Consider the following 72,089-nt stretch of genomic DNA (forward strand, 5'->3'; position numbering starts at 1 on the left):
TGATCAGTGTACATCATTAACTTGTAGGAATAAGTTCGCAGAAAATAAATCTTTCAGGATAAAAGAACTCGGTTTGAATTAAAATAACGGATCTCGTTATAAAATCCTAAAAACGTTAAATGCTGACAAAAGTATAATTTCAAAAGCGACAGCTGGAACCTCGTAAGAATAAACTTCAAAAAAAAAAGCTAAAATGAATATGATTTGCCGTTTAGTTAACCCTAAAGTTACGACGAAAATAACTAGTGATATAATCATCTGATATTTAGAGATTTTCGCGTTCGATTGAATTGATTAAAAAGTCAAAGAAAACAAAATGGATGCTTGATTTTAATACTTTTATATCTGCGAATCAAGTCCTTCACAAGAAGAATGCTTTTTAACGATATGTGTAACCTCAACAGTCTTATGCTAATATTTATTAATCAGAGGTTATTTTTGTTGCTGTTCAAAACGCATAAATAAATGTTTATACGTGTATTCTTTGTGTATTATCGATGAGATAATTCACCCGTTAAGTCCTTTAATGACTTGACGGCCTTTTCTTTATTTTCTCATGTTGTACATGTGTAGTTTTACAACGTAAACACTATAAACTTATATTTCCCGAGTTGGTTAACCTGTCATTGCAGTGTAAGATAACAACGTTGTTTTTATATTATCCGTTATGGGTGTATTTATAATTTTTAATTATAAAAATAAGCCCTCCAGTGGCACAGCGGTATGTTGGTAGATTTAAAACGCCAGAGACGTTGTTTCGATACCCGTGGTGGGCAGAGCACAGATAGCCCATTGTGTAGCTTTATGCTTAACTTCAAACAAATGAAAAATATAAAATATCTTTAAAGCAATATATTGTTTCTGCCCCTACAACACCAATTAAAATTTGTATAATGTTAGTAATAATTTTACTAAATGATGGTATTATTAGAAAAAAAAAACTTAAGCTCGTATAACCAAATTACGGGCCCGGCATGGCCAGGTGGTTAAGGCACTCGACTCGTAATCTAAGGGTCGCAGGTTTGAATCCTCGTATACTGAAAAGCAAAATGGAAGACGTTCTAGTCTCACAAATTCAGTATCAACCTTTAATCAGTGAAATCTTCAAGCTATATCGACTTGAAAACGTTGACCCATTTTTGTTTTTCCTGTTCCCCAAGATCAATAAATTCAATGTGCAGTTCTGTATTGTTTATTATATTCTAAACATACCTTTTAAGAGCTAATTTTATAAAGGAATTCTTTATCCCTTAACTGAATTATGTATTTCTAGAGATAACTCAATCTTGGCAATCTATATTTCCAGCATTTTGATAAAGTGTAATTAATATAAGTAACTTATTCATATCAATCTCTGCTTGTCAGTCGAATAGTATTGAGTCAAACTGAAAAAAAAAATCTCTAATAGTTCCCTTAGTATGCGAGGAAAGTTTCAGGTCACACACTCAGAGACAGAAGCTCTTGCTATTATTGATAGATATATATAAACAAGAGTGAAAATAATTGCGGAAAGACGCTGGTGATGCACACAGAAGTCACAAACAGTGAGTAATTGTAACAGCACGATCAATTTGTTATTACAGTAATACGTTATAAGAGAAAATACAAAATAAAAGCAGACAAGATGTACAATACACTAGTAGTTTGTATTTGTTTTTTAAACAGGTTTTGTTTTGTCTATATATTAGCTCATGTTTGTGTTTCAAAGTACTTTTAACAACATTATTTTTATTTAATTTTTGTAATGCATATTGGTGCATAGATGACATTTTAATACGAGATATAAACGACCTTATAACATCTAATTGTTGTTTTTATTTAAGTTGCATAGAAGACATTTTAATGCCAGATATAAACAACCTTATAACACCTAACTGTTGTTTTTATTTAAGTTGCATAGAAGACATTTTAATACCAGACATAAACAACCTTATAACACCTAACTGTTGTTTATATTTAAGTTGCATAGAAGACATTTTAATGCCAGATATAAACAACCTTATAACACCTAACTGTTGTTTTTATTTAAGTTGCATAAAAGACATTTTAATACCAGACATAAACAACCTTATAACACCTAACTGTTGTTTTATTTAAGTTACATAGAAGACATTTTAATGTCAGATATAAACAACCTTATAACACCTAACTGTTGTTTTTATTTAAGTTACATAGAAGACATTTTAATGCCAGATATAAACGACCTTATAACACCTAACTGTTGTTTATATTTAAGTTACATAGAAGACATTTTAATGCCAGATATAAACAACCTTATAACACCTAACTGTTGTTTTTATTTAAGTTGCATAAAAGACATTTTAATACCAGACATAAACAACCTTATAACACCTAACTGTTGTTTTTATTTAAGTTACATAGAAGACATTTTAATGCCAGATATAAACAACCTTATAACACCTAACTGTTGTTTTTATTTAAGTTACATAGAAGACATTTTAATGCCAGATATAAACGACCTTATAACACCTAACTGTTGTTTATATTTAAGTTACATAGAAGACATTTTAATGCCAGATATAAAAAACCTTATAACACCTAACTGTTGTTTTTAAGACACTCAAAGTTTCATTTTACAGCTTTTTCATGAGTGTCCCACTAAAACACCGTAACTGACAGTACAAGACTTCAAACAGCTTTTGTGTTTTTAGTGAAGTTGTAAAGCAAAACGTTGAATGTCTAATTAAATACATAAACAACCTGGTGTTATAAGATCGTTTATTTATAATTTTAACATTATTAAAATTTTCGTTTTTAAGTTAAATTATTTTGCAAATACCTCTATGTTTTATAAAAAATATTAACAAAACATAGTGCACGAAATATTATTTAACTGTAATTAAACAGCTACCAAAACTGTAATAATTCTTATTTTTGCAATATTTCAGCGCACAATTAGCTTCTCTGACAAATATGTTGAAAGTAGAACTCGTACCTTTTAGTAATTTTCTACTCCCTTAATTCTGATTTATTTCTTAGTTTTGATTTCATAGTACTCCACCAGATGGCACAAAATACCTGGTACAGATAAGAAACTCAAGTTTCTTAAGTTTTCAAGAGTTTCATGAAATATCACTGATAGTAAGTAACTGTTGTGTAAGTTCAACAGCTATAGATTATTTGTATCAAAACATAAAAGAAACATGAATGTTTTGAACATAGTTTTCTCTCCTATTTCTTCAATGTCTGATTATATAAACTTCTTGTGCTGCGTAATAACTGTTTAAATATTCTAGTTGTTATTTTTAAGTTTTTCACAAAGCTACACTGTTGGTTATCTGTGCACAACCATCCATAGTTTTCAGTTAAATAATAAACTAGAGGGCAGTCCACCGGCAGTTCTTAAGTGTGTGTGTATGTGTTTTCACATAGCAAAGCCATATCGGGCTATCTGCTGAGCTCTTAAGTAATTATTGTACGATCTAACATATACCACCACAAAGTACGGGACATGAACCATGAATTCCCGAGTTCACATTCTGGGCACGGTAATTACTAGGCAACGCGTGCATTAAGTATTATGAAAATAAAATTAAGTATGCTAATTTTGACAACCGAACTTTATGAAGACAAATAATTTGTAAATCAATATTCTTGTAAGAAGAGCGTACATCACTTGTCACTTTATGTTTCACTGAAATAAATACGTGTTCGTTCATTACAAACTAACCAGTAACGACATGTATAGGCCCGGCATGGCCAAGTAGTTAAGGCGCTCGACTCATGATCCGAGGGTCACGGGTTTGAATTCCCGTCATCCCAAACATGCTCGCCCTTTCAGCCGTGGGGGCATTATAATGTTACGGTCAATCCCACTATTCGTTGGTAAAAGAGTAGCTCAAGAATTGACGGTGAATAGTGATGACTAGCTCTCTTCCCTCTAGTCTTACACTGTTAAATTAGTGACGGCTAGCATATATAGCCCTTGTGTAACTTTGCGCGAAATTCAAAGACAAACAAACGACATGTATAATGTTTATCTAGGTGAAGTCACTGTACTTTTTTTTTAATTAAATAATTGATAATTACATTATTACAAACTGTTGATGCTGTTGAAAACAGTTTGTCTCTGTGTGTGTTATTTCATAAGTGCTTGAATGAACTATTTATTTGCTTATATTAACATGTTTGTCTCGTTAGGATTAAAGTTAAACGTCGAAAACAAATGTTCTGGAAAATTAGGATGAATTGAAATAATTATTAAACAAAATCTTGAATCACACCTTCTTTATCATGCTCTCCTTTAACGTTTTGTTCTCGTTAATTCAAAACCTACAGCGTTAACAGTTTAAGACCTCATAAAACATTTATATGAAAAACGTAGATGGCGCTGCTAGATCACATTGAAATAAGGTAAATTTTATTTAATCCAACGAATAAAGTAGTTAGTAGTAAGTGAAAGGAGTCCCGCAGGAGGGGTTGTTAGCCCTATATTACTTATCATGTATGTGAGTAATATGCCTCTGTCGGACCTAAATTTAGGTTATGCATCACAGTTCGCTGACGATGTAGCAGTCTGGAAAAGTGCCCCCACTCCGTCAATAGCAGCAACGAACCTACAACCAGTCCTAAATAATATCGAAGAATACTGCCAGAAATACAGAATCAAAATCGATATTCCAAAAACCCAAGTCATATTATTCACCAGACTGAATAAGCTGAAAAGGATCCACCAAAACTCTATATGAATGGATCACTTTTACTGACTGCTACTTCTGCTAAATTTCTAGGTCTAACCTATGATTCAAAATTAACGTGGCTACCACATATTAAAATGTACTGATACGAATCTGGAAAAGAGCAAACTATGCAAGAAGTCTTTCAGGTAAAATCCAAGGAACATCACCAGACAACATACTTAAAATCTACAAAACGTACATTAGACCAACAATAGAATATGCATCACCTGCCTGGATTAACATAGCACCCACACATGTACAGAAACTTCAACGTATACAAAATTCAGTACTAACTTCAGCATATAAAGTACCACGTAGCACCTCAACCACATTCATGCACAAGTATGCAAACATAGACACAATATCTGAAAGACTCTTGCATAATTCTCTAAAATATTTCAATAAGAATTGGCATAAAAATGACTTAATGTGTGATCTCGACAGATATCACGTACATGATGTAAATGGTCCTAAATACCTCTCCCCTTTTAACATATATTTAAGAAATGTAACACAAGCTGGCCACTATGCACTAGACACTTAGTCCTTGTTCTTTTTTTATTATAATAATTATTATTTTTCCTTTTTAATCTTTTTTTCTTTTTTTAATCATTTTTTTCTCTTATTCAATTATTGAATAATAATTATTATTATTACTTTCTTTTTGTGTGTGTGTGTGTTACTACAAGTAGTAGTAGCATTCTCTCTATCGAGAAAAAGGATAAAAATACAAAAATATATATATATATATATATGAAAATACAAAAAAATAAAAAATGAAGAAAAAAAACACAAGAGAAATAATAAAAGGAAAAAAAAAACTTCTTGTTCGTCCATGCATGGACTGAGCCCTGAAATGGGCCTGAGTATGATGTTATACTTTTACTCTGGCCCAAAGCTTAAAAAAACAACAACAACAAAAAAACCCTAAAGACAGACGCTCTAATCGTTCGGGAGGGAGGAAGAGGTCAAATGTACCTGACCCTCCTGGGTATTTAACAACATCAATACCCAAATACCGACACAGTGAAACTTGGAAGTAAGTGAATGACAAATTTCGGACATGACAGAATGACTACGGGTAACTTCACATTGAGTAGTTATGATTTAATAGGAATTTTTCTGTTCAAGTGTTAACATTTCTTAGATGTGATAATCTAACTAAAATTCAAGTTTCGATACCTGCGATTGACAGTGCTTTGTGCTTTTCATGTAACAAAGCCACATCATGCTATCTGCTAAACCCACCGAGGGGAAGCGGACCCCTGATTTTAGCGTTGCAAATCCGTAGACTTATTTCTGTGTTAGCGGCGGTAGCGATTGACAGATCATTCATTGTGTAGTTTTATGCTGGAGAAGAAACAAACAAATTGTAATATTTTGTTCTAATTTTCTATTCAATATCAGGTTGTTTTGTTTAATCTTGTTTTATGATAAATGAGTATTTAGTTCATCGTGAATTGTTTAATTCTGTATTAAACAATTACTGTTCAGTAATCTGATGCAACATTTTATTTGGTTTTATGTATTTTCCAACTGTTTATTGTGCATCAGTTTACGTTTTACACATTTTATTTAATGTGTGTGTTTTTTATTATGCACTTCTCCCTTACTGCTCAACTCTGCATGGCCAGGTGGTTAAGGCTCTCGACTCGTAATACGAGGATTGCGGGTTCGAATCCCTGTCACAGCAAACATGCTCGCCCTTTCAGTCGTGGGGGCGTTATAATGTGACTGTCAATCCCACTATTCGTTGGTAAAGAATAGTCTAAGAGTTGACGGTGGATGGTGATTACTAGTTTCCTTTCCTCTAGTCTTACACTGCTAAATTATGGACGGCTAGCGCAGATAACCCTCGTGTAGCTTTGCGCTAAATTCAAATCAAACCAAACCGTTTAAATACACTTTATTACACTTGTACCTGTGATAATATTTGAACAATCACAAAAGACTTTTAATACAAATAATCATGATAGGGAAGTATCTCATGTATTTATTTTATTTTAAACCTAAACTAAAATAGAAGCACTTAGGTCCTTTAAAGCTAAGTATAAAGTAGAAAGGTTTAGGCCTGGCATGGCCTAGCGCGTTAAGGCGTGCGCTTCGTAATCTGAGGGTCGCGGGTTCGCGCCCGAATCGCGCAAAACATGCTTGCCCTCCCAGCCGTGGGGGCGTTATAATGTGACGGTCAATCCCACTTTTCGTTGGTAAAAGAGTAGCCCAAGAGTTGGCGGTGGATGGTGATGACTAGCTGCCTTCCCTCTAGTCTTACACTGCTAAATTAGGGACGGCTAGCACAGATAGCCCTCGAGTAGCTTTGTGCGAAAGTCCAAAACAAACAAACAGAAGTGTTTAGAGTTAGATAAAACCATAAATAATGTTATTACGAACCATACCAATGAAATTTTGTTTTCTAGTTAAAAGCATTCAAATGTTTAATTATATTCTTTAAATGCCGTAATTATAAAGCAAAATAGTGGAGGCGCAGATTCAAGATTTCTAAAAGTCTAGAAATCCTCACCAATCTGTGGGCACACCTCTGTAACTGTTACATTATATTGATAGATTAAACCTTAAATTTCTTTTGGAAAGGATTAAGAACCTTTTACTTTCATTAGATGGACACATGGACACAATTTCGGAGTGACGTGAACACGTACGTTTAGGTACAAACGTTTATCAGCCCTAAATTAGAGCAGCAAGTTAGGTATATAACTAAACGGATCTATCATTTCACTTTAGATATCACCATAGTTCGTTAGTTCACAGGTCACACTGAGAACCTCTCTGCAGATCAAACACAGAACATGTTTACAGATTACAGATTAAAAAACACACACATTCCCGTCGTGTGGAACGCCATTTATTTTCAGTGAAGGGACATGAAATCTATAGAATCCGTAGTCCAGTATGTCAACCACTACAAAGAGATCGTATCGTATCAGAACAAAAATGTATCGTTTGAAAAGATATGATTCAATAAAGTATACAAATATGTAACATTATTTCGCCAAATAATTGTAATTGGCATGTGTTTGTCTTATAATTCATAGTAGAAGATTATACACGATTATTTCAAAAAATACATTAGTGCCCTTGGAAGTCTTGAGAACAAATAAACTTACCATTGACCACTACTTAAAACACACAATTACAGGGACACCAAATACAAACAAAATTTTAGAAACTTGTGACAATTTTCTCCATATAAAATATAATGAATCACTTTTGATTCATTCCAGACGTCACTCCATTAATATGTATACTACCTGGCCACTTTAACATTTTATTATTATTAATTTTACCATTATGGTTTTATCCATTTTTATGTTACTGTTATCATATTCTCTATTTTTATTATCAACGAGTCAAAACTGTTCGACTACACTGGTATCATGTACACTTTATATTGTTGTAGCTCTATTTTGTTTTCTGTTACCGTTATTTAGAATCATTTTGGTAGTAACCTGTCATAGTTTCTTAATAAAGGGTAAGACTAAACGTCAGGTGCAGGTAATTAAGTATTTTTATCTGAAGTTGTTTGTCGTTTGTACATAGTAAGTTTGAAATCGTTGTGTTATTTTTCTTTATTTAAGAAATGCTTTTCGATTCTGCATAATTAAATAAGGCTCTTAATCTAATTAAATAAGGCTCTTATTCTCTTTGGAAACACTTTATCACCATCACAACCAACACTTCACTACAGACGTTTTAATTATTAAATGAATTGACTGACATCACGAATTACACGAAATCCTAAGAACTTTCCTTTATACTGAAAAGCAAAATGGAAGACGTTCTAGTCTCACAAATTCAGTATCAACCTTTAATCAGTGAAATCTTCAAGCTATATCGACTTGAAAACGTTAACCCATTTTTGTTTTTCCTGTTCCCCAAGATCAATAAATTCAATGTGCAGTTCCGTATTGCACATTTAATGTATGTTTATTATATTCTAAACATACCTTTTAAGAGCTAATTTTATAAAGGAATTCTTTATCCCTTAACTGAGTTATGTATTTGTAGAGATAACTCAATCTTGGCAATCTATATTTCCAGCATTTTGATAAAGTGTAATTAATATAAGTAACTTATTCATATCAATCTCTGCTTGTCAGTCGAATAGTATTGAGTCAAACTGAAAAAAAAATCTCTAATAGTCCCCTTAGTATGCGAGGAAAGTTTCAGGTCACACACTCAGAGACAGAAGCTCTTGCTATTATTGATAGATATATATAAACAAGAGTGAAAATAATTGCGGAAAGACGCTGGTGATGCACACAGAAGTCACAAACAGTGAGTAATTGTAACAGCACGATCAATTTGTTATTACAGTAATACGTTATAAGAGAAAATACAAAATAAAAGCAGACAAGATGTACAATACACTAGTAGTTTGTATTTGTTTTTTAAACGGGTTTTGTTTTGTCTATATATTAGCTCATGTTTGTGTTTCAAAGTACTTTTAACAACATTATTTTTATTTAATTTTTGTAATGCATATTGGTGCATAGAGGACATTTTAATACGAGATATAAACGACCTTATAACATCTAATTGTTGTTTTTATTTAAGTTGCATAGAAGACATTTTAATGCCAGATATAAACAACCTTATAACACCTAACTGTTGTTTTTATTTAAGTTGCATAGAAGACATTTTAATACCAGACATAAACAACCTTATAACACCTAACTGTTGTTTATATTTAAGTTGCATAGAAGACATTTTAATGCCAGATATAAACAACCTTATAACACCTAACTGTTGTTTTTATTTAAGTTGCATAAAAGACATTTTAATACCAGACATAAACAACCTTATAACACCTAACTGTTGTTTTTATTTAAGTTACATAGAAGACATTTTAATGTCAGATATAAACAACCTTATAACACCTAACTGTTGTTTTTATTTAAGTTACATAGAAGACATTTTAATGCCAGATATAAACGACCTTATAACACCTAACTGTTGTTTATATTTAAGTTACATAGAAGACATTTTAATGCCAGATATAAACAACCTTATAACACCTAACTGTTGTTTTTATTTAAGTTGCATAAAGACATTTTAATACCAGATATAAACAACCTTATAACACCTAACTGTTGTTTTATTTAAGTTACATAGAAGACATTTTAATGCCAGATATAAACAACCTTATAACACCTAACTGTTGTTTTTATTTAAGTTACATAGAAGACATTTTAATGCCAGATATAAACAACCTTATAACACCTAACTGTTGTTTATATTTAAGTTACATAGAAGACATTTTAATGCCAGATATAAAAAACCTTATAACACCTAACTGTTGTTTTTAAGACACTCAAAGTTTCATTTTACAGCTTTTTCATGAGTGTCCCACTAAAACACCGTAACTGACAGTACAAGACTTCAAACAGCTTTTGTGTTTTAGTGAAGAAGTTGTAAAGCAAAACGTTGAATGTCTAATTAAATACATAAACAACCTGGTGTTATAAGATCGTTTATTTATAATTTTAACATTATTAAAATTTTCGTTTTTAAGTTAAATTATTTTGCAAATACCTCTATGTTTTATAAAAAATATTAACAAACATAGTGCACGAAATATTATTTAACTGTAATTAAACAGCTACCAAAACTGTAATAATTCTTATTTTTGCAATATTTCAGCGCACAATTAGCTTCTCTGACAAATATGTTGAAAGTAGAACTCGTACCTTTTAGTAATTTTCTACTCCCTTAATTCTGATTTATTTCTTAGTTTTGATTTCATAGTACTCCACCAGATGGCACAAAAATACCTGGTACAGATAAGAAACTCAAGTTTCTTAAGTTTTCAAGAGTTTCATGAAATATCACTGATAGTAAGTAACTGTTGTGTAAGTTCAACAGCTATAGATTATTTGTATCAAAACATAAAAGAAACATGAATGTTTTGAACATAGTTTTCTCTCCTATTTCTTCAATGTCTGATTATATAAACTTCTTGTGCTGCGTAATAACTGTTTAAATATTCTAGTTGTTATTTTTAAGTTTTTCACAAAGCTACACTGTTGGTTATCTGTGCACAACCATCCATAGTTTTCAGTTAAATAATAAACTAGAGGGCAGTCCACCGGCAGTTCTTAAGTGTGTGTGTATGTGTTTTCACATAGCAAAGCCATATCGGGCTATCTGCTGAGCTCTTAAGTAATTATTGTACGATCTAACATATACCACCACAAAGTACGGGACATGAACCATGAATTCCCGAGTTCACATTCTGGGCACGGTAATTACTAGGCAACGCATGCATTAAGTATTATGAAAATAAAATTAAGTATGCTAATTTTGACAACCGAACTTTATGAAGACAAATAATTTGTAAATCAATATTCTTGTAAGAAGAGCGTACATCACTTGTCACTTTATGTTTCACTGAAATAAATACGTGTTCGTTCATTACAAACTAACCAGTAACGACATGTATAGGCCCGGCATGGCCAAGTAGTTAAGGCGCTCGACTCATGATCCGAGGGTCACGGGTTTGAATTCCCGTCATCCCAAACATGCTCGCCCTTTCAGCCGTGGGGCGTTATAATGTTACGGTCAATCCCACTATTCGTTGGTAAAAGAGTAGCTCAAGAATTGACGGTGAATAGTGATGACTAGCTCTCTTCCCTCTAGTCTTACACTGTTAAATTAGTGACGGCTAGCATATATAGCCCTTGTGTAACTTTGCGCGAAATTCAAAGACAAACAAACGACATGTATAATGTTTATCTAGGTGAAGTCACTGTACTTTTTTTTTTAATTAAATAATTGATAATTACATTATTACAAACTGTTGATGCTGTTGAAAACAGTTTGTCTCTGTGTGTGTTATTTCATAAGTGCTTGAATGAACTATTTATTTGCTTATATTAACATGTTTGTCTCGTTAGGATTAAAGTTAAACGTCGAAAACAAATGTTCTGGAAAATTAGGATGAATTGAAATAATTATTAAACAAAATCTTGAATCACACCTTCTTTATCATGCTCTCCTTTAACGTTTTGTTCTCGTTAATTCAAAACCTACAGCGTTAACAGTTTAAGACCTCATAAAAACATTTATATGAAAAAACGTAGATGGCGCTGCTAGATCACATTGAAATAAGGTAAATTTTATTTAATCCAACGAATAAAGTAGTTAGTAGTAAGTGAAAGGAGTCCCGCAGGAGGGGTTGTTAGCCCTATATTACTTATCATGTATGTGAGTAATATGCCTCTGTCGGACCTAAATTTAGGTTATGCATCACAGTTCGCTGACGATGTAGCAGTCTGGAAAAGTGCCCCCACTCCGTCAATAGCAGCAACGAACCTACAACCAGTCCTAAATAACATCGAAGAATACTGCCAGAAATACAGAATCAAAATCGATATTCCAAAACCCAAGTCATATTATTCACCAGACTGAATAAGCTGAAAAGGATCCACCAAAACTCTATATGAATGGATCACTTTTACTGACTGCTACTTCTGCTAAATTTCTAGGTCTAACCTATGATTCAAAATTAACGTGGCTACCACATATAAAAATGTACTGATACGAATCTGGAAAAGAGCAAACTATGCAAGAAGTCTTTCAGGTAAAATCCAAGGAACATCACCAGACAACATACTTAAAATCTACAAAACGTACATTAGACCAACAATAGAATATGCATCACCTGCCTGGATTAACATAGCACCCACACATGTACAGAAACTTCAACGTATACAAAATTCAGTACTAACTTCAGCATATAAAGTACCACGTAGCACCTCAACCACATTCATGCACAAGTATGCAAACATAGACACAATATCTGAAAGACTCTTGCATAATTCTCTAAAATATTTCAATAAGAATTGGCATAAAAATGACTTAATGTGTGATCTCGACAGATATCACGTACATGATGTAAATGGTCCTAAATACCTCTCCCCTTTTAACATATATTTAAGAAATGTAACACAAGCTGGCCACTATGCACTAGACACTTAGTCCTTGTTCTTTTTTATTATTATAATTATTATTTTTCTTTTTTAATCTTTTTTTCTTTTTTCAATCATTTTTTTCTCTTATTCAATTATTGAATAATAATTATTATTATTACTTTCTTTTTTTGTGTGTGTGTGTTACTACAAGTAGTAGTAGCATTCTCTCTATCGAGAAAAAGGATAAAAATACAAAATATATATATATATATATATGAAAATACAAAAAAATAAAAAATGAAGAAAAAAAACACAAGAGAAATAATAAAAGGAAAAAAAAAACTTCTTGTTCGTCCATGCATGGACTGAGCCCTGAAATGGGCCTGAGTATGATGATATACTTTTACTCTGGCCCAAAGCTTAAAAAAAACAACAACAAAAAAACCCTAAAGACAGACGCTCTAATCGTTCGGGAGGGAGGAAGAGGTCAAATGTACCTGACCCTCCTGGGTATTTAACAACATCAATACCCAAGTACCGACACAGTGAAACTTGGAAGTAAGTGAATGACAAATTTCGGACATGACAGAATGACTACGGGTAACTTCACATTGAGTAGTTATGATTTAATAGGAATTTTTTTGTTCAAGTGTTAACATTTCTTAGATGTGATAATCTAACTAAAATTCAAGTTTCGATACCTGCGATTGACAGTGCTTTGTGCTTTTCATGTAACAAAGCCACATCATGCTATCTGCTAAACCCACCGAGGGGAAGCGGACCCCTGATTTTAGCGTTGCAAATCCGTAGACTTATTTCTGTGTTAGCGGCGGTAGCGATTGACAGATCATTCATTGTGTAGTTTTATGCTGGAGAAGAAACAAACAAATTGTAATATTTTGTTCTAATTTTCTATTCAATATCAGGTTGTTTTGTTTAATCTTGTTTTATGATAAATGAGTATTTAGTTCATCGTGAATTGTTTAATTCTGTATTAAACAATTACTGTTCAGTAATCTGATGCAACATTTTATTTGGTTTTATGTATTTTCCAACTGTTTATTGTGCATCAGTTTACGTTTTACACACATTTTATTTAATGTGTGTGTTTTTTTATTATGCACTTCTCCCTTACTGCTCAACTCTGCATGGCCAGGTGGTTAAGGCTCTCGACTCGTAATACGAGGATTGCGGGTTCGAATCCCTGTCACAGCAAACATGCTCGCCCTTTCAGTCGTGGGGGCGTTATAATGTGACTGTCAATCCCACTATTCGTTGGTAAAAGAATAGTCTAAGAGTTGACGGTGGATGGTGATTACTAGTTTCCTTTCCTCTAGTCTTACACTGCTAAATTATGGACGGCTAGCGCAGATAACCCTCGTGTAGCTTTGCGCTAAATTCAAATCAAACCAAACCGTTTAAATACACTTTTATTACACTTGTACCTGTGATAATATTTGAACAATCACAAAAGACTTTTTTAATACAAATAATCATGATAGGGGAAGTATCTCATGTATTTATTTTATTTTTAAACCTAAACTAAAATAGAAGCACTTAGGTCCTTTAAAGCTAAGTATAAAGTAGAAAGGTTTAGGCCTGGCATGGCCTAGCGCGTTAAGGCGTGCGCTTCGTAATCTGAGGGTCGCGGGTTCGCGCCCGAATCGCGCAAAACATGCTTGCCCTCCCAGCCGTGGGGGGCGTTATAATGTGACGGTCAATCCCACTTTTCGTTGGTAAAAGAGTAGCCCAAGAGTTGGCGGTGGATGGTGATGACTAGCTGCCTTCCCTCTAGTCTTACACTGCTAAATTAGGGACGGCTAGCACAGATAGCCCTCGAGTAGCTTTGTGCGAAAGTCCAAAACAAACAAACAGAAGTGTTTAGAGTTAGATAAAACCATAAATAATGTTATTACGAACCATACCAATGAAATTTTGTTTTCTAGTTAAAAGCATTCAAATGTTTAATTATATTCTTTAAATGCCGTAATTATAAAGCAAAATAGTGGAGGCGCAGATTCAAGATTTCTAAAAGTCTAGAAATCCTCACCAATCTGTGGGCACACCTCTGTAACTGTTACATTATATTGATAGATTAAACCTTAAATTTCTTTTGGAAAGGATTAAGAACCTTTTACTTTCATTAGATGGACACATGGACACAATTTCGGAGTGACGTGAACACGTACGTTTAGGTACAAACGTTTATCAGCCCTAAATTAGAGCAGCAAGTTAGGTATATAACTAAACGGATCTATCATTTCACTTTAGATATCACCATAGTTCGTTAGTTCACAGGTCACACTGAGAACCTCTCTGCAGATCAAACACAGAACATGTTTACAGATTACAGATTAAAAAACACACACATTCCCGTCGTGTGGAACGCCATTTATTTTCAGTGAAGGGACATGAAATCTATAGAATCCGTAGTCCAGTATGTCAACCACTACAAAGAGATCGTATCGTATCAGAACAAAAATGTATCGTTTGAAAAGATATGATTCAATAAAGTATACAAATATGTAACATTATTTCGCCAAATAATTGTAATTGGCATGTGTTTGTCTTATAATTCATAGTAGAAGATTATACACGATTATTTCAAAAAATACATTAGTGCCCTTGGAAGTCTTGAGAACAAATAAACTTACCATTGACCACTACTTAAAACACACAATTACAGGGACACCAAATACAAACAAAATTTTAGAAACTTGTGACAATTTTCTCCATATAAAATATAATGAATCACTTTTGATTCATTCCAGACGTCACTCCATTAATATGTATACTACCTGGCCACTTTAACATTTTATTATTATTAATTTTACCATTATGGTTTTATCCATTTTTATGTTACTGTTATCATATTCTCTATTTTTATTATCAACGAGTCAAAACTGTTCGACTACACTGGTATCATGTACACTTTATATTGTTGTAGCTCTATTTTGTTTTCTGTTACCGTTATTTAGAATCATTTTGGTAGTAACCTGTCATAGTTTCTTAATAAAAGGGTAAGACTAAACGTCAGGTGCAGGTAATTAAGTATTTTTATCTGAAGTTGTTTGTCGTTTGTACATAGTAAGTTTGAAATCGTTGTGTTATTTTTCTTTATTTAAGAAATGCTTTTCGATTCTGCATAATTAAATAAGGCTCTTAATCTAATTAAATAAGGCTCTTATTCTCTTTGGAAACACTTTATCACCATCACAACCAACACTTCACTACAGACGTTTTTAATTATTAAATGAATTGACTGACATCACGAATTACACGAAATCCTAAGAACTTTCCTTTATACTGAAAAGCAAAATGGAAGACGTTCTAGTCTCACAAATTCAGTATCAACCTTTAATCAGTGAAATCTTCAAGCTATATCGACTTGAAAACGTTAACCCATTTTTGTTTTTCCTGTTCCCCAAGATCAATAAATTCAATGTGCAGTTCCGTATTGCACATTTAATGTATGTTTATTATATTCTAAACATACCTTTTAAGAGCTAATTTTATAAAGGAATTCTTTATCCCTTAACTGAGTTATGTATTTGTAGAGATAACTCAATCTTGGCAATCTATATTTCCAGCATTTTGATAAAGTGTAATTAATATAAGTAACTTATTCATATCAATCTCTGCTTGTCAGTCGAATAGTATTGAGTCAAACTGAAAAAAAAATCTCTAATAGTCCCCTTAGTATGCGAGGAAAGTTTCAGGTCACACACTCAGAGACAGAAGCTCTTGCTATTATTGATAGATATATATAAACAAGAGTGAAAATAATTGCGGAAAGACGCTGGTGATGCACACAGAAGTCACAAACAGTGAGTAATTGTAACAGCACGATCAATTTGTTATTACAGTAATACGTTATAAGAGAAAATACAAAATAAAAGCAGACAAGATGTACAATACACTAGTAGTTTGTATTTGTTTTTAAACGGGTTTTGTTTTGTCTATATATTAGCTCATGTTTGTGTTTCAAAGTACTTTTAACAACATTATTTTTATTTAATTTTTGTAATGCATATTGGTGCATAGAGGACATTTTAATACGAGATATAAACGACCTTATAACATCTAATTGTTGTTTTTATTTAAGTTGCATAGAAGACATTTTAATACCAGACATAAACAACCTTATAACACCTAACTGTTGTTTTTAGTTAAATTACATAGAAGACATTTTAATGCCAGATATAAACAACCTTATAACACCTAACTGTTGTTTTTATTTAAGTTACATAGAAGACATTTTAATGCCAGATATAAACAACCTTATAACACCTAACTGTTGTTTTTATTTAAGTTACATAGAAGACATTTTAATGCCAGATATAAACAACCTTATAACACCTAACTGTTGTTTTTATTTAAGTTACATAGAAGACATTTTAATACCAGACATAAACAACCTTATAACACCTAACTGTTGTTTTTATTTAAGTTACATAGAAGACATTTTAATGCCAGATATAAACAACCTTATAACACCTAACTGTTGTTTTTAGTTAAATTACATAGAAGACATTTTAATGCCAGATATAAACAACCTTATAACACCTAACTGTTGTTTTTATTTAAGTTACATAGAAGACATTTTAATGCCAGATATAAACAACCTTATAACACCTAACTGTTGTTTTTATTTAAGTTACATAGAAGACATTTTAATGCCAGATATAAACAACCTTATAACACCTAACTGTTGTTTTTAAGACATTCAAAGTTTCATTTTACAGCTTTTTCATGAGTGTCCCACTAAAACACCGAAACTGACAGTACAAGACTTCAAACAGCTTTTATGTTTTAGTGAAGAAGTTGAAAAGCGAAACGTTGAATGTCTAATTAAATACATAAACAACCTGGTGTTATAAGATCGTTTATTTATAATTTTAACATTATTAAAATTTTCGTTTTTAAGTTAAATTATTTTGCAAATACCTCTATGTTTTATAAAAAATATTAACAAACATAGTGCACGAAATATTATTTAACTGTAATTAAACAGCTACCAAAACTGTAATAATTCTTATTTTTGCAATATTTCAGCGCACAATTAGCTTCTCTGACAAATATGTTGAAAGTAGAACTCGTACCTTTTAGTAATTTTCTACTCCCTTAATTCTGATTTATTTCTTAGTTTTGATTTCATAGTACTCCACCAGATGGCACAAAAATACCTGGTACAGATAAGAAACTCAAGTTTCTTAAGTTTTCGAGAGTTTCATGAAATATCACTGATAGTAAGTTACTGTTGTATAAGTTCAACAGCTATAGATTATTTGTATCAAAACATAAAAGAAACATGAATGTTTTGAACATAGTTTTTTCTCCTATTTCTTCAATGTCTGATTATATAAACTTCTTGTGCTGCGTAATAACTGTTTAAATATTCTAGTTGTTATTTTATAAGTTTTTCACAAAGCTACACTGTTGGTTATCTGTGCACAACCATCCATAGTTTTCAGTTAAATAATAAACTAGAGGGCAGTCCACCGGCAGTTCTTAAGTGTGTGTGTATGTGTTTTCATATAGCAAAGCCATATCGGGCTATCTGCTGAGCTCTAACATATACCACCACAAAGTACGGGACATGAACCATGAATTCTCGAGTTCACATTCTGGGCACGGTAATTACTAGGCAACGCATGGATTAAGTATTATGAAAATAAAATTAAGTATGCTAATTTTGACAACCGAACTTTATGAAGACAAATAATTTGTAAATCAATATTCTTGTAAGAAGAGCGTACATCACTTGTCACTTTATGTTTCACTGAAATAAATACGTGTTCGTTCATTACAAACTAACCAGTAACGACATGTATAGGCCCGGCATGGCCAAGTAGTTAAGGCGCTCGACTCATGATCCGAGGGTCACGGGTTTGAATTCCCGTCACCCCAAACATGCTCGCCCTCCCAGCCGTGGGGGCGTTATAATGTGACGGTCAATCCCACTTTTCGTTGGTAAAAGAGTAGCCCAAGAGTTGGCGGTGAATAGTGATGACTAGCTCTCTTCCCTCTAGTCTTACACTGTTAAATTAGGGACGGCTAGCATATATAGCCCTCGTGTAACTTTGCGCGAAATTCAAAGACAAACAAACGACATGTATAATGTTTATCTAGGTGAAGTCACTGTACTTTTTTTTAATTAAATAATTGATAATTACATTACTACAAACTGTTGATGCTGTTGAAAACAGTTTGTCTCTGTGTGTGTTATTTCATAAGTGCTTGAAGGAACTATTTATTTGCTTATATTAACATGTTTGTCTCGTTAGGATTAAAGTTAAACGTCGAAAACAAATGTTCTGGAAAATTAGGATGAATTGAAATAATTATTAAACAAAATCTTGAATCACACCTTCTTTATCATGCTCTCCTTTAACGTTTTGTTCTCGTTAATTCAAAACCTACAGCGTTAACAGTTTAAGACCTCATAAAAACATTTATATGAAAAAACGTAGATGGCGCTGCTAGATCACATTGAAATAAGGTAAATTTTATTTAATCCAACGAATAAAGTAGTTAGTAGTAAGTGAAAGGAGTCCCGCAGGGAGGGGTTGTTAGCCCTATATTACTTATCATGTATGTGAGTAATATGCCTCTGTCGGACCTAAATTTAGGTTATGCATCACAGTTCGCTGACGATGTAGCAGTCTGGAAAAGTGCCCCCACTCCGTCAATAGCAGCAACGAACCTACAACCAGTCCTAAATAACATCGAAGAATACTGCCAGAAATACAGAATCAAAATCGATATTCCAAAAACCCAAGTCATATTATTCACCAGACTGAATAAGCTGAAAAAGGATCCACCAAAACTCTATATGAATGGATCACTTTTACTGACTGCTACTTCTGCTAAATTTCTAGGTCTAACCTATGATTCAAAATTAACGTGGCTACCACATATTAAAAATGTACTGATACGAATCTGGAAAAGAGCAAACTATGCAAGAAGTCTTTCAGGTAAAATCCAAGGAACATCACCAGACAACATACTTAAAATCTACAAAACGTACATTAGACCAACAATAGAATATGCATCACCTGCCTGGATTAACATAGCACCCACACATGTACAGAAACTTCAACGTATACAAAATTCAGTACTAACTTCAGCATATAAAGTACCACGTAGCACCTCAACCACATTCATGCACAAGTATGCAAACATAGACACAATATCTGAAAGACTCTTGCATAATTCTCTAAAATATTTCAATAAGAATTGGCATAAAAATGACTTAATGTGTGATCTCGACAGATATCACGTACATGATGTAAATGGTCCTAAATACCTCTCCCCTTTTAACATATATTTAAGAAATGTAACACAAGCTGGCCACTATGCACTAGACACTTAGTCCTTGTTCTTTTTTATTATTATAATTATTATTTTCTTTTTTTTAATCATTTTATTATTTTTTCCTCTCTTTTGAATTATTATTCAACTATTGAATAATAATAATTATTATTTTTTTTTCTTTTGAGTGTGTGTGTGTTACTACAAGTAGTAGTAGCATTCTCTCTATCGAGAAAAGGAGAAAATACAAAAATATATATATATATATATATGAAAATACAAAAAAAAAAAAAATGAAGAAAAAACATAAGAGAAATAATAAAAGGAAAAAAACAAAAAAAAACTTCTTGTTCGTCCATGCATGGACTGAGCCCTGAAATGGGCCTGAGTATGATGATATACTTTTACTCTGGCCCAAAGCTTAAAAAAAAACAACAACAAAAAAAACCCTAAAGACAGACGCTCTAATCGTTCGGGAGGGAGGAAGAGGTCAAATGTACCTGACCCTCCTGGGTATTTAACAACATCAATACCCAAGTACCGACACAGTGAAACTTGGAAGTAAGTGAATGACAAATTTCGGACATGACAGAATGACTACGGGTAACTTCACATTGAGTAGTTATGATTTAATAGGAATTTTTTTGTTCAAGTGTTAACATTTCTTAGATGTGATAATCTAACTAAAATTCAAGTTTCGATACCTGCGATTGACAGTGCTTTGTGCTTTTCATGTAACAAAGCCACATCATGCTATCTGCTAAACCCACCGAGGGGAAGCGGACCCCTGATTTTAGCGTTGCAAATCCGTAGACTTATTTCTGTGTTAGCGGCGGTAGCGATTGACAGATCATTCATTGTGTAGTTTTATGCTGGAGAAGAAACAAACAAATTGTAATATTTTGTTCTAATTTTCTATTCAATATCAGGTTGTTTTGTTTAATCTTGTTTTATGATAAATGAGTATTTAGTTCATCGTGAATTGTTTAATTCTGTATTAAACAATTACTGTTCAGTAATCTGATGCAACATTTTATTTGGTTTTATGTATTTTCCAACTGTTTATTGTGCATCAGTTTACGTTTTACACACATTTTATTTAATGTGTGTGTTTTTTTATTATGCACTTCTCCCTTACTGCTCAACTCTGCATGGCCAGGTGGTTAAGGCTCTCGACTCGTAATACGAGGATTGCGGGTTCGAATCCCTGTCACAGCAAACATGCTCGCCCTTTCAGTCGTGGGGGCGTTATAATGTGACTGTCAATCCCACTATTCGTTGGTAAAAGAATAGTCTAAGAGTTGACGGTGGATGGTGATTACTAGTTTCCTTTCCTCTAGTCTTACACTGCTAAATTATGGACGGCTAGCGCAGATAACCCTCGTGTAGCTTTGCGCTAAATTCAAATCAAACCAAACCGTTTAAATACACTTTTATTACACTTGTACCTGTGATAATATTTGAACAATCACAAAAGACTTTTTAATACAAATAATCATGATAGGGGAAGTATCTCATGTATTTATTTTATTTTAAACCTAAACTAAAATAGAAGCACTTAGGTCCTTTAAAGCTAAGTATAAAGTAGAAAGGTTTAGGCCTGGCATGGCCTAGCGCGTTAAGGCGTGCGCTTCGTAATCTGAGGGTCGCGGGTTCGCGCCCGAATCGCGCAAAACATGCTTGCCCTCCCAGCCGTGGGGGCGTTATAATGTGACGGTCAATCCCACTTTTCGTTGGTAAAAGAGTAGCCCAAGAGTTGGCGGTGGATGGTGATGACTAGCTGCCTTCCCTCTAGTCTTACACTGCTAAATTAGGGACGGCTAGCACAGATAGCCCTCGAGTAGCTTTGTGCGAAAGTCCAAAACAAACAAACAGAAGTGTTTAGAGTTAGATAAAACCATAAATAATGTTATTACGAACCATACCAATGAAATTTTGTTTTCTAGTTAAAAGCATTCAAATGTTTAATTATATTCTTTAAATGCCGTAATTATAAAGCAAAATAGTGGAGGCGCAGATTCAAGATTTCTAAAAGTCTAGAAATCCTCACCAATCTGTGGGCACACCTCTGTAACTGTTACATTATATTGATAGATTAAACCTTAAATTTCTTTTGGAAAGGATTAAGAACCTTTTACTTTCATTAGATGGACACATGGACACAATTTCGGAGTGACGTGAACACGTACGTTTAGGTACAAACGTTTATCAGCCCTAAATTAGAGCAGCAAGTTAGGTATATAACTAAACGGATCTATCATTTCACTTTAGATATCACCATAGTTCGTTAGTTCACAGGTCACACTGAGAACCTCTCTGCAGATCAAACACAGAACATGTTTACAGATTACAGATTAAAAAACACACACATTCCGTCGTGTGGAACGCCATTTATTTTCAGTGAAGGGACATGAAATCTATAGAATCCGTAGTCCAGTATGTCAACCACTACAAAGAGATCGTATCGTATCAGAACAAAAATGTATCGTTTGAAAAGATATGATTCAATAAAGTATACAAATATGTAACATTATTTCGCCAAATAATTGTAATTGGCATGTGTTTGTCTTATAATTCATAGTAGAAGATTATACACGATTATTTCAAAAAATACATTAGTGCCCTTGGAAGTCTTGAGAACAAATAAACTTACCATTGACCACTACTTAAAACACACAATTACAGGGACACCAAATACAAACAAAATTTTAGAAACTTGTGACAATTTTCTCCATATAAAATATAATGAATCACTTTTGATTCATTCCAGACGTCACTCCATTAATATGTATACTACCTGGCCACTTTAACATTTTATTATTATTAATTTTACCATTATGGTTTTATCCATTTTTATGTTACTGTTATCATATTCTCTATTTTTATTATCAACGAGTCAAAACTGTTCGACTACACTGGTATCATGCACACTTTATATTGTTGTAGCTCTATTTTGTTTTCTGTTACCGTTATTTAGAATCATTTTGGTAGTAACCTGTCATAGTTTCTTAATAAAGGGTAAGACTAAACGTCAGGTGCAGGTAATTAAGTATTTTTATCTGAAGTTGTTTGTCGTTTGTACATAGTAAGTTTGAAATCGTTGTGTTATTTTTCTTTATTTAAGAAATGCTTTTCGATTCTGCATAATTAAATAAGGCTCTTAATCTAATTAAATAAGGCTCTTATTCTCTTTGGAAACACTTTATCACCATCACAACCAACACTTCACTACAGACGTTTTTAATTATTAAATGAATTGACTGACATCACGAATTACACGAAATCCTAAGAACTTTCCTTTATACTGAAAAGCAAAATGGAAGACGTTCTAGTCTCACAAATTCAGTATCAACCTTTAATCAGTGAAATCTTCAAGCTATATCGACTTGAAAACGTTAACCCATTTTTGTTTTTCCTGTTCCCCAAGATCAATAAATTCAATGTGCAGTTCCGTATTGCACATTTAATGTATGTTTATTATATTCTAAACATACCTTTTAAGAGCTAATTTTATAAAGGAATTCTTTATCCCTTAACTGAGTTATGTATTTGTAGAGATAACTCAATCTTGGCAATCTATATTTCCAGCATTTTGATAAAGTGTAATTAATATAAGTAACTTATTCATATCAATCTCTGCTTGTCAGTCGAATAGTATTGAGTCAAACTGAAAAAAAAAATCTCTAATAGTCCCCTTAGTATGCGAGGAAAGTTTCAGGTCACACACTCAGAGACAGAAGCTCTTGCTATTATTGATAGATATATATAAACAAGAGTGAAAATAATTGCGGAAAGACGCTGGTGATGCTCACAGAAGTCACAAACAGTGAGTAATTGTAACAGCACGATCAATTTGTTATTACAGTAATACGTTATAAGAGAAAATACAAAATAAAAGCAGACAAGATGTACAATACACTAGTAGTTTGTATTTGTTTTTTAAACGGGTTTTGTTTTGTCTATATATTAGCTCATGTTTGTGTTTCAAAGTACTTTTAACAACATTATTTTTATTTAATTTTTGTAATGCATATTGGTGCATAGAGGACATTTTAATACGAGATATAAACGACCTTATAACATCTAATTGTTGTTTTTATTTAAGTTGCATAGAAGACATTTTAATACCAGACATAAACAACCTTATAACACCTAACTGTTGTTTTTAGTTAAATTACATAGAAGACATTTTAATGCCAGATATAAACAACCTTATAACACCTAACTGTTGTTTTTATTTAAGTTACATAGAAGACATTTTAATGCCAGATATAAACAACCTTATAACACCTAACTGTTGTTTTTATTTAAGTTACATAGAAGACATTTTAATGCCAGATATAAACAACCTTATAACACCTAACTGTTGTTTTTATTTAAGTTACATAGAAGACATTTTAATGCCAGATATAAACAACCTTATAACACCTAACTGTTGTTTTTAGTTAAATTACATAGAAGACATTTTAATGCCAGATATAAACAACCTTATAACACCTAACTGTTGTTTTTATTTAAGTTACATAGAAGACATTTTAATGCCAGATATAAACAACCTTATAACACCTAACTGTTGTTTTTATTTAAGTTACATAGAAGACATTTTAATGCCAGATATAAACAACCTTATAACACCTAACTGTTGTTTTTATTTAAGTTACATAGAAGACATTTTAATACCAGACATAAACAACCTTTTAACACCTAACTGTTGTTTTTAGTTAAATTACATAGAAGACATTTTAATGCCAGATATAAACAACCTTATAACACCTAACTGTTGTTTTTATTTAAGTTACATAGAAGACATTTTAATGCCAGATATAAACAACCTTATAACACCTAACTGTTGTTTTATTTAAGTTACATAGAAGACATTTTAATGCCAGATATAAACAACCTTATAACACCTAACTGTTGTTTTATTTAAGTTACATAGAAGACATTTTAATGCCAGATATAAACAACCTTATAACACCTAACTGTTGTTTTTAAGACATTCAAAGTTTCATTTTACAGCTTTTTCATGAGTGTCCCACTAAAACACCGAAACTGACAGTACAAGACTTCAAACAGCTTTTATGTTTTAGTGAAGAAGTTGTAAAGCGAAACGTTGAATGTCTAATTAAATACATAAACAACCTGGTGTTATAAGATCGTTTATTTATAATTTTAACATTATTAAAATTTTCGTTTTTAAGTTAAATTATTTTGCAAATACCTCTATGTTTTATAAAAAATATTAACAAACATAGTGCACGAAATATTATTTAACTGTAATTAAACAGCTACCAAAACTGTAATAATTCTTATTTTTGCAATATTTCAGCGCACAATTAGCTTCTCTGACAAATATGTTGAAAGTAGAACTCGTACCTTTTAGTAATTTTCTACTCCCTTAATTCTGATTTATTTCTTAGTTTTGATTTCATAGTACTCCACCAGATGGCACAAAAATACCTGGTACAGATAAGAAACTCAAGTTTCTTAAGTTTTCGAGAGTTTCATGAAATATCACTGATAGTAAGTTACTGTTGTATAAGTTCAACAGCTATAGATTATTTGTATCAAAACATAAAAGAAACATGAATGTTTTGAACATAGTTTTTTCTCCTATTTCTTCAATGTCTGATTATATAAACTTCTTGTGCTGCGTAATAACTGTTTAAATATTCTAGTTGTTATTTTATAAGTTTTTCACAAAGCTACACTGTTGGTTATCTGTGCACAACCATCCATAGTTTTCAGTTAAATAATAAACTAGAGGGCAGTCCACCGGCAGTTCTTAAGTGTGTGTGTATGTGTTTTCACATAGCAAAGCCATATCGGGCTATCTGCTGAGCTCTTAAGTAATTATTGTACGATCTAACATATACCACCACAAAGTACGGGACATGAACCATGAATTCTCGAGTTCACATTCTGGGCACGGTAATTACTAGGCAACGCATGGATTAAGTATTATGAAAATAAAATTAAGTATGCTAATTTTGACAACCGAACTTTATGAAGACAAATAATTTGTAAATCAATATTCTTGTAAGAAGAGCGTACATCACTTGTCACTTTATGTTTCACTGAAATAAATACGTGTTCGTTCATTACAAACTAACCAGTAACGACATGTATAGGCCCGGCATGGCCAAGTAGTTAAGGCGCTCGACTCATGATCCGAGGGTCACGGGTTTGAATTCCCGTCACCCCAAACATGCTCGCCCTCCCAGCCGTGGGGGCGTTATAATGTGACGGTCAATCCCACTTTTCGTTGGTAAAAGAGTAGCCCAAGAGTTGGCGGTGAATAGTGATGACTAGCTCTCTTCCCTCTAGTCTTACACTGTTAAATTAGGGACGGCTAGCATATATAGCCCTCGTGTAACTTTGCGCGAAATTCAAAGACAAACAAACGACATGTATAATGTTTATCTAGGTGAAGTCACTGTACTTTTTTTTTAATTAAATAATTGATAATTACATTACTACAAACTGTTGATGCTGTTGAAAACAGTTTGTCTCTGTGTGTGTTATTTCATAAGTGCTTGAAGGAACTATTTATTTGCTTATATTAACATGTTTGTCTCGTTAGGATTAAAGTTAAACGTCGAAAACAAATGTTCTGGAAAATTAGGATGAATTGAAATAATTATTAAACAAAATCTTGAATCACACCTGCTTTATCATGCTCTCCTTTAACGTTTTGTTCTCGTTAATTCAAAACCTACAGCGTTAACAGTTTAAGACCTCATAAAAACATTTATATGAAAAAACGTAGATGGCGCTGCTAGATCACATTGAAATAAGGTAAATTTTATTTAATCCAACGAATAAAGTAGTTAGTAGTAAGTGAAAGGAGTCCCGCAGGGAGGGGTTGTTAGCCCTATATTACTTATCATGTATGTGAGTAATATGCCTCTGTCGGACCTAAATTTAGGTTATGCATCACAGTTCGCTGACGATGTAGCAGTCTGGAAAAGTGCCCCCCACTCCGTCAATAGCAGCAACGAACCTACAACCAGTTCTAAGTAACATCGAAGAATACTGCCAGAAATACAGAATCAAAATCAATATTCCAAAAACCCAAGTCATATTATCCAGCAGACTGAATAAGCTGATAAAAGATCCACCAAAACTCTATATGAATGGATCACTTTTACTGACTGCTACTTCTGCTAAATTTCTAGGTCTAACCTATGATTCAAAATTAACGTGGCTACCACATATTAAACATGTACTGATACGAATCTGGAAAAGAGCAAACTATGCAAGAAGTCTTTCAGGTAAAATCCAAGGAACATCACCAAACAACATGCTTAAAATCTACAAAACGTACATTAGACCAACAATAGAATATGCATCACCTGCCTGGATTAACATAGCACCCACACATGTACAGAAACTTCAACGTATACAAAATTCAGTACTAACTTCAGCATATAAAGTACCACGTAGCACCTCAACCACATTCATGCACAAGTATGCAAACATAGACACAATATCTGAAAGACTCTTGCATAATTCTCTAAAATATTTCAATAAGAATTGGCATAAAAATGACTTAATGTGTGATCTCGACAGATATCACGTACATGATGTAAATGGTCCTAAATACCTCTCCCCTTTTAACATATATTTAAGAAATGTAACACAAGCTGGCCACTATGCACTAGACACTTAGTCCTTGTTTCTTTTTATTATTATAATTATTATTTTCCTTTTTTTTAATCATTTTATTATTTTTTCCTCTCTTTTGAATTATTATTCAACTATTGAATAATAATAATTATTATTACTTTTTTCTTTTGAGCGTGTGTGTGTTACTACAAGTAGTAGTAGCATTCTCTCTATCGAGAAAAAGGAGAAAAATACAAATATATATATATATATATATGAAAATAAAAAAAAATAAAAAAATAATAAAAAATGAAGAAAAAACATAAGAGAAATAATAAAAGGAAAAAAACAAAAAAAAACTTATTGTTCGTCCATGCATTGACTGAGCCCTGAAATGGGCCTGAGTATGATGATATACTTTTACTCTGGCCCAAAGCTTAAAAAAAACAACAACAAAAAAACCCTAAAGACAGACGCTCTAATCGTTCGGGAGGGAAGAAGAGGTCAAATGTACCTGACCCTCCTGGGTATTTAACAACATCAATACCCAAGTACCGACACAGTGAAACTTGGAAGTAAGTGAATGACAAATTTCGGACATGACAGAATGACTACGGGTAACTTCACATTGAGTAGTTATGATTTAATAGGAATTTTTTTGTTCAAGTGTTAACATTCCTTAGATGTGATAATCTAACTAAAATTCAAGTTTCGATACCTGCGATTGACAGTGCTTTGTGCTTTTCATGTAACAAAGCCACATCATGCTATCTGCTAAACCCACCGAGGGGAAGCGGACCCCTGATTTTAGCGTTGCAAATCCGTAGACTTATTTCTGTGTTAGCGGCGGTAGCGATTGACAGATCATTCATTGTGTAGTTTTATGCTGGAGAAGAAACAAACAAATTGTAATATTTTGTTCTAATTTTCTATTCAATATCAGGTTGTTTTGTTTAATCTTGTTTTATGATAAATGAGTATTTAGTTCATCGTGAATTGTTTAATTCTGTATTAAACAATTACTGTTCAGTAATCTGATGCAACATTTTATTTGGTTTTATGTATTTTCCAACTGTTTATTGTGCATCAGTTTACGTTTTACACACATTTTATTTAATGTGTGTGTTTTTTTATTATGCACTTCTCCCTTACTGCTCAACTCTGCATGGCCAGGTGGTTAAGGCTCTCGACTCGTAATACGAGGATTGCGGGTTCGAATCCCTGTCACAGCAAACATGCTCGCCCTTTCAGTCGTGGGGGCGTTATAATGTGACTGTCAATCCCACTATTCGTTGGTAAAAGAATAGTCTAAGAGTTGACGGTGGATGGTGATTACTAGTTTCCTTTCCTCTAGTCTTACACTGCTAAATTATGGACGGCTAGCGCAGATAACCCTCGTGTAGCTTTGCATGAAATTCAATACAAACCAAACCCTTACTCCAGTTAGGATGCGTTGTATTTAGTTTATTTCATTCTTAAATCGTAAATAACTATCCGCTACTCGTTGTAAAGTTTCAAGACTTTTACTGTAAGTAACTTCAAAGAAAACTCTCGTTCAAGGTACCCTACTCTCAATTAAACTCCCATCCTGGGAGTATCACAGAAACAACTATCAACCATAGATCATGCTTCTCGCAAAACTAGGAAAACCAGACCTGCCACCCGTTCACAGGGCCCACCCCGATCAATACAACGCCTACAGGTACTCACCGACGCCAGTGTAGCACTCTCATCCGACGAGACATTTCATGTGACTCCTTATCTACCATTACAGCCTCGTCAAAATGCTCTTCCAAGGCAAGTATCATCCCAGAACAGCCTTCTCAACAGACAACCAAGAACACCAACACTGATACCAACTCTCCACACACCAAGCTGTCACCTGCCATCGTCATGGAAGACGTTTCTACTACCCTACGACAACCACGAAATGCCTCCGAGCTCCGACGGCTTTTCCCCAAAATCACGATCAGCAACGTACGCCGCCTCCCCCGAGAGGGAATAATTATCAAACATAAGAGCCCTAGAGACTATACCACGCTCTTGAAGCCATGGCCTTCTGATGCCTTCAGTGAAATCCCCATCAACCAACACGTACCTGCGGACGAGCCAAGAAAAAACTGTAGTCATCCGCGAAATACCCCTGGATACATCTGATCAAGAAATCTCCGACGAACTAACTCTGCGAGGAGTGAAATTCTCAAACTTCACAAGGATTCGATCAACAAAGACCCAAAAATTCACGCCACTCATAAAAATGACTATCACGGGCGTTAAACAAGCCACAATGCTTCTGCAGAACTGCATAATCACGTGGTTCTGCAAACTCAGAGCGGAGGAGTCAAATTTTTCAGGACCGAACGTTGTGCAGTGTTATAAATACCAACGTTTTGGCCAAGGCTGCCTGTACCGCCAAGACTCGCTGCGTTCGTTGTGCAGGCGATCATCCCATCAGCGAGTGCCAAAAAGAAAGATAGGATACAAAATGCAGCAATTGTGGAGGCCAACATGCAGTATGTTAACGAGTTTTCCCAAGTTCCAGTTCGTCGCTGGTATTAGAGCAAAAATCTTCAATCATCCACAACTACACGCACAACCTATACCACCATCTAACGACCAGTTTCCATCACTACCAAAACACCAGCCACAACAACAAGCCCTACCTACACCGTCACAGTCAATTCACGACCTCCACAAAGAGATCAGACACTCTTGGAGGAAACAACCCCAAAACTGGCAAGTCTTACGTCCAGCCCGTAATGTCGCCTTCATCGTTGACGTCGTTTTCGCTGCCCCTGACCCGGACCTCAACAAGCCATCGTCTGCAAAGCAGCTCACCAGCACCTGTAGGTTCGTGGTATTACACTTGACGTACTCATTAGCAAGGGATACCTTGACTACTCTGAATATGTAAGTCATCGAATAACTTATCCTCATTAAATGTTAACATTCAGGCGGACTATTTGTAAAGAATATGAATTGTTGGATTTAGCCACCAAATTAAATGCTTTCTTAATTACAATCAACGAAACTAACCAATAACACCAACCTCCTACTCTCTAACTACAAAACCATTTCTAAACCAAAAGACTCAAAACCAGAGGCATCGCACTCTTACACAAACAGAACTTAGACATTACCCTCATTGACCACAACATACCCACTTACCAAGAACACATACTTTGTAGCATCAAGACTCTGTCACCACCCGACATCACACTGCTAGCGATATACATGTCCCCCTAAACCCCTCCCGACATCATCTTTCTAAAATCAGTCGTTAACACATTTAACAATGTAATCATACTCGGCAACTTTAAAGCGACACACCCACAGATATACAACAAATACACCTGGCAGAATTCGAGCCAACTTCACTCAAACACATAACCTCACTGCTATCAGCGACAATTCACCATCACATTCATATCACAACGGAATCCAGATCATCTTAAACTTAACCATTGTTACGCCTTCATAACCTCAAAAATAACTTTAAAGTGCACGACAACAGCAGAGGAGATCACAATCTCCTATCATTTCAACTCAGCAATCCAAACTGGACCAATCCAATAGAACCACAAACACTTAGGCTTCCAAGCGTTTTTGTTTTTTTTTACCAAGGTCAACTGGTCATCATTCAATCAAATTTACTCTTCCCCAAACCAATGAAACTTACCAATTCCAAAAAAGAAATAGGTTTGGTTTGGTTGGTTTTGAATTTCGCCCAAAGCTACACAAGGGCTATCTGCGCTAGCCGTCCCTAATTTAGCAGTGTAAGACCAGAGGAAAGGCAACTAGTTGTCATCACTCCACCGCCAACTCTTGGGCTACTCTTTTACCAATGAATAGTAGGATTGACCGTCACATTATAACGCCCTCACGGCTGAAAGAGCAAGCATGTTTGATGTGACGGATGTTCGAACCTGCGACCCTCAGATTACGAATCGAGTGCCTTAACCATCTGGCTATGTTAAGCCAAGAAGAAATAGAAAATTACTACCATAAAATTATAAACGTCGTAGCAAAAACAATACATCACGCGGTCCCAACAAAACGAACTCAAACCATACCCAATACCTGGACTTTAATTCCCGAAATACACACCCTCATTACAACTAGACGTAAGCTCCGACGCGAATTCATTAGCACATGTAATTCATCACTAAAATCACAAATAAACTCTGTCAAAAAACAAAATAGAACACCTCATCAGAATGCAGCAAAAAGAAAACTGGAATAGCTTTTGTAACAAACTAGATAACCTCAGACGTGACCCAGCCTCTTTCTGGAAAACATTAACAAGTATTTGCCGTGAAGACACCGACACTGGTAAGATTACATACAGTAGCACCAATGACACCAATGACACCAATGACAGGGAGAAAACCTATCTGTTCGCCGAATATTTTCAACACATTTTCAACACACCAACTTTAACAAACAACACGAGACCAAAATAAATTCTATCATTATAGACATCAGCGAAATTTTTCAATCAACTTTCCAGTCTCCCTTACCCATAACCCCGCCACTCACGATATAACATCCCCAATTACTAGAGCAGAAATTAAGATACACATCAAAAAACTAAAAACAAAGCTCCAAACGAAGACTTCATCCCAAACAGCTTTAAGAAATGTATCCACTGAACTTCTTTCACACATAACTAATTTGTTTAACCTCTCCTTTTTTTGTATAAATACCTTCCACATGTATGGAAATCAGCCATTATCACTCTTGTCCCCAAGAAAGGATACAACTCACAGCGTCCCCAAGAAAGGATACAACTCACAGCGTCCCAACGATTTCAGACACATAAGCCTATTAAATTGCAAGTTACTAGAAAAAATCATCATAGCCAGATTGTTATGGAAATTATAAAACAACAACGTGCTAGTCAATATTCAGAAACAAAAACAGACAAACTGCAGATCTCGTACGCCTTATAGAAACCAGTTCTACAAGGTTTAACAAACTCCAAGCCGCGTTTGCCGTCTTCCTAGACATGTAAAAAGCGTTTGACACTGTCTGGCACAATGGATTAAAATGCAAACTTATGAAATCCAAAGTACCTTCAATTTTCATCAGATGAATTTCCAATTTTCTAGAAAACTGTAAAGCTAAAGTCAGAATCATCTCCAATTTATTCAAATTATTCACCTTTATTGCTGGCGTCCCACAGGGATCAGTTTTAGTCCACTACTGTATACACTAGTGTCCTACCATAACCGTCTGCACAGCTCACAATACGCGGATGGCATTGACCGAAAAGGGGCCCGTTTAACTAAATGTTCTTTTCTGATACCGACTTGCTTCTACCTACATCATGGGCCTTATCCATCTCCATCTCTGTTTTCTTGCCTCGTCAGAAGATCAGATATTTTCATCAGCCCATTTCGCCAAAACAAGACACAACCACTATGTTGCGAAAATACCCGTTACCGTGTATTTTCAATTGTTCAATCTTCGAGCACCCTTGGAGATTAATTGTTTCAAACAATTAATGTTACACAAAATATGTGCCCGAAATGTGTGTGTTTATGTGTCCCAGTTGGCATTTCCAAGATGGTTGTCAAGAAAAAGGAAAAATTCTCACAAGAACTGGAATTCGCACAATATTAGCAGATAAGTATACTAAAGTAAAACCACTGTAGAAATACAATATTAAAATAGACACATATTTGTTTTATCCACGATGTTACCAGAAACTGTTCTTTGTTACTTTCAATTTTATTTTCATGACATGGTGACTATAGCGTTCAATCTGCAATTTGTGGATCGCGGGTTCGAATATCCGTCAACGAACATTCTCGCCTTTTCAGTCTTTGGAGTGTTATTATGTAGGTCAATCCCACTATTCTCTGGGAAACGAGTAGGCGGTGGGTGGTGTTGACTAGTTGCCTTTTCTCTAAGACAGCTAGCGCAGATGGCTCTCATTTAGCTTTACGCGAAATTCGAAGCAAACTCAACTAGTTTACTTTCATACCAGGTTCGAGAAAGAGTGATTGTTTAAAACGTTGCTACATAAAATAAATTTATTTCTATTTAAACGTAGCATTTTTAAAGTGATTTTACCTTAAAAGAAAACAAAAGTTATCACAATTAACTTACTACGAGTGTCATTTTTTTCATAAAAACTGCCATGGAGCGTTTTTCTATGCCAAGTTTCCTTCGAACTGTTCAATGTTTTGAACCAACTTTGAAGCAACGCCAGTACTGAAACCGGGCTCCTACAAGTCTGTAGACATATTGCTCTGCCACTGAAGGAGAGCGTGGGGCACAGAAACTTTTTTCAGCATACTTTAAAGATGTATGAACATGTATTTGTACACTTGTCAGTTCGCCCATCAAATATGGACGGAGGTTATGTTTAGACCTCTGTAAGTGTGTGAGTTTATCAGCAATATTTCTTGAAAAAAGGTTAAATGGATTTAGACTATGAACAAGCGAAGATATGATTATTTTTTTAGGATAAAGGTCACAAAAATACTGGTAAATCCCTATTTGTTAACATGAGGACCGTTTTTCACCAACCTTTTGTCCTATAACTCAGTTAAGAAGATGATTGGGTTTTCATGAAACTTGGTGGACATATGTAGAATATTAGTCCTAGTTGAAAACAATGGACATACAGATATGTATACGTATGTTTTCGAGAACAGAATATAATCAATTCTGCGTGATGAAAGTATGCGCCCCTTTAGTACTTGAACGTTTTGCCTTTGCTGTCTCTGTTCATTTCATTCTCTGCATGATTTTATTGGACCCATTACATTGTACATACTCGATGCATATCTATAATTAGTTGTTGTTAAAAGAAAAGCTACACAATGGGCTATCTGTCCTGTGCCAACCACGCATATTGAAACCCAGTTTTTAGAGTTGTAAGTATATATATTTACTGCTGAGCCATGCTAATGCATGTGGTGACTGTTTAATGTTGGTTATTTGGTTACAAGAAATGTTGAGGTGTAGCTGTTGATATTTAACAGAAAATTGTGTAACTAACCCTGTAAACAAAATGTATTTCAATGTAAACTGTTACTTTTCTTCTCTTTGTAAGAATTTGGCGACGTTTACCTTTGACCGTTTGTAGTAACAACCACAACCCTCTCCAACTGTATATGTAACTTACTTACTCATTTGTTAATTGATTCATTTTATCAATTCATATATAGGATATTGGTTGATATTTATATATTTTTGTTAAAACAATGGCACTAAGAGATGGTGTCACGTGAATATTGTCTGCAGTATTGAATCGATTTTGAAGACGGACATTTCGAGTGTGTTGAGCAAACGTGTATATTTATGGCAACCAACTTTAAACTACTCAATACAACTGCTAGTAAAGGACTAGTTAATAACCTAAAGTTCGTCCGGCTTTGTATGATAAATTATTATTGCTCAGTCACCTTTACTTAATGCGTAAATAATTTAAACTTCCATGTTCACAAAGTACATAACTAAATGACTTTTAAAACCTGCATAAAGCAGTTTAAACGTAAATATTGTATATTATCTAACCATGTATATCTGTCAATAAGCATCTATCTGTGAGTAATGTAATATGGTGATTATCTCATAGTTTAGATATATCGAACTGTTAATCGAAACCAGTCACTTCAGAGTCTGTCATTAATTGACTATTAATTAAGTAGCTGACCATTCAGTTGGTCAACTCCAATATAGGACCTGTGTTTAAGTACTTTGTTCATTGTTGTGTAGAGTGAGCAACCATAGCTGTGTGAATTGTTTCTGTAAAACAGATATCTTTGTGTTCTGTTTTATACTACTTGGCTACTGGTGTATGTTTATTCTGTGTTATGTTTTATACAACTTGGCTACTGGTGTATGTGTTTCTTCGGTGTTCTGTCTTATATTACTTAGTAACTCGGGTACGTGTTTCATCTGTGTTATGTTTTATGCTACTTGGCTACTAGCATATATGTTTCATCTGTGTTATGTTTTATAATACTTGGCTACTGCTGTATGTGTTCCACATGTGTTCTGTTTTATAGAGCATAGTTACTGGGATACTGGTTTCTTCTGTGTTGTGTTTTATAATACTTGGCTACTGCTGTATGTGTTCCACATGTGTTCTGTTTTATAGAACATAGTTACTGGGATACTGGTTTCTTCTGTGTTCTGTTTTATATTACTTAGTAACTCGGGTACGTGTTTCATCTGTGTTCTGTTTTATACTACTTGGCTACTAGCATATGTATTTTTTCTGTGTTCTGTTTGATACCACTTGGTTACTGCTGGATGTGTTTCTTCCATGTTCTGTTTTATACTACATAGTTACTGGGATAAAAGTTTCTTCTGTATTCTGTTTTATACTACTTGAATACTGCTGTATGTGTTCCATCTGTGTTCTGTTTTTATACTTGGCTTCTGGTGTGTGTGCTCCATCTTGACTACTGCTGTATGTGTTCCATCTGTGTTCTGTTTTATTCTGGTGTGTGTGTTTCTTCTGTGTTTATACTACTTGAATACTGGTGTGTGTGTTTATCTGTATTCTGTTTTATACTACCATCTGTGTTCTGTTTTATACTACTTGACTACTGGTGTGTGTGCTCCATCTGTGTTCTGTTTTATACTTCTTGACTACTGCTGTATGTGTTCCATCTGTGTTCTGTTTTATACTTCTTGACTACTGCTGTATGTGTTCCATCTGTGTTCTGTTTTATACTACTTGGCTTCTGGTGTGTGTGCTCCATCTGTGTTCTGTTTTATACTTCTTGACTACTGCTGTATGTGTTCCATCTGTGTTCTGTTTTATACTACTTGGCTTCTGGTGTGTGTGTTTCTTCTGTGTTCTGTTTTATACTACATAGTTACTGGGATAAAAGTTTCTTCTGTATTCTGCTTTATACTACTTGAATACTGGTGTGTGTGTTTCTTCTGTATTCTGTTTTATACTACTTGAATACTGGTGTACGTGTTTCTTCCATGTTCTGTTTTATACTACATAGTTACTGGGATAAAAGTTTCTTCTGTATTCTGTTTTATACTACTTGAATACTGGTGTACGTGTTTCTTCTGTGTTCTGTTTTATACTACTTGGCTTCTGGTGTGTGTGCTCCATCTGTGTTCTGTTTTATACTTCTTGACTACTGCTGTATGTGTTCCATCTGTGTTCTGTTTTATACTACTTGGCTACTGATGTAAGTGTTTCTTCTGTATTTTGTTTTATACTACTTGGCTACTTATATAAGTGTTTCTTTTGTATTTTGTTTTATACTACTTGACTACTGGTATACATGTTTTTTCCGTATTTTGTTTTATACTACATGCCTACTAGTATATGTGTTTTTTTCTGTATTTTGTTTTATACTACTTGACTACTAGTATATGTGTTTTTTCCGTATTTTGTTTTATACTACATGCCTACTAGTATATGTGTTTTTTTCTGTATTTTGTTTTATACTACTTGACTACTAGTATATGTGTTTTTTCTGTATTCTTTATCAGGTTACGTGGTTGCTAAGATGCGCGAGTTCTATTTGTTCAGTCTTAGACTGTTTGGCTGCTAAAATGTGGTTGCATGTTAGCTCATTTTCACCATTTTGTCTATATAAAATTGGTATTAGTCTCTTATATCCAATTTCCTACTTCAAAGCTGTTTCTCACGAGTTGAGTTAGTAAATCAAAACCACCTATGGCGCTGGTGTAAAGCGTTAGATTATTGCAGCAATAAGACTAAGACAGTAGTGCTATTACAATAAGACTTCGAACTAAAACAAACCAGTTTAGTTGTGTAACTGTATTTATTAAAGAGTACGTTACATTGAAGAAGTATCTAATCGCGTTTCATACTCCAAGCTTAGGAACTCACTACATGGAAGGGAAAAAACACAATTTTTTAGCCTATTGACTTTAACTCTGCCGCTGTATAAAATACAGTTTATACAAGGGTTAAGATGTCGAGTTTATACATAGGTTGAGATGTAGGAACGTATTTTATGACAGAACAATTTTTATTTCCTCTCATTATGTTGTCTTCTTTACAAAAACTGTCTACCACAATTTGTTTAATCATCTGAGATCTTTGCATGATCTCTTTGTACAAGTTGTGTTTCTAAAGTCTTCTAATAGTGTTTCCTTCTTGATGTAGTACCGAATACAAAATATTTCACCTGATGGTTATTATTCCAAATACAGTTTTATAAACATTTAGCTTCAATATTTTCATTCGTAACCGACGGCTCACAAAACTGTTTTGAGTTTGTTTATGTTTTTGTTTTGTTTTTCAAGTATAAACCTTCAAGTCATAGCTCCGTCGCCTTTTGACCGATTTGAGATATAATTATAAATTTCGGATCAGGAGGTTACACCCTATCGGTTGATACATTTGGCCAGCCCAAGATCTCATAAGCTAATTTATTATAATCCTACGAATTTCAATTTGAGGGTAGGTTGGTAGAGACCGTGATGAGTAGAACAATCAAACGTCCCTCACACTTGGTGATGTACAAAAATATAACTAATAAAAAGAAGGAAAATGGTCTCATACATTAATTTCCTATTATCTTGTCTTAAAATAAGTTCAAACGCCTCAGCTATTGAGGATTCCCTTCTGTTGTTTTTTTCGTCAACCCTGCTCTGTCCTGTAATTGGCACTTAACTTTCTACTTTCCAACAAAAACGTCATGTCTTTCTTTTCGCTCAGAACAGCTGCTTCTAGAGGGGAAATGCCTGAATAGTCCATGGCATCCGGGGAAGCCCCGACCTTTAATAGCAGCTGGACAATGGGTTTATCGTCGTCCATCACAGCATGGAACAAAGGTGTCTTCCCGCTCTTACCGTCCTGAAAAATATAAACAAGTTCTATTACCGAACCAGGAAGGAATATCGTGGAATGTAACCTCTAAACGTGTTCTGCCTCAGAAGGAATTATACTGGGTAAATGTTTAAAAGACAAATCATGTTTAGCTGGACACGGTCTTCAAAGTACCGAGTATTAATACCACGAGTATACTGCTATAATTCACTAACTTATCAAGGAAGGTGTCTGGAACCGTTGTTGTCTATGCATCATTAAAGATCTATCTTTAAGACATATATTGTTGTTTATACATCACTGAACATCTGTTTATAAGATAATTTTTTTTTATCTATACATCACTCAACATCTATCTATAAGATAAATATTTTTACCTATACATCACTCAATATATGTTAAGTTAAATGTCATTATTTATAGATAAGTGAATATCTAAGTTAAACTAGCCGGTTACCCGTGGCGTCATTGCATTAGATCCACGAGTGACGTTTTAATGACGTCATATCTGCACCTTGACAATGAAGAAAAATAATAAAAGAATAATAATATGTAACGTCAGCCGACTTCTTTTTCAAAAGACTCTTTTAACTTTAAATCTGTTCTTGACCAACTAAACCATAACGCCCTAATGGCCAGTTTAAATGTAATTTCCCTCTGCAGAGAAGTCCCAACTACCGAAACCTGCAAGATAGTTTTAGAATTTTATATCCAAGAGCCCAACCCATTGATACACAAACCCAGCAACCAATTAGCAACCCTTATAGAATTTACTAACTCCAAAACTTACTTTATGTTCAATGACCAAAGCTACCTACAAATAAATGGCCTAAGTATGGGGAATCCTGTGTCACAAGTTCTAGCCAACATTTTCATGACAAACATTGAATTTCAAACGATCAATTCAGTCTTATACCCACCACTATACTGGTACAGATATGTTGACGATACAATTGCTGGATTCACATCTATAGAACACACACTTAGTTGGCCCGGCATGGCCAGGTGAGTTAAGGCGTTCGACTCGTAATCTGAGGGTCGCGGGTTCGAATCCCGGTCGCACCAAACATGCTCGCCCTTTCAGCCGTGGGGACGTCATAATATTACGGTCAATCCCACTATTCGTTGGCAAAAGAGTAGTCCAAGAGTTGGCGGTGGGTGGTGATGACTAGCTGCCTTTCCTCTAGTCTTACACTGCTAAATTAGGGACGGCTAACAGAGACAGCCCTCGAGTAGCTTTGTGCGAAATTCAAAAACAAACAAACAAACACACTTAGTTTTTTTCAATCACGTTAACTCAATACACCCCAACATTAAGTTCACCTGTGAACACGAAAAAACTAATCAAATAGTATTTCTCAACTTCAAGATCACAAGAAAATCCACAGAAAAATCACCCACACTGGACTACACATTCCCTGGGACTCAGTACATGAAGCAAAACAAAAACTCGACATATCAAGAAACCAAATAAACACAACTATAAAACTATGTTCACACGATAAAATTAACGATGAAATCAATAAAATAAAACAACACTTCATGAACATTAGCAAATTCTTCCATAAACTGTTGAAAAATTATACAGAGACACTTAGATCAACAATACAATCAACAACCAGCAAACAATAATAAATACCAAGAAACAACAAAGTACAAAACTATACACTGCTGCATACCATATGTTTTCGACATCAGCGAAAAAATAACCAGCATTTGGAAAAACTTAAAAAAAAAACACAACATTCCAGTAAACACCAAATTTATTTAAAAAAACAGGTACAAAACTAAAGTCCAAACTATGTGAAAACTACACTGACAAACATAACACCAACATAATTCATAAAATACAATGCAACAACTGCCAAGACGTTTATATTGGAAAATCAAGCAGAAAAATGGAAACCAGATTCAAAGAATAGAAGAAAACACCTTCACACGTTTTTGAACACTGTAAGTCAAATAAACACAACATAACCATAGAAAACACACAGATACTAAGTACGGAAACAAATATAAACAAACCTAAAATCAAAGAAGTCCTACTTATACAGCAATTCAAACAAAATAAACCAATATAAAGGAACACCTTTATACCTATACTAATTAATAACCTAACATATACTGCAACGCCCCCTATAATCCCGTATCCGTTTATAATCTCGTTCCTAAGACACGAGCTTGGCAAGGGTCAGTTGCAAACTCTTTTTGTTAACCTAAATGACCTAAGAAGGTCGAAACATTGTTCTCTACTTTGTTTTAATAAAAGTTTTGATACCCATACCAGCCATCTTGAGATACGTGATTTGGTTTTGTGTCAGAGTTCAATATTTTGAAGAATTGAGTTTGACGTGGTTGTAAAAGTTGGCCGTTTGTCAACAGACATTCAGCCGTTTCGTCTGGCTTACCACTATTTGTATTGTCATTATGTTATCTATGTAGTTGTGTTAGATTCATTTTGCAACTGTTGTATAAATGTATTGTTGTATTATTTGCGTAGTGATGTCAGATTCAGTTTCCAACTGTTGTATAAATGTGGTTCTTGTATTATCTATGTAATGATGTCAGATTCATTTTGCAACTGTTGTATAAACGTATTTTGTATTATCTAAGTAGTGATGTCAGATTCATTTTGCAACTGTTGTATAAATGTGGTTCTTGTATTATCTATGTAATGATGTCAGATTCATTTTGCAACTGTTGTATAAATGTGGTTCTTGTATTATCTATGTAATGATGTCAGATTCATTTTGCAACTGTTGTATAAATGTGTTGTTGTATTATCTGTGTAGTGATGTCAGATTCATTTTGCAACTGTTGTATAAACGTATTTTGTATTATCTAAGTAGTGATGTCCGATTCATTTTGCAACTGTTGTATAAATGTATTGTTGTATTATCTAAGTAGTGATGTCAGATTCATTTTGCAACTGTTGTATAAATGGGTTCTTGTATTATCTATGTAATGATGTCAGATTCATTTTGCAACTGTTGTATAAATGTATTGTTGTATTATCTGTGTAGTGATGTCAAATTCATTTTGCAACTGTTGTATATACGTATTGTTGTGTTATCCAAGTAGTGATGTCAGATTCATTTTGCAACTGTTGTATAAACGTATTTTGTATTATCTAAGTAGTGATGTCAGATTCATTTTGCAACTGTTGTATAAACGTATTGTTGTGTTATCCAAGTAGTGATGTCAGATTCATTTTGCAACTGTTGTATAAACGTATTTTGTATTATCTAAGTAGTGATGTCAGATTCATTTTGCAACTGTTGTATAAACGTATTGTTGTGTTATCCAAGTAGTGATGTCAGATTCATTTTGCAACTGTTGTATAAACGTATTTTGTATTATCTAAGTAGTGATGTCAGATTCATTTTGCAACTGTTGTATAAACGTATTTTGTATTATCTAAGTAGTGATGTCAGATTCATTTTGCAACTGTTGTATAAACGTATTTTGTATTATCTAAGTAATGATGTCAAATTCATTTTTCAACTGTTGTATAAATGTATTGTTGTATTATCTATGAAGTGACGTCAGACTCGGTTTCCAACTATTATATTTTATCTTGTGTTTGTGTTATATATAAAAAGTGTAGTGGTATCTGGTTTACTAATGTTACATTTAACTTTATGCTTAGTTATATTACAGCGTTTCTCAGTGATATAACTTTGGTTCTCATCAAGTGAATACTTCTTTCATAGATAGTAATGCTGACTGGTTGCGTCATATACTAGAAGGTAACATTGTATTTTACGTCTTATTTTACGCCTGTAGTTTTATAGAACTAATTTCAGGTTCAGCCTTATATGAATTAGTATCGTCTGTAAACATAGACTTATTACTACCTTTTTTTTTATTTACATTATCGTGGAAAGCTTATATATTTATGTGGAAAGTAACACAGTTTAGCAAATAATACTTCTTACATAGATAGTATTATTTGCTAAACTGTGTTACTTTCCACATAAATATATAAGCTTTCCACGATAATGTAAATAAAAAAAAAGGTAGTAATAAGTCTATGTTTACAGACGATACTAATTCATATAAGGCTGAACCTGAAATTAGTTCTATAAAACTACAGGCGTAAAATAAGACGTAAAATACAATGTTACCTTCTAGTATATGACGCAACCAGTCAGCATTGCATAAAGAATATGTAGACACATATTTAACGATAATATGTAATCGATAAAAAAGTTTCATATCACGTCACAAGTTGTTTACCGATAGCAAGTACTTAAGGAATTATGTGTCACCTACCTGTACGTCCACATCACAGTTTGCTTTGACTAGACTTTTGATCACAGCAAAAGCTCTGTTTCTCACAGCGATATGCAATGCTGAATAGCCTGAAAATATACCACAGACTAAACAACGCCATATTTTAATGATGCAACTCATGTAAATATTCTTCAAAGTAAATCACAGTAAAGGGACATTATAACACTTTAAGTCTATTAAAGTAACTTATCAACACTCTAAGCCTATTAAAAGACGTTGTTAACACTATGAGTCTGTTAAGCCAAAATGTAACACTGTAAATCCACTAAATAATGTTGTAAACTTTTTAAGTCCACTAAACAAAGTTGTAAACAGTGCAGATTTATGAAAGAATATTGTAAAAACTATAAATCTGTTGTAAACATTGCTTGTCTAGTAAGTTAAATTACGCTTCAAACACCGAGTTTATTAAAACATTTTGTAAATGCTACAAGTTTATTAAGTAATATTAGAAACACTAAATCTATTAAAGTATGTTGTAAATGCTACAAGTTTATTAAGTAATATTAGAAACACTAAATCTATTAAAGCATGTTGTAAACGTTACAAGTTTATTAAGTAATATTAGAAACACTAAATCTATTAAAGCATGTTGTAAAAGTTACACTTTATTAAGTAATATTAGAAACACTAAATCTATTAAAGCATGTTGTAAAAGTTACACTTTATTAAGTAATATTAGAAACACTAAATCTATTAAAGCATGTTGTAAACGTTACACGTTTATTAATTAATATTAGAAACACTAAATTCATTAAAACATGTTGTAAACGCTACAATGCAGTTATTTATTAATTGTCCGTTAAATCATACTCCACTAGTCCAACTGAGGCACAGCAATATGTCTGCGATTTACACTGCTTAAAACCGAGTCTCGATACCCGTGATGGGCAGAGCACCTATAGCCCATGGTATAGCTTTGTGCTTGACTTCAAACATACTCCACAAAAACTGAAAATGTTACGATTTAACATATAAAAGTACATGATATGTTAAATAATTTATATAATATAGAGAACATGATCTGCAAAAGAAAGTTCTCGTCACTTTTAAACGAATAAATATTGTAATGCTTCATACCAGGTATTCTTGAGGGATTCACATTATGCTTGCAAGTTTATGTCTGACATTAGTTTCATAACATATCTACATGTAACTGATCATGTCGCTCTTGGCCGGATGGCTGAAACTCGTTAAAACGTAGGAATCTTTTTACAAAGTTACATACTGTAAAACATGAATCGTTATATTGTGTAAGCAGGCGGTAATAGAGAGACTCGTACAAAGCGACTTGGGATGGGTGTTACTCATGAGTTACCACATAAGGAACTCGATCCGACTATAAAAGTAGGGTGGGTGTCCACTAAATTTTCTCTTGTTTTTAGACTTCTCTCCGCTTTTGGTCTTGCTCTGTTCATTCAACAACGACTTCGAGTCACAAGGTAATTAGAAAACAATCGGTTTACATTTAAAACTTTCAGCATTGTGAAAAGAAAACATGTTACCCGTTTACTTGTGTTTGATTGGTTGTTTTTGTTCACTTTATCCGACGTTTGTCAGCTCTAAACCTGCATTTTGTCAATACCTTTTGACTACCTATTGGTTATCTGAACACCACGCCGCCACCAATTAACAGTAGATATGTAAAAAAGCATTTCACCGACTGTACATAATATAGGTGTAATAGCATAACACTGACGTAACATTAGAAGCATCAAGTTAACATCCAATGCAGACGATAGAACATCATCTAGTTTGCGTGACACATTGCTTCAACAAATTAAACGTCAACTTATTTTAACTGTTCTCAATAGAACGCAGCACTTGCATTTGTTGTAAGGAAAAAATATTAACCATTAGATACATACCCCCCTCACGTCAATTAAATATTCTATTTTGTAAACAGTTGGATATTTTGGAATAACTAAAACCTAAAAACACATGGTCTTACATACATCTGTGTTATTTTACCGAAACACACATGGTCTTACATACATCTGTGTTATTTTACCGATCTAAAATAAAGAAGATGAATTGCATTGCAATTCTAACAAGTATCAGTGTTTTCACTTGATCGCAAACGTTGTATGTAGCTTAAAGTTTTGTATATGTTGATCAGAACTAAAGAATATATAAACACATAGAGTCTGGTTTCGTACCGTCGTTATCATATGAGACTAGAATATCACGTGTAGATCTGTTATTAAGAAGAACCCGCAAACATTCCAACTGATTGTATTTGACCGCTAGGTGCAAAGACGTGTTTCCATGACGATCTCTTAACTTAGGAGAAGCGCCCTCTTCCAGTAAAATCTCCACAAGGTGTTGATTGCCTACAATTACCGCTAGATGCAGAGAAGTCTGAAAAACAAAGTTCAAAATTAATTCTGTATAGAAAGTATTCACTGAGATTGATTACTTTAAATTCAGTAATATCTGAAGAAATACCAGGAAACTGAGTGATAGATCGAGTCGTGAAAACAAAGAAACTACATATTATTAGGAGGTTAGCGTGCCGGGCTATGAATCTGAGGTTCTACGATTCGCGTCATGCTTCTCCAACTTATATTTTCTCGCATTCTGGAGCTGTGAGCGCGTTACAAGAGTATCGGTCAAACACTACTATTTGATTAGGGTAGCCCTATAATTAATGGTTGATGCTATTGATACTTTGTCTTTCATCAAATCTATCACAAATGTCCCTCGTGTAGTTTTGCATTATAATCCAGAAAAAAAAAAATGTAAGTATTAGAAGAGACAAATGTTACTGACGGTCAACAAAACGTGGTCCCAACAAATATAACTCACGAGCAACAGAACGTGGTGCTAACCAAATGTTACTCACGATCAACAGAACGTAATTCTAACAAATGTTACTGACGGTCAACAAAACGTGGACCCAACAAATATAACTCACGATCAACAGAACGTGGTGCTCACCAAATGTTACTCACGATCAACAGAACGTGGTTCTAACAAATGTTACTCACGGTCAACAGAACGTGGTGCTAACCAAATGTTACTCACGATCAACAGAACGTGGTTCCAACAAATGTTACTCACGATCAACAGAACATGGCTCTAACAAAAGTTACTCACGATCAACAGAACGTGGTTTTAACGAATGTTACTCACAGTCAACAGAATGTGGTTTTAAAAGCTTTGGAAAATTTGTTATTAAGCGAAAATGTAAATGAATCCAATCAATGCGTTTGTTTGTTTTTTTAGAATACCTATTGAATTTCACAAAAAGCTAATCGAGGGCTATCCGTCCATAATTTTGAAGTGATAGACTAGATGGAAGGCAACTAGTTAACACTATCCATCGCCATCTCGTAAGCTACTTTTTTCATCAAGGAACATCAGGATTCATCGTGACATTATAACAATCCCATGACTAAAAATGCTAGCGTGTTTGATGGCAAGATTCGAACCCGAGACTAGCAGGTTATGGGTTCAGTGCCCTAACCGCCAAACTATGCCCGGGTCCTATAAATCTCTTGAACTGTTATGTTAGAGTTTCTTCACCACTAACGATTTAACAACAGAATTTATGAAAAACAACAAGGGTGATTTTTAGACTAGCTACGTCACAGAATACGTTATTTATCGGAAAGTCCCGTGTATATGAATGTTAAGGATATTAAAAGAAAACAATAAATTCGCGCACTAGTTTGGAGAACTTCAGTTTTATAACACAGTGTCGACTTTATGAATACACTGGAACTACACAAAGAAAACAAAGGTGAGGGTGATGTAGTCTTTATATGCATTTATTAATGTCCGAGCATCTGTTTGATGTGAGCTTTCCTATGAGTTACGGTTTAGTTCATTATCAAAATTACTTTGTAAATACCATTATCATGACAGGAAGTCAGGCTTAGTGTATGTGCATATATACTCCTCTCAAGTTCAAAAGGTCCAGTTTTCTCGGTGTCCACATTAAATAACAGTTCCATGGGAGCAACAAAGGCCCCTTTAGTGAAAGCACTTTTAGTGGGTGAAACATCTATTGTTGAAATATCTACTGTTAAAATATCTACTGTTGAAACATCTACTGTTGAAATATCTCTTGTTAAAACATCTATTGTTGAAACATCTACTGTTGAAATATCTATTGTTGAAATTTGATTGTTGATTTAAAACAAACTGTAAATTTTCAGTAACACATAGCGTTACAGAATAAGATATTGTGGATTGTAATACAAAGCTATATAAAAAGCTATCTGTGCTCTGTCGAAACACGGATTTCAGCATTTTAAGTCCGGAAACTTATCGCTGATCCAACGGAAGAAAGAATATTTATTATTAATATAAAGTGTGAAGGCTATAGCTACAAACATTTACAAACGTTGTTGAACAATATATATGTAGAAACGGCTGGTATGGGTAGAGAAAGCACTATGTAGAGGAGCGAACCTTCTTCGGTTATCGTCAGGTTCACAAAAAAAAAAGGATGAGGTAACTGACCGATAGCTGACCACATGTTTGAAGGGGGTTATGTAATTGAGTGTAGGAATGTAGAGGGCGTGCTTAGATGTTGAATTATATTTATTAATATAGGTATGAAGGTGTTCCTTTGCATTGGTTATTTTGGGCTTGAGTTGTTGTATAAGTAAGCCTTCTTTAATTTTGAGTTTGTTTCTTTATTTAGTATTTGGGTGTTTTGTATGGTTATGTTGTGCTTATTTGATTTGCAGTGTTCGAAAACGTGTGAAGGTGACTTTTTGTGTTCTTTGAATCTGGTTTTCTATTTTTCTACTTGTTTCTCTAATGTAGAAGTCGTTGTATTTTATAAATAATGTTGGTGTCGTGTTTGTCAGTGTAGTTTTTACATAGTATAGACCTCATTTTTGTATCTGGTTTTTGAATAAATTTGATATTTTGTTACTAGTTTTTGCCAAATGTTGTTTATTTTTCTGCTAATGTCAGGAATATATGATATGCAGCAGTATATGGTTTCGTGATTTTTTAAATCATAAGGTATATTTACTTTTGTTAGTTGATTTTGCTTTTTGTCTAAATGTGTACGTATAATGTTTTCAACGGTTTTTGAAGGAAATTTGTTGATGTTGATGAAGTCTTGTTTTATTTTGTTGATTTCATCGTTAGTTTTATCAGGTGAACATAGTTTTGTAGCTGTGTTTACTTGGTGCCTTAATTGTTGAGTTTTTGTTTTGTTTCATGTGCTAAGTCCCAGGGAATGTGTAGTCCAATATGGGTGATTTTTCTGTAAATTTCTGTTTTGAATTGTGTATCGGTTCTTGTGATCTTGAGGTGGAGAAATACTATTTGGTTAGTTTTTTTTACTGTTCACAGGTGAACTTACTGTTGGGATGTATCGAGTTAACGTGATTGAAAAACTAAGTGTGTGTTCTGTATGTGTGAACCCAGCAATTGTATCATCAACATACCTGTGCCAGTATAGTAGTGGTTGTAATGCTATGTTTTTTTCATTTTCACGGGTTGTTGAACAATATTATGTTATTAAACACAGACATATATCTTTTCTTCTTTTTCATTTATTAAAAATAATTTTGATGCTATTTTTTTCGTGGTTGGAAATTTATTTCCCTACGATGTCTATACGATATTTCGTTCGTTGTTCATTCAACGATAACCGGTGTGGTTATCGCAGTGGATGCACAGTTTGGTTTGTTTTGAATTTCGCACATAGCTACACGAGAACTATCTGTGCTAGCTGTCTCTAATTTTGCAGTGTAAGGTTAGAGGGAAGGCAGCTAGTAGTCACAACTGACCGCCAACTCTTCGGCTACTCTTTTACCAACGAATAGTGGGATTGACTGTCACATTATAACGTTGCCACAGCTGAAAGGGCGAGCATATTTGGTGGGACGGGAATTAGAACCCGCGACCCCCAGATTAAGAGTGGAGTGCCTTAACCAAGTCGGGCTGGATGAATGGTAGACCAAAGTCCTACATCTTAGAACCAGAAGAACAGTATTGTGTAGCACGGAAAATACAATAAAATACAATAAAATACACACACACTTGTATTATTGTGTCAACTACACATTCTAACAGAAAAAAATAAACCTTTTTACATTCTATATCGAGAGAAGAATATCTAGCTATATTATTCTATTAACTACATATTATAACATCAAAAAATAAAACCTATTGTTTTATGCAAGAAGGGAGTATATACATATATTTGTTTTCATTACAGACCAAAACTCACTTCAATCGCACCTAAACAATTCGTACCAGTTACAGCTATCTCTCCGCGAGAGAGATAATCTAAACTAAACTAAAATATAAGTACATTAACAGCATGAAAGTCGTCCAGTTTGTTGGAATGATGACAGATACAGTAATTATGAGACGGAAAGAATAAAAGAAACTCCATACCATTCCAGTGTCGAGAGATATATTACCATATACGTAACTTTGGGGAATCCCTGTGCCTGATAAGATATTATTGCGTTTGGTTAAGCTTTTTTCATAAATAATACAAGGTTTTCCTTAAAGAAACAGAGTTCATATTTGTTTTACATAAGTTATTTACCGAAAACAAACGTGTTTCACATTTGTCTGTATAAAAGGTGTTTACTGAAAACAAACAAATTTCACATTTATCTTTATGTAAGATGTTTACGCTAAATAAAAGGATTTCAGATTTATCTGCATATAAACTGTTTGCCCTCAGTAAAAGAGCTTCACATTTATCTGCATATAAACTGTTTGCCCTAAATAGAAGGATTTCACTTTTTTCTGGATATAAGAAGTTTATCCTTAATAAAAGGATTTCGCATTTATCTGCACATAAAGTATTTGTCCTGTGTGTGATAATGGTGTAGTAAAGAAACAAAGGTCATGTGGTCCAGCCCTATATCGCAATGTGGAAATAAATCACCAGTAGGTATGTTTACCTGATGTAAATAATTGAACATATCTATAGAGGCTCCTACGCACTTCATTAAATAACACAACCTCTTGACCAATAGAACATCTTCATGAACTGTGGCGATGTGCAGTGCCCTGCAGATGCAAAACATAAACAAACATTTTAATACAATACCTAACCTATTTAAAGACAACCAGAATATTTTATGTTAAAAACTAAATATACCACACTAGTGTAAGAGTAATAATTTTAACGCGTCAAAGAAAGTAAAGTTTTAGGTCGGTGATCGTGTTTTCACCCTATTATTACATTAAATGGTTACTTTTTTAAATTGGTTTTCAAATAAGACATTTGACAACAAAGTTTTAAGAACTACTTTTCCAATCCAGATAGAAATAAAAAGACTTTTAACCTCAACTGATTTCGAAGAATCATTAATGCGCTTTGTTTGTTTGTTTTAATTTCGCACGAAGCTACTCGAGAGCTGTCTGCGCTAGCCATCCCTAATTTAGCACTGTAAGACTAGAGGGAAGGCATCACTACCCACCGCCAACTCTTGGGCTACTCTTTTACCAACGAATAGTAGAATTGACCGTCACATTATAATGCCCCCAAGGCTGAAATGGCGAGCATGTTTGGTGTGACAGGGATTCGAATCCGCGACCCTCGAATTACGAGTCAAACGCCTTAACCCACCTGGCCATGCCGGGCCCGATCATGTGCTACTGGTCGGATAAAGCCCCATTGACGAAACATTGACTGGAATGAAAAGCTTTTATTATTATCTGGAGAAGAAAGATATTTTTTAAAACTCTACTACCAGTATGTTTAAATCCCATCAATATGCACTAAAAATGGTGAATTCCAAATGTGTATTTAAAAAAATATTTGAACACTCTGAAACAAATAAATTTGATTAGTATTTTAGCATGTGGGGTTAGCCCTAATCTAAATGTGAGTCTATCAAATACTCATGGAATTATGACTAAAAGTGTAGTGAAAAATTAGAGTAACCAACTTATATCTCTAAGCATTATAATCCTTGGTCTATACTATAAATATGTTTTTCGGTCTTTGGTGATGTGATTAATGCGAGACAATGTTACTTCTGACAAATGTATGCTTAAAAACACATTAATTTTATTTCTGGATAACTTAATGTTTCAAGCAAACACCAGCTTTTACAGAAAACAGTTGTTAATGTAACAAATGATTTATTTAAACTGTTCCGACCACAATGATTCTTGTAACCCGTTTAGCCTGAACTTATTTCCCAAACATCACACATAACATATATCGAACACCAATAGGCCTGGCATTGTCAGGTGGTTAAGGCACCCGACTCGTAATCCGAAGATCGCGGATTCAAATCCCCGTCGCACCAAACATGCTCACCCTTTCTTCCGTGGTGGTGTTATAATGTCACGGTCAATCCCACTATTCGTTAGTAAAAGAGTAGCCCAAGAGTTGGCGGTGGGTGGCGAAGACTAACTGCCTTCTCCCTAGTCTTATACTGCTAAATCAGTGACGACTAGCCCAGATATCACTCGTGTGGCTTTGCATCAATTCCCTGATGGCAAATTAAAATTATTCCAAGAACTTATTTGTTTGTTTCAGTGCAACGCCAACATTTTTAGCGTTGTAAGTCCATTGAGGACATGAAGAGACCTAATTTTAACTAATGTACTGACTTACTTAGTATTTATAGATATATAAAATTAAGAATACACATAATATTTTATGAAAAGAAACGATTTTCTGAAAATATCTTACAAATGACTATAATCACTTCGAACTGAAGATATCGTTTCAATATTAATATAATGAATATTTTGATATCCGATATTCTTTATCATTAAGTTATATTATCTTCATCTTTGGTAATAGTGTCATTAACAATAATTGGATGAAATATACAGTGTGTATAATAAGTTTATTGTAATTATTTCTCTATTTTATTATGAGGATTTTTTTTTTTTTATCTAAATGTGCGAAGTTAGGACTAACGTGGTCGAATCTTGTGAGAAATTAATGAGATTACGGTCGAAAAATGTAACTAACATCGATATAGCCAGCTGATGAATCAATGCATTCTAATCATTGTTGTATGGCAATGTTAGGCTGGGGTGTTCGATTCACCACATCAATAAGCGGGTTAATACTTAATTAGCCCTAACCAGAAGTTAATTATAATGCACTAATTGACCTCGATTTGTAGTAAGTTTCTACAGCTTGTTTCCAATCAAAACAACAAATTTTGGACGTGTTCTCTCAATAATTACTGTCGGGCTTTTGTATCAGACTACACTGTGACATTGAGTTAATATCTATCATAAGAATATGTTAAAATTAAATGGTTTCTTGAACGTATTACAAAACTATTGAAAAGTCTATTTGTAATTTTATTTTATAAAACAGTCACCTTTCTCGTACTTTTTTTAACCAATTAATAAATATAAGAGACCTACCTGTCTCCATCCTCATCGGCCATTATGGAGTACTGAACATCAAGGCTGTGTCGTTCCTCGAAACTACTTTCAGCCCTCTCTCCAGTGACGTATTTCTTAGGGTAGAATTTTATCAGATTTTCAAAGTTCTTGTCTTGAATGAGATTGTTCGAATCTGACCAATAAACGTTTGATACCTCTGATGTTTTCTGGCTAGCATTTTTTATCTCGTAAAGTTCGCATGACAGTTTATTCAAATCTTGAGGTATACCCATGTCTTCAAGAAAGGTGTCATTAAGCAGCGTAGATTCACAACCACGAACAGAGTGGCCAGTGTCAGACAGACTGATGTACCCTGAATCTTGAGTAACTACGGGATGTAATTTACACGTAGGGCTGTTTTTTGTTTCGAAATAGGAAAGACCCTGGCGAAGGCAATGACTGTGATTTGAGTTAGGTGAATCAATAGGATTATTTTGGTCAAGTTCATGATTGTCTTTTTTTAGGCATTCACTGAGCACACTTGAGCCTCCGTCACAAAAACTCTCAGTACTGAATGTGAATGTATTTAAATGAAGGTTTGTTTCATTTGATTCAGAAAAACGTCCTCGCATGTGGCATGAGTAATGTGGCAGAGAGCCTCCTGCTGGCGCCAAAGATCGTTCTTTTGGGGCACCTTCAAGTAGTTCCGATATCACTTTTGATTGTGTTGTTGGTGCGAAACCTTTTTCGCCGAACTGGAAATCTGTTATTGAACGGGTTTTCACTAACGTTCTCATAAATTTGGTTCCACTTAACTCGTGATTAAAGATGGTCCTATTTTCGGTATTGTGCTTCCGTTTTGAATCACGGGGAAGATATTTGGCAGCGAATGGAATCTGGGAAGGGCCATAGACTTCATTTGTTCCACACGATTCCGGTTCGGCTACCTTTGGTTGCCCACGTTTAATCCCTTGGGTATCGAATTTCTTGCTAGAGGCGGCCATTAGTAAAGCTACAATAGTAGGGATAAAATACACGGGAAATCCCACACTTTTTATGGTACTAGTGCCAACTGTGCAATGTGTAAAGTTTAGTACATATGGAATGCCTCCTGTGACTAGAAAATAGTGGAAATACATGTTGTTTGTATCATGCAAATATCCAAATAGAGAACTACCAGTTTTATCATTTTACATCAGTCAAAAAACACTGTTATTCAGTAATAAAAAAGCAATAAAAATTACTATAGCTTGTTTATTGTTAAGTACAAAACTACGCAATGAGTTTTGCCCACTGCAGGTATAAAAACCCGAGTTTTAGCATTATTATCCCTCAGGAAGGGAAAGTTGCAGTAGTAAATTGACAAACAATGACTTATAAGCATGACCAGGTGGGTTAAGGCGTTCTACTCGTAATCTGAGGTACGCGGGTTCGAATCCCCAACGCACCAAACATGCTCGCCCTTTCATCCGTGAGGGCGTTACATTGTTACGGTCAATCCCACTATTCGTTGGTAAAAGCGTTGCCCAAGAGTTGGCGGTGGATGGTGATGACTAGCTGCCTTCCCTCTAGTCTCACACTGCTAAATTAGGGACAGCTAGCGCTGATAGCCCTCGAGTAGCTTTGCGTGAGATTCAAAACAAACAAACACACTTACAAGCATACTAAATATATTTTGTATGCAGCATGTACTATGTGTCCTGAAGAAAGCAAATCAATATTCTACGTCAGCGTTTCTGTTTCCGATTTTACACCTTTGTTGAGAAAGAAGAGAAATCTGTAACACATATATGTAAACGAATATTTTGTTGAATGTTCTAAACACATATACAAATCGTTATGCTTATAAATCATTGTTTGTCGGTTTACTGTTAATCAGTGTAATATGCTTTCATACACAAGATAAGACGTACTTCACTGAGCGAGCTTTTTCGTTATTATTATTTAGAAATATTAAAGGAAACAATTTGAAGAGGAATCACCTATTTAGTTGTCACTTCGCTGATAGCCTGGTGCACTCTTGGACTCTGAAGGGTTGCGGTCAATTTCGGTCATTCACCTATAATTTCAACTACGTTCTTCGAGTTACAAAACAAATCGTGCTTACTAGCTACGGAAGCATAGAGACTCACTATTAATTACTTATTTTCTCTCGTTTTAAAAATTGTAACTCCTTTTCAAGACGTAACTATGAACTGGATACATAAATGTAAACCCATATTGATTAACATCAATCAGAACGAAGCTTTGCTCACAAAAAGAATGCTCCAAAACTTAAACTTTAAGATTTAACTTGCGTTAGAGTTTAATAAATAGAATTTGAAAATCACAAACTAAATACGAATAAAACGTCACTTCTTGTGCTCTATGTTTTCCTCCGCTACTTTTCATCAGCATTGAATTAGCTCTTCCTCATTAGATTCTCGTTCTAATGTGCAATACAGTCTTGACCAATAACTGTACGTGTATTATGGATTTCCCAGTGTAGTGGTGAAGTGATATCGTTGGATAAGGCAAAGAAGACTCCTGATTGGTCGATTAGCATCGTTAAATGCTTACGTCCCTTTGCTCAAAAACCTGTACTAGATTCACTGCGAAAGTCGTATAATTATTACGTCACTGATGTAACCCAGGACTGAACAAGGTATAATTATAACCTTGTTGGGTTTAAAAAATAGTATTGAGTTGTCACTTACCTGAGACCTGCTATTTTACGTTTTATGTAGAGAGAAATATCCAATTGACTAGGCCCTGCTTGATCTGGCGATAAGAGACGCTTGACTCGCGATCTGAAGGCCATGGATTCGAATCTTCAACGCTGAATATACTCGTCCTTTATATTGTTCACGAAGAAATATCTGTCGACCCCAAACTCGATGAGATTAAGTACAAAATAAAAGTGTTGATTAATAAAACTAGTTTCAGCAAGTATTCAAAGTATTTTTTAATGACAATACTTAAAACATTTGAACTTCGCGCAAAGTTACACAGGCGATATCTGCGTCAGCCGTCCCTAATTTAGTAACTCTTGAGTTACTCTTTTACCAACAAACATATAACAAACTTATAACATCCCCCCCGCCTGTAAGGGCAAGCATGTTTGATGCTACGGTGGTTCGAACCCGCGATCCTCGGATTAAGAGTCGAGTGCCTTAACCACCTGTCCATGCCCGGCTGTTAGTTAAAAGTAATTTAATCAAAATTTGAATAACATCAACTAAATTTATATAAAAGAATTGGTTACTTCCTTAGCTCAACCTGAGAGAGATAAAACAAATTTATTTATTCGTGATTTTAATACCTTTCAACAGCAAATAGGAAACTTTCAATTAATAACAAAATATGAGAAAAATAAGAAAAAAATTGGCCGCATTTTTATTTTTACTGGATTATTTATTTTATTTTATTTTTTTGAATTTCGCACAAAGCTACACGAGAGCTATCTGCGCTAGCCGTCCCTAATTTAGCAGTATAAGACTAGAGGAAAGGCAGGTAGTCATCACCACCCACCGCCAACTTTTGGGCTACTCTGTTACCAACGAATAGTGGGATTGACCGTCACATTATAACGCCCCCACGGCTGAAAGGGCGAGCATGTTTGGCGCGATGGGAGTGCGAACCCGAGACCCTCAGATTACGAGTCGCACGCCTTAACATGCTTGGCCATGCCGGGCCATTTTTACTGGAAGCAGTTGTATCCACAAAAATACGCCGATTATTAGAAATACACTTTAAATTTTTTGATAATGTACAAAAAAACAAACTAAACTTACACGTTAAGATTTTATATTTAAAAATACAACAACTAATTTTATTGTTTCAGTTTTCTTCTAGTTTGAGCTTTCTTTTTCTTTTTCTGCACACAACAAAAATGAATTAATTCTCGAATCGCTAGAACAAGATAAATTAAATTATTCTTACGTATGTGTGTGTGTGTTTTTTAGAGTAAAGCCACAGAGGGCGATCTGCTCAGTCAACAGAGAGGAATCGAACCGCTGATGTTAGCGTTGTAAAATCCGTAGACTCACCACTGTACCAGCAGGGTATTAATTATTCTCATACCTCGGTCATACTGTAAGGATTGCACCATTTCGCTCTAACAAAAAATGTTGCACAAATCCCTTCAATTCACCAAAATCAAATATTTTTTTCCAAAAACTTTACTATCTGCGAATCCTTTCAGCCGTGGGGGAGTCATAATGTACGATCAATCCTACTATTTGTTGGTAAAAGAGTAGCCCAAGAGTTGGCAGTGGGTAGTGATAACTAACTGCCCTTCCTCTCGCCTCACACTGCTAAATTAGGGACGGCTAGCGCAAATTTCCCTCGTGTAGTTGTTCGCGAAATTCAACAAACAATACTACTTGCGAACAACCAATTTTCCCAATACACATAACTGAGACAAACACAAGACCTATCACAAACTATAAGAACACGATAATAACGAAAGAAATATCCCTACAAGAACTACTTGAAGCAATAAAAAACACAAAAACAAATCTCCGTGTGAAGATGAAATACAAGCTATCCTTCTAAAAATGGGCACTCCAAAATTGTTTGACCACCTAAAAACACTTATTAATCTATCTCTATCCTCAGGATACATCCCAGTTTCTTGGAAGCTCGCTAATATATTAATGTTCCATAAGGAAGGAAAGCCAGCAAATAAACCTGATAGCTACCGACCAACCAGCCTAACCAGCTGTGTAGGCAAAATTCTTGAAAGAATAATCAGTAATAGACTTTCCACACTCTTGGAGATAACATCAAAATTACCAAAAGAACAAAATAGATTCAGGAAATTTAGACAAACGACAGATCATTCAATTAGATTAACCGAAACTATAATAAATAACTTCAATAAAAAAGAATGCACTGTCGCTTGCTTCCTTGATATCGAGAAAGCATTCGACACTGTATGGCACGATGGTCTAAGGTTCCGATTGAATGAAATGGAACTACCGCGAGGAATTATTCGCTGGCTATCTAACGTCTTTGAAAATAGAAATTGTAGCGGGAATGTAGAGGGTACCTTTTCTGAGTACTTTACTCCTGAAGCTGGTGTCCCTCAGGGAGGGGTAGTTAGCCATATACTCTTTATCATGTATGTAAACAATATGCCACTGAAGGATCCAAATCATGGATTCTCTTCACAGTTCGCAGATGATGTGGCAGTCAGGAAAAGTGCCGCAACACCCACGATAGCAGCCACTAACATACAACCACAACTAAACAGAATAAGTGAATACTGTCAAAAATATATAATAAAAATAAACACAGCAAAAGCATAACTCGTAGTCTTTACGAAATTGACAAAACACGAAACAAAAACAGCCAGAAATATATATGAATGGTACACTACTTCAGACTGCCCCATCGGCAAAATTTTTAGGTCTGACCTATGATTCAAAATTAACTTGGATTAATCATGTCAACGAAATTAAAAAAAAGTCTGGCGAAGAACTAACTATGCCAGGAGTCCAACTGGTAAAAACAGTAGAGCATCTACACATAACATACTAAAAATCTATAAAACATACATTAGACCAGTAATAGATTATGCAGCTCCATCATGGATAACTGTAAGCAATGAAATAATTAAAACCAAACTACAAACAATCCAAAACACACTCCTTACAACAACATACAGAGTTCCAAGAACTATATCATCTCAGTTCATTCACAAATATTCGAACATACCATCCATACCAGATAGACTCCTACATAGTACAATAATGTTCTTCCATGAAAATTGGATGAAAAACGAATTACTATGCGAAATAGATAGGTACTTCATACATGATAAAGTTAGTCCTAAACATCTCTCCCCAGTCAATTTATATTTCAAACATAAAAATAAAATAAATAAACAAAAATGATAAAAAATAATTTTAAAAAAGTGCCACCAACAAACTTGACATTCTGCTGATAGAGCAAAATAACAACTATATATGTACCACAATATATGGACATTGACCTGAAAAGGATCAGAATAATATTAAGTTCACTCTGACCTAAAAACAAAATAATTACAAACTTCAATACTGCAAGACCACGGGAAGGAGAAAGAGGTCAAAGAGAACCTGACCCTCCAGGGTATGAACATATCTTACCCAAATACCGAGAGAGAGAGAAGTTTCGAACGTAAACTTTGATTTCTCGGGTCAAGATCACCTGTGGTGTTTTTCCACATTCACCACAATTCTTGGAAAAGGCTTGAATTGTTAAATAAATAAACACATAAAAACTACACATAGGCGTGTAAAGGAACTTAAATCTCTTACAGTGTATGAGAGGTTTACGCAGAAATGTGTGAACTCTATTTTAACTGTATGAAATATTTCTACTTTGCTATTAAACTAGAAATAGTTCCAACTAAAGGGTTTTCCATATAATATGTGGATTTTCCTTAAAAATTGTGCAATACTTTAATTTCTATTTTCTGCCCCCGCCCTCCCCAGTTGGCTTATAATGCTAAAGATCTGGTTTTGATACTTGCGTTGGGCAAAGCACAGGTAGCACGTTGTACAGCTTTGTGCTTAACAAGAAATAAACAAACCATTGAAATGTCTTAAACCCCAATGTTTCAAGTAGCTTACTGCCTAATTAGATATATATTAATTAATTTTAAACGCCATATTTGTTGAATTATCAAAACAAAAATAATGACTTTCAACTAAGTCGATGCACTTATTTTCCTTCTGGTCGTATGACTAAGACCGTATGAAAAGACCCATACCTCACAAATCTATATAAACAACTGCTGCTCGGGGCGATGTTTCAAAAGAAGTTTAGACCTTTGCCTTCACATAAAACAAAAAGTTAGTTTCCCAACAGGTCTTGCGATAAAGAGACACAGTGTGGGTGGAAACAAACACGGTTTAATTTAATATAAAACAAACATAAAATTTATATACTATTTATTTATAAACTTTTATATGCTACGCCCAATCTCATCAATGATGGCACATTGAGAGAGACCTTGCTTTTGCAGCTCGACAATTCTGTCACATTCAAACTCTATCAACGTTTTAGCCTTTGCCATGTTTTTACCCAATGTACCACAAGAGATGTCAGTGGGAGATGTTGACAACGCTAATGCTTGAACACAAATGACTAAATTTCGAGTAACGCTTCATTTCAGTATGGTCTTAACCTTTTGACCAGCTAGTATTTAGGCTAACTTCACAGTGTTCACATTTTCCCTATTAAATGATAAAAAGTTTTGTTGTTTTTTTTTCCTTTTTTTATTTTCATCTTTCGAAGCTCTACTCAAATAAGTGGTTGAGTCTAACAATGCAAAATACATATTTTTTCTTTATGTTTATTGGCCTTAAGATTTTGGCCAGCAGTGTATGTTTAAAAGCTCTTTCATGTTGTCAAAAATACTAGAAAACGAGTTTATAGAGCAGGGGTGGCCAAACCACGGCTCGAGAGCCACATGCAACTATTTGACATATACTGTGCGGCTCGCGGAAATATGTTGACTAAGTTCCTTTTTGCATCACAATTAACATAAAAGGTAAATAAAAATTCAACCTTTATAATTATTTACTTGACATAAAGTGAGAGTTTTGTTTGTTTTGGAATTTCACACAAAGCTACTTGAGGGCTATCTGTGCTAGCCGGCCCTAATTTAGCAGTGTAAGACTAGAGGGAAGACAGATAGTCATCACCACCCACCGCCAACTCTTGGGCTACTCTTTTACCAACGAAAAGTGGGATTGACCGTCACATTATAACGCCCCCACGGCTGGGAGGGCGAGCATATTTGGCGCGACTCGGGCGCGAAACCGCGACCCTCAGATTACGAAGCGCACACCTTAACGCGCTAGGCCATGCCAGGCCAACTGAGAGTCTACTGGATTAAAACGTAAGTTTAATGTTCATGGTGAGTATATATATTTAAAAATTTAATCCTAATTTTAATGTTACATTTGAATCAGGGAATAAAGAAATTTCGGATCAGCATGGATTACAGAGGAATTGTGCTGGAGAATCAGTAATCATACAAGCAGGTGTTGACGATGTTAGTTTTAATGGACGTGGCTTGCGATCGAGTGATAGTGGCGTGTGTGGCTGTTCTGCGGGCAGTGAAATTAGCGGAGTGTTAATGTGATAATGAGCGCTGTAGAGTTTGATTGATATTCCACTGGATAAACTCGTCAGTATTGCAACAGATGGAGCACCTGCAATGATGAGGAAAAATGCATAATTAATTGCACTTACGAAAAGAGATTCCCGCTTTCTAGAGTTTCTCCTTGTTCAGTGCATTATTCGTCGTAAACACCTAGCAGCCACATACTTCAAATATGAAGATGTTATAAGATTTGTTTTTGAAATTGTCAGTTTCATACGCTTAAATAGGAAGACCCACCGACAGTTCAAAAATTTTATTGAAGAACTGGAGCTTGAAGATAAACCCATTGATGTCCCTTTCTACTGCTTTGTGAGGCGGATGTCAACCAGCAATGTCTTAAATAGGTTTGTGGATCTGTTGGAGCCGACTATTACTTTTCTTGAAGAAAAGAAAAGGTTCTATCTTCAACAGGGAAATGATGAATGGATGCAAGATCTAATGTTCCTTTGTGATATAATGAATCATCAACAAACTCTCAACTTGGCACTCCAGGGGAAGGATAAGATTGTTTCTGATCTTACTCAGACAATTTTCAGCTTTCAAAATAAAATAAAACTTTTTTCAAAGAGAAATGTTGTTAAGAAACTTTAATTACTTTCCGAATCTCAAAAGGAGAATAAATACATTTCCTGATATTGAAATAAAAGGCCACAAACTGGAAGAATACAAAGATAAATCACAAGGACTGCTTGGTAATTTCCTAGACAGGTTTGGAGACTTGCAGAAGATAAAGCCCTGCTTCACCTTTCTTGTAAATCCATTCATGTGATCAATGATGGTTGTCCAGTTCTCGACAAATAAATATCATTAAAAATATCTGTTTTCACCCCTTTTATTTTTATTTTTGGCAGTCTCGTTTAATGTTAATGAAATGCAAATTTGCTTATTTTTCTTAAATCTTTCCATAGTTCATTACCGTGTTAAATACGCTCAATATAGCAAAAACAATAATCAGCCAGGATTTTGAAAACATTTGGTATATATATATATATATTTTGTGATTATTGAAACTAATACAAATTAACAGTTTAAAAACTACATACATGAATAAATATTATTACATACATGTATTTCTTAATATTTATATAAAATTTATGTAACAAAATGTACATGTAACAATAAAAACGTGTGTGTAATATTTGTTCATGTCTTGCAGCTATCAAACATCTTCGCCCTCCCAGCCGTGGGGCGTTATAATGTTACGATCAATCTCACTATTCGTTGGTAAAAGAGTAGCCCAAGAGTTGGCGGTAGGTGGTGATGACTAGCTGCCTTCCCTCTAGTCTTACACTGATAAATTAGGAACGGCTAGCACAGATAGCCCTCGAGTAGCTTTGTGCGAAATTCCAAAAAACAAACAAAACAAACTCAAACACCTAAAGTTTATCGTATGTGGCTCTCACGTTAAGCAAGTTTGGCCACCCATGTTATAGAGAAATGTGTTCCAGCGTAACTGATTGCTTCATCTAGTGAAATCAGTTGGGTATTAGTCATTGCTATTGAAAAATAAAAAGAAACTTCTATTAGACCAGAATAATATATTTTATAAGACTAAATCACAACGAATATGATAGAATCATTGACTACTGTTTAAATATACATTTAAAGGCATGAACGTCTTTTTTATAAGTTCAGTATTCTAATATATATTGACTGTTGTTTAGTTGCTACAGAGTTGATATCTCTGGCCTGCCCACTGCAGGTACCGAAATCCAATTTTCACTGTTATAAGCCTCCAGACATATCGCTAAACTATCGGCGGCACATCATAATAAATGAATGGAGCGTGAGACTTTCTGTTAGTTTGTGTTTCTGTGTTGTCAAGCGCAAAGCTACGCAACGAAATATTTTCGCTATGCCCGCCACGAGTACAGAAACCCGATTTTTAGTGTTATAAACCTATCGTCTTATCTTTCAGCCAATGGGAGGTTTTTGTCAAGGATTTTTAAAAAGATGTTGGGCCTCAAAATATTTAACAAAGGATCTGTTAGACTGTTATAGTCCTATCTTTACAGAATTAACTAAGAGAAGTAAAGACAAAAAATGATAATTTTAGGTTTATCTTTCATAGGGATAAATTAATGTCCAATTGAATTTTTGTCAAAATCAAAACTCATCAGCTGGTCCGAACCTGTCACAGCCACGCATCTACCTGATACTTTATTTATATGATGCACTTTGAAAAATATATATTTAGTTCCTCGATACAATTATAGAAATGGAATAAAACAGAACGCTAAACGTCAGAAAATATTTCGTAACTTCAAAACATGTCTCAGTGTGTTATTTTGTTCGAGGATTTGAAGTCATAAATATAAATATCGGAAACAGAAACCTTAATCCTAAAAGAACTAACACTGGAGATACGAAAGATGGATTAATAAACATGCAGTTTTGTGTCGCTTAATAAAATTAGAGAGTGTGTTATCTACTGGCCGAAATGGGCCCGGCATGAACCAAGCGTGTTAAGGCGTTCGACTCGTAATCCGAGGGTTGCGGGTTCGAATCTCGGTCGCACCAAACTTGCTCGCCCTCCCAGCCGTGGGGGCGTTATAATTTGACGGTCAATCCCATTATTCGTTGGTGAAACAGTAGCCCAAGAGGTATAAGTGGGTGGTGATGACTAGCTGCCTTCCCTCTAGTCTTACACTGCTAAATTAGGGAGGGCTAGCGCAGATAGCCCTCGAGTAGCTTTGCGCGAAATAATAAAAAAACAAAACAAGCAAACTGGCTGAAATATTTTTAGCATGTTAACTTATGAGATTCGTGACTTTCTTTCTTAATCATGATGATTAATTGGGTATTTCCAGAGTATTATCGTTTGGTTTTCTTTTTCTCTCTGTTTCGCCTGTTGTTTCGTGGTCTCAACAGTCAGATAACACAACAGATGTTCCACCACTTATAGAATTACATCTAGAAATTTCAATAACAATGTGAAATGGTGTTCCAGTATATATTGTTAATTGTTATAATGTTCACGTTTACGTATTTTTCTTTTGTCATTAACACGAGATAACTGTTGAGTTGCGTAATGCTGCCTCACGTGCCATTTAGAGTTTGATTATTGTTAAGCATGAAACTACGCGATGGGCTATCTGTACTCTGTTCACAACAGATATCAAAACCAGATTTTTTTAGCGTCATTTGGTTTTGTTTTAATTTTGCGCAAAGCTATAAGAGCTCTCTACTCTAACTGTCCCTAATTTAGCAGTGTAAAACTAGAGGGAAGGCAACTAGTCGTCACCACCCATCGCCAACTCTTGGGCTACTCTTTTATTGGGAATGATCGTTACATTATAACTCCACCACGACTAAAAGGGCGAGCATGTTTGGTGTGACGTGGATTTGAACACGTGATACTTAGACAGTGAGTCGACCGCCCTCACCATCTCACCATGCCAGGCCTTCCAGTGTTGTAACCCTGCAGATTTGCTGTTGAGCCACTAGTTGGAACTTTTTGAATTAATATTATTTTCGCAACGAGAAAAAATAACTTGTATCATTGTGCAACGCTGAGACATTTGTAGTATGTGGTTTTGCGTAAGATTTTGTGTCAGTCTATGGAAGTGAGTTGACCAGAGATTTTGCATGTAGCTAATAATTTTCTCACGTTGGACTGCAACTTCATCGTATTAACACAAAAGTATAAAAACTAGAGATTATTTTGAATTTCGCGCAAATCTATACGAGGGCTATCTGCGCTAGTCGTCCCTAATTCAATAGTGCAATACTAAAGGGAAGGCAGCTAGACATCACCACCCAACGCCAACTCTTGGGCTACTCCTTCACCAACGAATAGTGGGATTGATCGTTACTTATAACGCCCCCACGGCTGAAATGGCAAGGATGTTTGATGCAACGGAGATTCGAACCCGCGACCCTGGGATTACGAGTGCCTTAACCACCTGTTCATGCCGGGGTGTTAATCAAAACTAATGAAATCAAAATATGAATAATATCACTTAAACTTATATAAAAAGCAACGTTCATAAAAGAAAAATGGTGACTTCCTCAACTCAATCTTAGAGAAATAAAACAAGTTTATTTATTCGTGATTCTAATATCTTTCAACAGCAAATAAGGAAACTTTCAATTAATAATAAAAATCACGAGAAAAATAAGAAAAAAAACTGGGCCATAATTTTATTTTTATCGAAAACAGTTGTTCTTGATAACGAGAAACCCACTTGAAATAAAAATGTGTTTTAGAACGTCTGGTATTAACACTTTTATTGATAAGGAGAGAATAACTTTTCAACCTTCGTAGGTCATCTTCAGGTTAAGAAAAAGAAAGTTTGCAAGTGACCGTTATCGGGTACATGTCTTAGGAACGAGAGTATAAACGGTGCGGGTGTTTTCTACGGTTATATTGTGTTTATCTGATTTGCAGTGTTCAAAAATGTGTGAAGATGTTTTTTTGTGTTCTTTGAATCTAGTTTCCATTTATCTGCTTGTTTCTACAATATAAAAGTCGTGGCAGTTGTTGCATTGTATTTTATAAATTATGTTGGTGTTGTGTTTGTAAGTGTAGTTTTTATATAGTACGGGCTTTATAGTTTTGTACCTCGTTTTTGAAAACACCAACAAAAGAACGGAAAACAACCACCAGAAAGAAGACAACTTCGACAACAATTCCACCGACAACCAACAACCTATCTTTCCACGTAAAACTGAAAACATCTATTTCCTTGAAACACCTCAAATCAGTATTTTAAACGACCTTTTCAAATAATTTTTACACAAAACTATCAACATAATTTTACAGAAAAGAAAAACTAAAAAAAAACTCACATACAAAGATATTAATTCTATAAACAACTTAAAACAAAACATCAAAATTCTAAAAGCAGATAAAGACAATGCTATAGTTATAATGAACACAAATGAATACATTAAAGAAATGAACAACATCTTGACAGATACAAACAAATTTAAACTACTAAACACAAATCCAACAAAAACACATGAAAACCAATTAAATAAAATACTAATATAAATGAAAAAACCAACACATTCTCAGAAAACATTTATTCTTACCTACGAAAGACCGACAATTATAAGGCGCCCCAAACCTCACAAACCCGATTGCCCACTACGACCCATAGTGTCGATCTATGAATCATTTAACTAAAACGTCACTAAATATATAGCGTGGGCATTTTCTAAATATGTAACATCAACGGATACCTTTTTCAAAGACTCTTTTAACTTTAAATATATTCTTAATCAACTAAATCATAAAGCCTTGATGGCCAGTTTTTATGTAATCTTCTACTTTGAGCTTTTTTGTTTTTTAAACCCAACAAAAGTTAATTAATTCTCAAATAGATAGAACAATATAAATTAAATTATTTTTACGTATGTGTGTCTGTATGTTTTTTAGAGTAAAGCCACACAGGGCGATGTGCTCAGTCAACCGAGAGGAATTGAATCGCTGACTTTAGTGTGGTGAATCCATAGACTCACCACTGTACTAGCGAGGGACTAATTATTCTTGTACCTCGGTCATACTGTAAGGATTGCACCATTTCGCTCTAACAAAAAATGTTGCACAAACCCCTTTAAGTTACCAAAATCAAATATTGTTTCCAAACACTTTACTATCTGCGAACCAGTTTCGAACGTAAACTTTGATTTCTCGGGTCACGATCACCTGTAGTGTTTTTCCACATTCATCATAATTCTTGGAAAAGGCTTGAATTGTTAAATAAATAAACACATAAAAACTGCACATAGGCGTGTAAAGGAACTTAAATCTCTTACAGTGTAGGAGAGGTTAACGCAGGAATGTGTGAACTCTTTTTTTTTAACTGTATGAAATATTTCTGCTTTGCTATTAAACTAGAAATAGTTCCAACTAAAGGGTTTTCCATATAATATGTGGATTTTCCTTAAAAATTGTGCAATAGTTTAATTTCTATTTTCTGCCCCCGCCCTCCCCAGTTGGCTTATAATGCTAAAGATCTGGTTTTGATACTTGCGTTGGGCAGAGCACAGGTAGCACGTTGTACAGCTTTGTGCTTAACAAGGAATAAACAAACTATTGAAATGTCTTAAACCCCAATGTTTCAAGTAGCTTACTGCCTAATTAAATATATATTAATTAATTTTAAACGCCATATTTGTTGAATTATCAAAACAAAAATAACGACCTTCAACTAAGTCGATGCACTTATTTTCCTTCTGGTCGTATGACTAAGAACGTATGAAAAGACCCATACCTCACAAATCTATATAAACAACTGCTGCTCGGAGCGATGTTTCAAAAGAAGTTTAGACCTGTGACTTCACATAAAACAAAAAGTTAGTTTCCCAACAGGTCTTGCGATAAAGAGACACAGTGTGGGTGGAAACAAAAACAGTTTAATTTAATATAAAACAAACATAAAATTTTAATGTTGGTCATCAGAAGAAAACTTTAAATTGTACTTTAAATTTATTTTATGTCTGGAAATAAAATATTTGTTCTACAAACTTTTATATAACATCCCAGCCACGTGGCCTTGCATTCACCCTGTGAACAACGCAGTACTCTGTTCTGGCGCAGATAGCCCAGCTGCTTTGTGCCATAAAACACCAAATTATCCAACCAACCTGTTTTATATTTCTGGATGTAGCACGAGACTTCATTCTTAAACTGATATTTTAAAACCCTAAACTGTTCCTCTCTTCCTACATTTGACATTTAAGAATGTAGAGGATTTGACGTAGCAATTGTTTTCAAACTGTAATACCCGTATCTCCCGTGAAGGCACGCGAAAAGAGTGGGGGGGGGTATAAGAAGAAGCTTTGTTTGTTTGTAGTTAAGCGCAAAACTACACAATGTGATACCTGTGCTCTGTACGTCACGGGATCAAAATTCGGTTAATAAGTCGGCATCCATATTCTGTTGCTACTGGGGGATAAACAAAACGAAGTAATATTTGTATTTTTGTATGAATCTGAACTGCCCTTTTCCCACTGGCACAGCAATATGTCTGTGGACTGATACTGCTAAAACTGCACTTCGATGTCTGTGAGGGACAGATCATAGACAGCTTTGTGCTTAACTACGAAACAAACAAGCTATTAACAGTAATACTAGGAATTTCAGTATATTTATATATATATTTGTATCCGTGTACATACAATAACAAATTATGTGTACTTCCGCAGGGTCCCCGAAAGTATTCTGTTTCAAGAGCAAACGGAAATAAATTTTACGAATATTTTTATTTCTTGCTTCCGAAGTTTATGTCATGTTATGTTGTGTCCAACAGAGTGCATAATTATTCTCGTGATTCATGGCATGCTCATGTTTTACTAACTTCAAAACAATACAGGTTGCAGTGTTAAGCGTCCTTTATGTGACGTCACTTTAGTGTCTATTTACCAACTGACAGACAACACAACATTTGATATGTTTCCACATTTATCTTGAAACCTGCCAGTAACACTATTCACTAGAGATAAAGAAATCGGTTGATCTGTATCGATGAATAGTACTAAGTATCGAATGTATTTGTTGTTAAAACTACCAACTTTACAGCCGAGACTCTTGGGGGCAAGTGTGGGATTTCATTTGAAAAAAGGCCAAGTATATTTATATTTATATTTGTATCCGTGTACATACAATAACAAATTATGTGTACTTCCGCAGGGTCCCCGAAAGTATTCTGTTTCAAGAGCAAACGGAAATAAATTTTACGAGTGGTTAAGTGGTTAAGATACTCGACTCGTAATCTGAGGATCGCGGGTTTCAATCCCCGTCACACCAAACATGCTCGCCCTTCCATTCGTGGGGTCGTAATAATCCCATTATTCGCTGGTAAAAGAGTAACCCAAGAGTTGGCGGTGGAGGATAATGACTAGCTGCCTTCCCGCTAGTCTTAACACTGTGAGGTAGGGACGGATAGTGCAGATTGCTCTCGAGTAACTTTGCTTGAAATTCAAAACAAACCAAACCATTTGAAAAAAAACAAAACAAAAAATAAACTAGAAACAGAATACAGTGGAGCGCCATATAGCCGCGGACCAGTAAACCGCGAAATCGCTTAAGCCGCTGTAGCAAGTCTTGTCCCAAAATTTTTGATGTATTAAATCTACTACCTGGCTTTTTAAAGTTTCTCACACTCTCCATGTCGTTGACACTGACATGACAAATGTGAGCGAGGATTATCGCGGCTCACCGCTAATTTAAAAACGTGTAAAAACGCGGCTTACGAATTAATCCTGGCTTTATGCCAGTTAATAAATTCGGTATTAAAAATTTAATAATTTATGCAACTGCGCAATATCGCTACCACGAGATTTAAAATGGCGGCCCGCATGTAACACGGGAAGACGAAATTTTACAGGGAAAAGCGAACCATCGCAATGCATTGGTCGTTTGTGTTACAACGGCACTTGTCAATTGTATCTGGATAGTCTATACATTAATATTATAATGATCGCACAATGGCCCAGATGAGGCTCCTCGGCGGAGCTGTTGGCGACTTAGGCTTTTCAGTCACAAAGGTTTAAGCCGCGGACCACTTAAGCCACGGTTAAGCAGGTTGACCCCCCCAAATACCGCGGCTTAACGGTGCTCCACTGAACTTGATTATGACAATGTGTACTAAACACACAAAGAATTTTAAGCATCTTTTCTATAACGAATTTTTTTCGTTTTTATTTATATTTTGATATTTTCAGTTGTGATTTTGTACTTCTTACATGTAATGTTCACAGTTTACACACTAAAAAACTAGATGTAAACAACTAGACAAAGCCCTAAATGTAAATAACAAACTGAACAAACATTAAGTGTAAACTGTGAACTGTACACCCAGTGCTTCTTTAGTTCGTTGTTTATATCTGGTGTTTGTTTTGTTTGTCTTTTATATCTAGTGTTTGCTTAATTTGTTGCTTACATCTAGGGATTTGTTTAGTTTGTTGTTTACATCCAGTTTATTTAGTTTGTTCTTTACATCTGGTATTTCTTTTGTTCGTTGTTTAAGCCTATGGATTTGTTTAGTTTGCTGTTTACATCTAGTTTATTTAATTTCTTGTTTACATGTGGTGTTTCTTTTGTTCGTTGTTTACATCTAGTTTATTTAATTTCTTGTTTACATGTTGTGTTTCTTTTGTTCGTTGTTTACATCTAATTTATTTAGTTTGTTATTTACATCTAGTGTTTGTTTAGTTTCATGTTTACATCTATGGATTTGTTTAGTTTATTGTTCATTCAGTTCTTGTTTACACCTAATGTTTGTTTAGTTCTGTGAGATTTCTAACCAATAATTTCTAAAGATTAGGGACATCTAAGCATTTATCTGAAACAAACTTAGTAGTAAAGTTCTGGCTTTTAAAATAGCCGAACCAGGTTCGATTCATTGCGATACCATAAAATATTTCTTTCACTTTAAGCTGTTAGTATGTTAAGTGGATGGTATGTTGCTGGCTAATGGTTTCTTTTCCTTTGGTTCCTTAGCAGCTTTACCATAAGTACAAGATACAAACACATTCATTTCAGGCTTCAGTTTTTATAAAAGACTATTCAAAAAATTGACTCCTGAAGAAATGCGCTGATTATATTTTTGTTTCGTTTTTAGAATTATGCACAAAGCTACACGAAAGACTATCTGTGCTCTGCCCACCACGGGTATCGAAACTCGATTGTTAGCCGTGTGAGTTCGCAGACTGCTGTGCCATTGGAGGTCGTTCGGGCTACAGGTTCAAGAGTAAGAAACAATAATTAATTTTCTCCAGATCCACTGTTTTTTCTTAATACCATATTAAAGTATAAATATAGTTTGAATTCAAAAATCTGAAAAATATATGTTTAAAAGCTCTTTTCATATTATCAAAAATACTGGAAAATGTGTTTATATAGAAATGTGTTCCAGCGTAACTGATTGCCCCATCTAGTGAAATCAGTTGGGTATTAGTCATTCATATTGGGAAATAAAAAAACTTCTATAAGACCATTTTTACTTCAACCATAGCTCCCGAGTGGCTGAACGGTTAGTATGAAGACTTAAAACGCTACAAACAGGGTTTTAATATAAGTGGTGAGAACATCACATCGTGTAGTTCTGCACTTAACAACAAACAAACTTAAAGGAAACTAACTGTCTCGTTGCTCTGCGTACCTTCAAAAATGTTTGATACTATTGTTAACCTTAATGTTTGGTAGTACTGTTAACCGATTACTCGAGAAAGGTCCTCTGAGATTACAACTTACCTCTAAATCAGGATACATATCAACCGCTTGGAAACAAGCCAATGTTCTTATGTTCCAGATGGTAAGAAAATCAAAGAATAACTCTAATACTGAAAGATAATTTTCGTAGGTAACAGCAGGTGGCAGGGTCAGTCTATGGAACTCTGATATTGAAAGATAGGTTGTTGTTTTCAGATGACAGTAGGTGGCAAGTTAAAGCTCAGTCTCAAAACGTTAGTTTTCCAAATCTCTAATTCGGAATGCATAAAAACTTCATTTAAAAGGATGTAAAGAAATACATCTACAGTTAATCAGTTAATCTATCTACACTTAATTCTACTATTTCTCATATCTTTTACTTTCGTTTTCACCAACCTAGAATATTACAGTTAACGCTATGTTTTGATATGACTTATTGTCCACTTTTGTGTCAGAACACTGGTGTTTGTAAGCTATTATATGACTACAAAATAACTATATGTGAAAAAATCAATACATTTCTTAAGTCATAATATATTAATTATGTAATTGATTTTTATAGATAGTATATTTATCATTTCTAAAGATAGTTATATATAATTCAATATGAATATATATATATATATATATATTACACAACTGTATAGCCTATGATCTACCCACATTACAAGATATAATTAATTAAAAATATTTTTACTGCTCTTATAATTTTTAATTAACTGCACTCTTTATTTGAGAATGTTAACAAAATTCTTATCTTAACTGTAACCTTGGGAATATTATTTATGTAGAAATATACTTAACCTATTGTTTAGATATAGGAAACCGAACTTAATAGCAATGCCAAAATCGATCACTACTTTTTATAGCTTTATTATTTATTCGTAATCTCAGTTGGATAACTTGATATAAAAATCAGTTACACGTAATTGCATAACTTAATTTAAACATCAGTTATTATACGTAATTTTAGTTGGATAACATGATTTAAACACCAGTTATATCACATGTAACTTTAATTGGATAACATGATTTAAACACCAGTTATATCACACGTAATTTTAGTTGGATAACTTGATTTAACCATCAATGTTTTTTCATATTGATCGTCAGCTTATTTTTATATTTTGTCACAACCAAGTTCACTTATTATTAAGAATTTACGGTCAAAATTAAACTAAGAACTGCATTACGGGACCGTACTATCTATTTTCTACCTCTTTAATTAAAATTCAAAATCATATTGTTTTTCATAGTTCTTTAGTTGGACACGAAAGGGCGTTCAAGTAAGTTATTAGCTTTCACGTGGTGACCTAGATTATCTGAAGGTCATAGTCTGTTTACCTTCTTCTGTTATAGGAATAGAAAAATTGTTTTTTTAAATTAATGAAACTGGTGATTATTGTCAGCGAATCAGATGAAAGTTGTCAAGGGAATTGTTCTCGATATTTCACTGTTCGTCGCTCAACCAATCTAACAAATCACTGCTTTTGTGATTTTATTGCTATATTTAAATTAGTGTTTGGGCTTGGAAGTGCAGTATTTAAGAGATCCTTGTAAGGTTTAACAGAATTATAAAATAATGATCACGCTATAACCACCCTTTACTATTCATGTATTTATCCTTTCTTTTTTCTTAAACTCGGTTAAATTTTCTGCTTCCACTACCCTTGAAGGCAACTCATTTCAAAAGTCAACCAGCTGTTTATGGTATTTAACATTTTATACAATTGTCTTCGTTTTTCTGATAAACCATCAAGATATTTTTGGCTCGAAATAGTCACATGCATTCAGACTCCCACAAGCATGCTTTGGACGTTGGTTTTCTTTGCACAAGATTTGCTAACTTTTG

At 34.4% G+C, this 72,089-nt stretch overlaps 2 protein-coding genes across 8 annotated transcripts in view; one reads left to right on the forward strand and one right to left on the reverse strand.

Moving 5' to 3' along the window:
* The window catches only part of LOC143233240 (nephrin-like), a 313,070-nt gene extending 312,510 nt beyond the window's left edge, over positions 1-560 (forward strand). Inside the window, exon 22 of the mRNA XM_076469227.1 lies at positions 1-560. This exon is cut by the window's left edge and continues 1,571 nt beyond it. The gene's annotated coding sequence lies outside the window, so the exon portion shown is untranslated.
* Positions 561-37,310: 36,750 nt separating this feature from the next.
* LOC143233242 (uncharacterized) lies at positions 37,311-54,756 on the reverse strand. Of its 7 annotated transcripts, none has more exons than XM_076469233.1 (6): positions 54,632-54,756; positions 51,975-52,947; positions 49,532-49,640; positions 44,798-44,999; positions 42,618-42,706; positions 37,311-38,369 (listed from the first exon to the last, which is right to left on the reverse strand). In XM_076469233.1, the coding sequence occupies exons 2-6, from the start codon at positions 52,937-52,939 to the stop codon at positions 38,154-38,156; spliced, it is 1,581 nt and encodes a 526-aa protein (XP_076325348.1). In that variant the 5' UTR covers positions 52,940-52,947; positions 54,632-54,756; the 3' UTR covers positions 37,311-38,153. The 7 variants fall into 7 exon arrangements, 6 of the variants coding, with proteins under 6 accessions (XP_076325348.1, XP_076325347.1, XP_076325346.1 ...); XM_076469232.1 differs by lacking the exon at positions 54,632-54,756 and adding an exon at positions 53,918-54,569; XM_076469231.1 differs by lacking the exon at positions 54,632-54,756 and adding an exon at positions 53,918-54,568 and having other exon boundaries at positions 51,975-53,046.
* Positions 54,757-72,089: the final 17,333 nt, after the last annotated feature.

This window comes from Tachypleus tridentatus, chromosome 12 (assembly GCF_004210375.1).
Source record: "Tachypleus tridentatus isolate NWPU-2018 chromosome 12, ASM421037v1, whole genome shotgun sequence".
Classification (NCBI taxonomy): Eukaryota; Metazoa; Arthropoda; class Merostomata; order Xiphosura; family Limulidae; genus Tachypleus; species Tachypleus tridentatus.

What these genes read in the sequence shown, in the direction of transcription:
- LOC143233242 (XM_076469229.1), bottom strand. Translation starts at nt 53,074, where the DNA reads ATGTATTTCCACTATTTTCTAGTCACAGGAGGCATTCCATATGTACTA. An exon ending in AGTCTCATATGATAACGACG is followed by an intron (nt 42,707 to 44,797) that starts GTACGAAACCAG and finishes GTATATTTTCAG; the next exon opens with GCTATTCAGCATTGCATATC. An exon ending in ACTGTGATGTGGACGTACAG is followed by an intron (nt 38,370 to 42,617) that starts GTAGGTGACACA and finishes TATATTTTTCAG; the next exon opens with GACGGTAAGAGCGGGAAGAC.